At 49.8% G+C, this 53,941-nt stretch overlaps 3 protein-coding genes and 1 long non-coding RNA gene across 4 annotated transcripts; 2 read left to right on the top strand and 2 right to left on the bottom strand.

Annotated features, from left to right (window-relative positions):
- Positions 1-22,344: 22,344 nt before the first annotated feature.
- TMEM72 (transmembrane protein 72) lies at positions 22,345-31,115 on the bottom strand. The gene is made up of 5 exons (XM_032226188.1): positions 29,986-31,115; positions 27,107-27,173; positions 24,041-24,112; positions 23,557-23,696; positions 22,345-23,078 (listed from the first exon to the last, which is right to left on the bottom strand). Exons 1-5 carry the CDS (start codon positions 30,053-30,055, stop codon positions 22,699-22,701), a joined length of 729 nt encoding a protein of 242 aa, XP_032082079.1. The 5' UTR covers positions 30,056-31,115; the 3' UTR covers positions 22,345-22,698.
- Positions 31,116-33,705: 2,590 nt separating this feature from the next.
- PAOX (polyamine oxidase) lies at positions 33,706-42,074 on the top strand. Its single transcript, XM_032226212.1, has 7 exons — positions 33,706-33,895; positions 34,237-34,729; positions 35,100-35,299; positions 36,731-36,986; positions 37,389-37,501; positions 37,837-37,994; positions 41,809-42,074. Exons 1-7 carry the CDS (start codon positions 33,721-33,723, stop codon positions 41,968-41,970), a joined length of 1,557 nt encoding a protein of 518 aa, XP_032082103.1. The 5' UTR covers positions 33,706-33,720; the 3' UTR covers positions 41,971-42,074.
- Positions 42,075-43,889: 1,815 nt separating this feature from the next.
- On the bottom strand, positions 43,890-45,626 carry LOC116514601. Its single transcript, XR_004256148.1, has 2 exons — positions 45,517-45,626; positions 43,890-44,950 (listed from the first exon to the last, which is right to left on the bottom strand). It is a non-coding gene; the product is annotated as an uncharacterized LOC116514601 (long non-coding RNA).
- Positions 45,627-45,699: 73 nt separating this feature from the next.
- MTG1 (mitochondrial ribosome associated GTPase 1) lies at positions 45,700-53,084 on the top strand. Its single transcript, XM_032226213.1, has 11 exons — positions 45,700-45,864; positions 45,948-46,012; positions 47,255-47,359; positions 47,748-47,828; positions 48,114-48,170; positions 49,551-49,641; positions 50,120-50,181; positions 50,827-50,923; positions 51,825-51,906; positions 52,006-52,118; positions 52,327-53,084. Exons 1-11 carry the CDS (start codon positions 45,753-45,755, stop codon positions 52,443-52,445), a joined length of 984 nt encoding a protein of 327 aa, XP_032082104.1. The 5' UTR covers positions 45,700-45,752; the 3' UTR covers positions 52,446-53,084.
- The last annotated feature ends 857 nt before the right edge of the window (positions 53,085-53,941 follow it).

Genomic DNA, 53,941 nt, shown 5'->3' with positions numbered 1-53,941 from the left:
AGGAGGCGCAGGGCTGGCTTGGGGCGCCCGGCCTGGGAGGGCGAGCCACGGAGCGGCTGGAGGGAGCCTGGGAGTCGCAGCTGCTGCGCCCGGAGGCTCCCGCGGCCAAAGCCCCGCTCGGCCCTGCGCTGCGTAAAGGGCCGCGGAGGGTCTTCACCCGCCGTCCCCCTCCAGCCGCCCTCCGCAGCAGCCCCGGGCTCCGACTCCGGGCAGCCCGGCTTCCTCGCGCCCTCCCTCCCTCCCTCCCTCCGCAAGGCCCCTTTCTGGCCCCCGGCAGCCTTTCCCCCCTCAGCTCCTAGGATTCCCCAGCAGCTCTCTGGTCGTTGGGGGCTTCTGGGAGTCCCCCCTCCCATGCTAAAGCCGCCAAGGCTGAGAAAGGCTGGTTAACCGGATGGGGGCTAAATTTGGGGAAAGAGGACCGGTGGTCCAAAGGCCCCCCCAGGTGGAAGACTCCTTGGAAGAGGAAACTCCCACCGAAGGAAAGCTGGAGGGAAGTGGGAGCCATGCTGAGGCTTCCGGGATCCCCCAGGGGGCTTTCCAGCCATCCAGGTGAATGACAGGCCCTCCAGCCCCCTCCCCACCCCCCCCCACCCCCAGGGCAGCAGAAGGGAAAGAGGAAGGCCCAGAGGAAATTGCCCAGATCCAGAATCACCCTGGCAGAGGAGGGATTCCTAAGGGTTTCTGGGGAAATCCTGACCACTTTTCAGAAACCAGCCCAGAATTGCAGCCTTCTTGGGGGTGGGGTGTCATGCGTGCTACACGGTGCCCACTTTCATTTGGAGGCCTTTGGTGAGGCTCCATGCGTCCCTGTGGCAAGGAGAGGATTCCGGCTCCCTGTAGAAGACTTTGTGTCAGGCACCACTCCATTCCATAATTAGGAAAGAAGACTAAGAGACTCCATGGTTGGAAATCAAAAGTACTTTTACTAATTATAAATGGTAAGCGAGCAGTTGCGAAGCAAAGTCTGCTTAATTAGGCGCGAAAGCGATTGATATATAGAATAGCCCGTTCCCCCCCCCTTAGGATCAAAGCTCCAGTCCAATCATAAGTCCTTCAAGTGTCAGGTGTGAGATAACTTCAAAAGGACAGGCCGGACGATGGAATGTCGAGGCCGTTGATGCAGGCGGGAAACACAGACGCATGCGCAATCCCAACGTCTGTCACATCCTAGAACATTCCTCCAGCACATCAATTAACCCCTCCCAAATACAAGCCCCCCCCTTCCCGTTTCATGGCAGCTGAAGCAACAGCAAGGCAGAAGCTGACATCTTGGACGCAGCCAATGGGCCCATTAGAAGCCTCCAAACCCATTAACCAGAGTCAGTTTGCAGGTAAAGAGGAAGTGTCAGTTATTCTGTGGAAACCCCTCAGGTCTCCCTGAGGTTGAGGCTGGTATCCACCTGCAGACCTCTGGGCAGCGGAATGGGAGTGCTTGGCCAAGGCCAGCCCCCCTGAGATGCCCCACTGGCCACCTCTGAAGAGAATCCAAGGAGGAAGCTATTGGAGGGGGGGGATGAGAAAGACTAAAGCTTCAGGAAGAAACCCCAGAGGAAAAGAGGGGGCTTCTCTCCTGCTTAGCTCTTCTGTGGGAGCCAAAGCTGGCTAGCTACTGGTCTCTAGGGAGGAGATGCAAAAATTGATCTCTTAGGGGGAAAATAGCAGAATTATTTTTTGGACTAATTTTATCCACAAATGGGAACCTTCTGTCTTGTTGGGGTACCTGGAACTTCACCGAGGGCTGCAGAAATTGGGCAGAGCCATTGATCTCAAAGAGGGGTGGTTTTCCTATTAAGCCCCCTTGCTGAGATGGACCAGGAGAGTGTTCTGAGCAGATGACAAAGGGGCCTGATTCCAGGCAGAGGAGGAGGAGGAGGCCCTCCGGATGGACTCTCGGCCATGACTTTGCCTAGGAGGGAGCCAGGAGAGAATCTGTGCAGACCGCCAAGCATGTCCCTTGGGAGAGAGCAGATGAAGCAAAGCTCCCCCTTCTCCCAGTGGGGAGAGAAGGCCCCCCCCCCCGTCTCCCAGTCATGGAAAGGGAGTCCGTGGAAGTGGCTTCAGTGCAGATGAATCTAATCAGAGTCCAGTCCTGGAAGCCAGGAATTGAAACCAGAGAATCCGAGGAGTCCCAACAATGGGCCTTAAGTGATCCAACTCCAGGCAAGCTGAAGGATTTGGCAGGCCCAGGCTGAGGTGGCTGTAAACAAAAGGGAACCAATTAAAGGGGGGAGAGAGAGAGAGAGAGAGACAGAGAGTCTTGTTTATATAGGATTTGGGGGTCTTAAGCACAGAATTGGTCTGGGAAATGGTCCACCTATTTGGTAGCCCCCCCACCCCAGCCCCCCAGAATCACAATGATGGAGATCACACATGAAGCACCTTTGTGCAAGAGCGCCAGAAAATGTGAGTCATCATTGGTTTACCATGGCTGGAAATGTGAGCACCTCTCAGTGGTGAAGAATTTTGGGAAACGTTGGGGGAAAATGGCCATGGAGTCAAAGCACAGCTAACCAGCTTTCCTTCTTTGGAGCACAGGAGGAGATGCATTTCTCGGTTGAAGATCATCGCGCAACAAGTGACTAGAGGCGGCAGGGAGGGACCTTTTCCAAGAGGGACCATGGTCTTCCTGGTGGAGGCTGGGCAGGAGAAGGACTTCCAAGGGCCCCCTGTGCTCTCCGCCGAGCAGCCTTGCAGAAGGGGTGAGCGGTGCTCTAAAAGCGTGGATTAAAATTTAGGCAGGAGGAATTCAGAGGGATCAGGTGGCAACGCCGTCCCATTGTCTGTTTGCACACTCGACAGTTCCACAAACACCTACAGACTTTGCTGCCTTTTGCATGAAGGTTCAGGAGCGGCCGAGGAAGAGCTACCGGGGCTCCTGCTGAAGGGGAAGCGAAGCTGGTAGAACCTCAAACCTTGCACTGATTTGCTGCCGTTTAGGAAGAGCTGCAGGATGCAGAACTGAATGGAAAGACTTGGGAGCCGAAATGCTCAATGGCTCCATCTTAAATGCCTGCCTCACAACGTGGAATGTCGGAGGGGCTGACAGAATTTGAGCCGGGAGACGATGGGGCTGTGGTCTTCAAATGAAATGCCTGGCGGGAAGGAGCTTACGCTGGGCAGAATCCATTGGAGGAGCATACATGCGCCTCTCCAGAGGAGAATGCGTTATGGGGAGGGGGAGAGGGTGTGTGACTTCTGTGACCCTCCTGGAGCTCTCATCCGAGCTGTTGCACCCTGCAGTGGTGGAAGGAGTGGGGCTGGAGCAGGGGTTCTCCTCCTAACTCTCTGGGCCAGGGGAGGAGAACCCTTGCTGATCCCCCTTGGAATGACGCTGTGGGGCCCATCAGCTCCTTTGGACCTGGCCTTCATGAATGGGATTATGGGCAGGAGTTATTTCGACCTCATAAGACACCCGTCCATATCAATGTCAGCTACAGCTTCCCTTTCCTGTAAGGGGGGCGGAAGGGCATCTCTGAATAGATTGCAAAGGCCTGGATGGGGTAGAAGCAGCCCAAGGCAGGGAAGAGGCCAGTGCTTCCACACGAGGCTTAGAGAAAGGCCTCTCGTTCTCTCCCTTAAGAATCTGGCTTGTAGGCCCTCCTGGGTCCAGACTCCGGGCTGGCACCCTTTGGCCATCAGTGGACACTTAGCGTGGCATCTGCTAGGGGCACTTTGAGGACTGGCGGTTAATTCTGATTTTCCTATGGCCACGTGGTGGGAAAGAGGCCGCTGGAACCGAAGGAAATCCTCTCTTCATTATTTATTTATTTATTTAATTAAATGTATTGGCCGCCCAGCTCCAGTGGGCTTAGAATATATTACTTTGCTTACTCAGGCCTTTTAACCGTTTAAACTGTTTAAAATTTAATTATTTAAAGTGCATTGTTTTATTGCTTTAATAAAGTTTTAAGGTTGTTTTTACTGTAATGATGTTTCTGTGGCTTTAATTGCATTTCTTCAAGCCGTCCTGACCTGTTAAGGAAATGGGCAGCAGGCCAACATTCAAAATAAATAAATGCGTAAGAAATGTGGCTGGAGCGGATATCAAGCCTGAAGAAAAGAAAGAGAGGATTTTACCTGCAATTCATAAGTTCAAACGTTTCTTCAGTAACAAAAAATCTTCTCCCTTTCAGACTGAGCTCAGATAAAGGATGGGGGGGGGCTTGGCTGACGGGCATCAGACGACAGGATTTTTTTTTTTAAATGCTGAATTTAAAGCTGAAGAAGCTTCTTGGATGCGAAGCGAAACGCCTTCAAAGAAAAACCAGGAAGTCCAGTTGCCCCTTGAAAAGAGACCACCTTTGGGGTGATTTTACAGGTCTAAAGTCACCTCCTGAGCTCTTGACCTGTGGGTCTTCTGCCTGAATCTCCCCAGACCTTCAGATTTCCTCTAGCTTCTCTTCTCCAGGCAGACGGGCCTCCCGTCCCACTTGAGAAGTTGGGGTCTGCTATGCAGGGCTTCCCCTTGGTTCCCATCGGGGGCTTTGGAGTGGAGCCCGAGTCTCAGAATATGCAGAATTCCACTGTCTCGCTGCAAAGGGGACCCTTCGGGCTTCCTCTTCCCAGGTAGACAGGCTGGTGAGATTGAGGGGCCCTTGGTTGGTGCTCTCTGAGCATGCCTGCTTTCTTGCAGACATTTCACTACCAAACTAGGCAACATCATCAGTGCTAGCCTTGTTGATGACACTAGCGCTGCTGATGACGTTACCTAGTTTAGAGTAATGAAACCTTTGCAAGAGAGCAACCAAGGGCCCCTCATTTCAACCCTGAGCTACAAATATTCTCCTTTGTTGTATATATTGGAAGTGGAGCAAAGCTCAATAAAGCATTGAAATAATAAAACACAGGTATTTTAGCTCAGGAGCCCCGTGCAGAAATAAATGAAGGGAAGGGAAGGGAGAGAATGGGGAGAAGAGCTGGGGATTGGACCACTGCATGCGTGGAAGACACTGGAGGCCTGTTGATTGACAGCCCAGCTGAAGACTTCATTTGAAGGGCCTGCTAGTAGAGAGGGGAAATCAAGTCTCCTCCTTCCTCCTGAGCGGGCAGCCTAAGTGGGGATCTCAGCCCTTGAACATCAACTGGGAAAGATTCAGAGCCAGTTCCTGGAATGGCGCAACAGCGCCCCCTACAGCATCTAACTGAAATTGAGTTTCTCCAAAGGGGAAAAAGTGCTCAAATCATCCCAAGTCTCCCGAACTGCAAATGGGAAAAAGGACTCTGCACCTTTATCTTTTCACCAAAAGTCACAAGGAAAGTAGCCAAGGGAATTTTTTTTTAATTTTCCGGCTCAGGTCAGGACATTTTTTTCAAGCCATATATAAACTCAGGCGGAAATCCAAAAGCCGGCTCAAAAAGGAGTTTCTTCAGCCGGTCCTTATTCCTCAGCCTTGGCCATTGGAGATGTGGGCACATGGACTCCCAGAGTGGCATGGCCAGCACAGCCGCCTGGGGAATTATTGTGGGGTTGACATCCGCACACCTTAAAGTAGCCCAGGTTGAGAAGCCCTGAGCTAGGCTGACAATACTCTTTCTGGTTAGAATTCCGTGTGTACAGTTGTTGCTTTTTTATATTTTAACGTATAATTCCTTTTTTTTCTGGAAAAGAGGAATTTGGCCTTCCCTGGGAATCCCTCCCCTGAATGCCTCCGCATCAAGTCTGCCTGGTTACACAGCTCTCCGGATCGAGGCAAGCGAGGTGTGCGAAGCTCCCCACCTCCCTCTCTCAAAGCCTCTTCCTGTTTTGCCAGGGCTGGGGTGAAGGGAGGTTCAGGGGCTGCCCGTCCTAACAGCTTCTTACGCGGAAGGGGCCCACCAAGAGGGCCTGGAACGATCCCCCCTTCCAGATAGTAGCACTGAGACAGAATAAGGAGTTTATTCCCCTTGTAAGAACGGCAGCTGATCATATCCTGGAAGAAAAAGGGGAAGGGAAGACTTGAGTCACTTAGGAATTAGAGAAAAGGATTAGCAAGAGGTTTGTGGAACTGCACCAGGGGAAATCTGAAGGTTTAGTCTTGTTGAAAGGGAAATATCCTTCTGGGTTCGGCTCCAAGTGGGGAAAAAGACACTGGAGACATGGAGGCTGCTTGGAAAGATGGTTTTAATGGTGGACAGGACCACGTGGCTTGAGCCCTGAACAGAAAAGGGGATCACATGCTTCAATGTTGGTGGAGAAAAGAGAAGGCAGGACTGAGATGCTGAAAGTCCCTGGTTTTATGCCCTCTCTGGCCTTTGATCTTGAGCTTGTATTCTGATTGGTTGTCAGACCCCCATGGAGCCATGCAGGCAGGGGCAACTCTCTAGGCTGCGTTTTGAATCCAGGTTTGGTTGAGTTCTCAGATGCCATGTGGGGAGTTGGGTAAAAGGGCCAATATTATCATGCCTTAATCCCATTCCCCCAGAGCTGAAGGGGAGAACGCTTTATTATGTAAAGTGGACTAGCTTGGCCTTCTTAATGGCCCATTGACAAAGTGGGGATGAGCAGGAAGCTAAAGGGAGCTATTCTGTCTTTTAAAACATGTTTCTTCCTTTTCACATCCAGAGAAATATTCTGCCTTTTCAATATTTCTGGGAGAGGGCTGGGTGATAACGTCCTACGGTCTGTTAGGAAAAAAGCCGAGAAAGACAATATATTTAGGTACCTCTCGTCTTGCAGTATTATTATTGTGTTCGATTCTCTTAGGTTGCAGAAACTCGGCTTCTCTGAACATCCTTGTTAGTGGATTCTGACTCAAAGGTTCCCAGTTCACCATCAGGGGAAAGAGAATCTTCAGCCAAGACCCACCGAGCTGACCCAGCTGGACCTTAGCAGAGGTACAAGTGAAACCTCCGAGTTCTGTCTCAAGAGAGGGGGGGGGATCATGTCAGAACGTCCCATGCAGTGATCCAAAGGAGGAGATCGCGAGAGATTAAAGGATTATTGACGCAGTAGAATAATTTGTGTATACTAGCAGCCAGTTGCTGCACAGAGTTTAGTTTGATCTGGTGAAAGTGATTTGCTTCTACCATTAAACCAACGGTGTGCAATTTCTGCTTTTGGTTTGTGCATTTAGAAATGTTTGCTTTCCTCTCTATGTAATGTATATTTTGATAGTCGGACTATAATTTTTGTTGAAACAAAGCTTGTTAAACTTTGGATGGAGGCAGACACGTTGGATATATTAGTCCAAGGCCTGCAGCTGGGGCTTGACTCCGAGACAGATTTAGCTTGGAGTTGACTGCTATGACAGCTGCGTAAAATCCTCCCAGGACACCATAAATTTGGAAAAACCTCCTCAGGATTCCAAGAGAATTTCCCCGTACGGCACTGCTGAGTGGGTGGAATCAAAACGCGAAGGTATCAGTAATTGCCCCTCACAATAACTCGACAGCTTCACCAGCTTCCTTTAACATACTTTATTGCAGAATCAAGTAACTGCAAAATATGAAGAAATGTTTTAACAAGCCAGGAACCTGATAGGAGTATTTAGATTCAGGCTGTGAGTTTCCTTTTTTCCCCTTCGCAGGCCATTCCTTGGGCCCTCCAGCTGGTCCATGTTTAGTGAATGATTCATTCTGATCCAGGGACCTTCGGTTCTCACCTTCCCGGCTCCAACTCTTGCACAGGGAAGGGATAGAAACACTGGAGGGCTTGACCACAAATTTATAAATTGCAGGCCTTTCCAGGAAGCATGAAATAATCATGACGGGGGTCTTAAATTACCATGCAAATTGCTGGGAGATAAATTCTGCCAACAACACACGGGCTCCCCAAAAACTCCCCTCTCTCTTTCCTGAGAATGGCTGGAGAAGATGGAGGACCAAAGGATGGGCATCTGAGGCCACCGAGAAGTGCAGAAAGGAAGGAACCACACAATGCGGGAGTTTCCTGGCACTGAGAATTTGCGGTCAGACTTTGGAAGTCCAAAAAGCAAATTTCAGGCCGGGGAGAGTTGAGAGTTCACAGCAGGAGAACTGGGTGAGTAAAAGAAGTCAAGAAACGAATGGAAACTGTTTCACATAAGGGTGAAATGAAAGACAGCGGAAGAGCCAGTCGGGATGAGCAAAAGGCAAAGAACATCCTGAGGCTTTCCATGCAGGAGACGGCTGGGGACTTCAACTGCTGGATCGGGAATTCTGGGAGTTGGAGTCCACAGGTCATCAAGTCCCCCCCCCTCCCCCCCGATGTAGGAGGTAAACAGAGGAAAGTCTGGAAAAGTGGTGTCAAGGAAGACTTGTGTTTGGAATGAGTTAGGATTCGGCAAGGATGTCAACAACAACAACAACAACAAAGTCTTTAGAGTTGCTCAAAAATAAAAGGAAGGTGACTCAGAAGACCAGGGTAACGGGAGAAGTGTCCGTTTTGAGGGTCAGAAAAAACCTACTTATCGTGGGACCCCGAAGACAGTTCCTGGCGTCTGGCCAAGTTATACAATGTTTGTATTCCCACAGCTTCCTTAACCAGGTGAGTTAAAGACACAGCAGCTGTGAGCACACAACATACAAAGCTCAGGCTATTACTACTATAAATATATTATTAAAACTCCCGGTTCTGTTTGTCTGCTTGTAATCTTCAATTAGGGAAAATGGTCCATTGTGGGGCAACCATTTATGAACCAAAATACTTGAAATGAACATAAGTTTTAACTTATTTTTAATGCGGTTTTTAAGCGATGTTTTTATTCATGTATTTACATGGTTTTATGATGTTGGTGCAAACCTTCCAGGGTCTCATAGGTTGAGATGGTCAGTGCAGACATTTAACAATAAATGATTATCCCAGATTTATTGTAATCAATGTCTGCAGATCTTTCCATTTATTCTAATTTTCCAGATTTAACGGTTGGCCTTCCATTACAATATGAAGTGTCAACATGAATTGAATGTAAAATAAAATCTATTAAACTATTATGAATTTTTATATGCATTCTTTCACATCAGTAAATGATGATTATAATGATCCTGGGATATTAATTTGGTAAAAGCCAAGGCATATGCAGCCGGGCTGTGGGATTTATAGGTTCTAATGCCATAATTGGAATGGAGGGAACTCCGTATTATGAAAGCAATTTAAGGATTCCTAGTATTGTTTCCCTGATTCCATTAATCATGTCCAAGGGTAATTTACTTGGTCAACTTGAACATTTCCATACATTGTGAGACTGTGGGAAGTTTCAAAGGGTCGCTCCACTTTGATGGAGTTTCCAAAAGGCTGCTCTTCTTCTCCTTCTTCTTCTTCTTCTCCTTCTCCTTCTCCTTCTTCTTCTCCTTCTTCTCCTTCTCCTTCTCCCTCTCCTTCTCCTTCTCCTCCTCCTCCTCTTCCTTCTTCTTCTTCTCCCTCTTCCTCTCCTTCTCCTTCTCCTTCTTCTTCTTCTTCTTCTTCTCCTTCTTCTTCTTCTTCTCATGAAGCAGCCACCTAGTCCACATGATCACTAGCAGATGTTCCTCTGGAACGGATCTCGCAATTGAAAAAGACATCATCTTCCTCAGGGTGGAAAAAGTCATTCCAAATACAAGTAAACCTGGGCACCTTTCCCCCCCCCCCTGTCGTTTTTGTGATGGGTGCCAAAAAAGGTAAACAACCCCCATGCCCTCCTTTCCCTGTCCAGGCACCCGATGAGCCTAAAAGGAGATTTTAACCCACACACTTTTACTTTCCCCTCTTCCCCCTTTTTCCCCCGAATTTCTTCTCCCCCAAAACACCCCGGTTCCCTCTCTCATCCTCACACTTTCTCTCTTTTGCACACACAGACAATGTTGTGGCTCATTTCATGGTGGTCGCCAAACATTTGAGGAGCAGCAATATGGAACGATACGGCAAAGATCACCGACACGGCCAGTAAACAGGATTTAATTCACTCCTCAAGGAAGACTGGAAGGTTGATTATGGTGATATATATATATGTCTGCTTTTGGTCCATTGGTAAAATGCCAGCTAATTGGAGAAGCAGGGAAGTTTCCGTCGACTGACAGTAGCGCCAAGGCCACGAGGGGTGGTCAAAGGAGGCAAGATGCCAACCTGTGGGATTTCAAGCAGACCATGGCAGCTGCCCTCTTGACCCTTTTCTTAACCAAGATTGGACATGGTTTGATTGGATACTTCTACGTCATAGATGGCGTCAGTTCTATTTATTTCAAAATCTGCTATTCTGTCCACAGGGCTTTAAAATATATTTAATAAAATGATAAGGTATTTTCACAACTATAGGTTGTAAAGTTATTAAAATGATGTATTTAGCTAATAGAGCCCCTGAGGCTTAATGTAAGTTTAGGATAGTAAAACTCCATGTGTAGATTTACAATTAATTGATTTTATTTGTACAAAAAAGCCTGTAGACTATACCAGCTGTAAATGGGGTTGCAGTTTATGGTTATTAAAATTGTACTTGCGTTTTTGTATGAGTTACTCATTGTTTTCGCAATGGGTCTTATGAATAAAATCCAGATAAAAACGGTGAAATCATTGCTTTCAACACTAAGATGTAACAATAGACGATATTTTTTTAATGCTTCCTGCTTTTGAATGTCTCGCTTTTCTTCTAGGCAGCGGATAAGTAAGGCCGAGTATAAAAATAATGCATATGTTGAAATATGGGGAATGCTAACTGATTTTGTTCAGTAGTCAGCATTATTAATTTTAATTGAGCTGGAATGAAAAAGACTGATTTTTAAAAACATTGTTTAGACTGAGCATACTGCAGTATCATAATACGCTGATTCTTCCAAAGATTAGGCAGAGAGATAGAGTCCCCTTGATTGTTTTCTCTTAAAGAATATGTGGACTAGAAGGGGAAAATTTCTCTTTCATATTTGTAAATGATCATGACTTTAGATATTTATTATTTTAATTTTCTTGTACACCACCAAAGCCACTTGCTCGTGTGATGGGTGGCTCTATAAATTTGATAAGTAAAATAAAGATAATAAAAATTTCCTGCTGCTGCTACCATCGTACTTAACTACAGCTGTGCCGCTTCCAGAATTAGGCCTGGACAGACGGATGAAAGTGGAACTGAGTCGATTTATCAATTGCAGTCAGGAATCATAATCCCAGCAGTGGCGTATAATAGGGATCATTTTTAATTGGGAAAAGCAAGTTCAATTTTTAGCAAGCCACCATCAGCTGGAAGCAACGGTCTAATTTCAGTTCCTCTGTTTATAAAACGTGGCATGTGTTGGTTGCAGATAGATTAGAAAATATTGTTAACCAGAAAGGAAACATGGAGGTTGTGGTGCCTGAGGAGCTGTGGCAACGCATTGCGCATAGAATTTAAGAACAAATTATGCTACTAATAGGAAGGAGAAGGAAAGGAAAGCAGCAGCAAGGAAGATGGACTTGGAGTAGAAGCCACGGAAGACATGAAGGAGGCGGTTAAGGACAGATTATCATGGAGAAAACCTATCCATGTAGGCCTGGGTGGACAATTGATTTCCCCAAGAAGCTACATGAGAAACTGGGACTTTTTTAGGGGGGGAGGAACACATGTAAACTGGGGGGAAGGGGGAATAGCAGTCGCCTTGAAAATTAAAGCAATGCGGTTTTATTGCGTCCATGGCACACACCTATTTACATTTGATTTATAACTTCTGATTGACCTCATGCATGCCATGCAGGGACAGCCAAAGAACTAGATGTGATCCCGGGGGGGGCATAAAATGCCCAAGTCTGATGTAATCATTAAGGGCACATCATTACAGCACATAACAAATGTATCAAAGCCAACACAATCCTATGCTGCATAAACAGAGGGATAGAATCAAGACCACGTGAAACGTTAGTACCACTTTATAAGGCCATTTGGTAAGGCCACACTTGGAATAACTACATCCAGTTTTGGTTGCCATGATGTAAAAAAGATGTGGAGACTCCGGAGAGAGTGCAGAGAAGAGCAACAAAGAGGATTAGGGGGTTAAAACATATGAAGAGCGATTGCAGGAACTGGGTATCCCTCCTCTAGCGAGAAGAAGGACCAGGAGTGGCATGATAGCAGTCTTCCAATGCTTGAAGGACTGCACAAGGAAGAGGGGGGGTCACCTTATTTACCAACGCACCTGAAGGCAAGACAAGAAACAAGGGACGGAAGCGAATCAAGGAGAGAGTCAGTCTGGAATTAAGGAGAACCTTCCTAACAGTGAGGACAATGGACCAGTGGAACGGTTTGCCTTTCAGAAGTCTACGGGCTTCATCACGGGAGGCTTTTAAGAAGAGGCTGGATAGTCACTTGCCTCAAATTGTATAAGGTCTCCTGCTTCAGCATGGACTAGAAGACCTCCAAGGTCCTTCCAACCCTGTTATTCTGTTACTTGAATAAATCCATATATACAATATATGTCAAAAATCCAATGCCAAGTAAGGATAAATCTTCATGTCAACTTAGTCACCCTAACGCATAAGTACTGTACATACCACACGTTTCCTGGACACTTGCATTTATACATATACTCTGCATCTCCTCCCCAGATTCTTACTTATTGGCTCACAAAACCACTTTTGTATACAAACACTCATCCCACAACTAACTACTAATGCCAGCATCTGCCAGATTAATTTTAAAGTAACTTTCTGGAGAAAGCAGAATTGAAAGCAGAAAAGACATTCTGAAGGAATCTGAAAAGTCAGGAGACACTTAAAGAGCTTCATGTTTAGAATCTGCTTTTAATGAAAATGTAATTCTCCCCCCTTCCCCCCCAACCCCCCCCCCCCCAAAAGAGCGGAGTCTAAATTGAAACTGTGCATTGTTTAAAAACCTGGAGGTAAAAGGAATCGTAAAGTCGTAGAAAGTATATACAAGTTGGAAGGAACCTCAGATGTTATTTGATCCAACTCTCTGCTCGGCCCAGGAATCTGCTCAACCTTCCCAAGAGGTTTGTGATTTTGTCTTCCAAAACAGTCTTTCTCAACCTCAGCCACTTTGAGATGAGCGGACCCAAACTCCCAGAATCCCCCCGCTAGTCATGCTGTCTGGGGAATTCTGGGGGTTGAAGTCCACTCAGTGCTGCAGAGCAAGGAGGATCTGCTTTTCGGTTGCAAGGATTATACCTGGGGGTTTAAGGCGGCTGTGAGGATAAAGTGGGGAGGGGGAGACGGTGCAGCAAGAAGGCCCCTGCCAAGAGAAGGCAGGAAATGGGATCCCAGCCCTTTGCGATGCAGAGGTCACCACCCCACCTTCTAGCGGGGTCCCCCGGAGGAGCCTCTGGGAGAGGCGAGTTTTGAAAGCTTGTCATCGGGAGGATTTCACCCCCATCTGCTCCCATCAGCATCCCGGCTGTTTCCCAGATTCCTCAACTTCTTGGCAGCCCTCCTTTCTCCCATTCTTCCCATCCAACTCTCTCCGCACCCAACATCGCCTCCCCCCCCTCTCTCCCCCAGCGGCTGTTTACAGCTCTGTGGTTTCCCGTTGGGGGAACCTGGAGGTCTGGCGAGGGTCTTGTGAAACTGGGGAGCCTCCCAACAATCCTGCGTGGGGCGTCTGGCAAAGAGGCAGAAGAAACGCACATCCTCCTTCTCCTTATCCGCTCTTGCAGATCTGCCGTCTCCTGCCTCTCAACGGACCGCCGAGGCTGTTTGGCCTCCCTGCCACCAGCCCGTTTCCTGAGGGGTGCCTGGGTGGGGGTGGGGGGCGGTATTTCCCTGCCCTTCTCAGGACCAGGCCCCCTCCTGCAGGAAAGGCCCCCCGCCCTTGGAGACAGAGGAAGACGGGGGAGGCCTTTCCCCCTTCCCTGGTGGGGCCGTCAGCCACAGCCCCACGGCCCCCACAAGGCTTGCCCCCCCCCCCCCGAGACGCTTGTGCTGCGAATGGGCTGCAGGACGTTGATGGGATTGAATCAGCTCCCGTCCATCAGGCCCAAAGCCATTTCCCCCCAAAAGTGCAAAAACAGGGCGCCTCGGGAGGCCCCCCCCCCTTCTCAGGGCTTCCAGGAGCAAAACAGAGTCTTCGCTCAGTGCAGGATCCCATCTGGGTCGGTCACCGGGACCAGGGATTTTGCTTTTGGACTCATGCCGGAGGCCGTCTGCAGGGAAACTCCCTCTCCCGGTGACCGGCCCAGATTGGATTCTGCAACATTATCCCGGGACACGTATATTCTCCTCCACTCGACTTTATTTAATCAATTTATCTACTGCCCTTTCTGGACTCCGGGAGGCTCCCAGCAACATAAAGGCAGACCTGAAAACATCACGGACGAAGGTTAAATAAGTTAAAGAGCAGAATACAACTGGGGGTCTTCTTTCGTCCACTAACTACCTTCAGCACGGAATGCCTCTCCTCCGCCCCCCAGGCGGGACCCTTTCAGAAGGGCAGGAGGGCCCAGGTAGAGCTCACCTCAAGGGACACAATGTTAATCTAGAGGACGGGAGCCACAGCAGGAAAGGCCCTGCTCCTCCTGGACTTTCTTTGGCCGATGGGGTCCTCGGAAGGCCCCTTCCCAGCTGCAAGCGGGGGAGATCCTCCTTACGCTACAGCAGCGTTTCCCAGCCTCACCCGCTTTCAGATGGGCGGACTTCAACTCCCAGAATTCCCTTGGGGTGAGACGGTTCCTCAAGTAAGTAGGAATGTCCCTTTGATTTACTTAGGAGTCCAGGAATCTGCATCAGAAGGTCATCGTTGTCCTCGCGTTATGGCATGTAGACATCTTGGGGGAAATGTAAATGGACTTTATAAGAGATTTCGTGTTTTCTTTTACACTGGTTTAAGCACATACTGTATATCATGTTTTAATATCTTGTTTAAGTGCCTCTCACTTCTAACAGGGGATTGTAAAACACCAGCAATCCCCAAATTTATCTCACCTTTCTGATCTCCAGCAGTTCTACAGTTGTGGAAATTGCTCTTTGTATGTCCATGGAGCGTGAAAAGTAATGGGTTCCAAAAATATGCCTGCTAAACATTCTCTATTGGGAGCCGTCCAATAAACCATGATAGCATTATGGTCTGTGTTGAATAATGCCCCTTCGTAAGCAATATAAAAATATCTGCTAATCTGGGAAATACAGATATAAATTATCTTCAGGAAAAAAATACTTGGCCGTCGGACCCAAAAAAAGAATATAACAATCTTCAGCAATATACAAACAGCGATATAAATAAAAGTTAAATTCCAAGAGGATTAACTTTTTTTGCTTTTTGATTTTTTCCAAGCTTGTCTTTGGGTTGGTTCTCATTAACTTTTCTTAAGCTGCGTGGAATCCAGCTTTGATTTTTACTTTTTAAATGGTTAAGCTGTTTATCTGATCCTTCTGGTGGAGAGAAATAAATTCTGGCCCTTGGAGCTATTAGAATTCCAGTATAATGATTAATGGGGGAATAGCTGTTAGCTGCTGTATATTTATTCCCAAGCTTTGTGTTTTTAAGTCACTTGAAGAAGTTTCTTTTAATTTGCAGCCCTAAATCATTGGAAACCCTGAAAGCAAAATGTTAGGGCAGCCTATTCGGATCAGGATCTCACCCTGGAGAATTAAAGTCATCCAGAGGAAACGGACTCAGAGCGTAGAGTCAGTGTCCCGTTTGAGGTTGACTGAAGTGGAAGGAGCAGCAGGAAAATTGTTTCCAAGAACTTGGGAGAAAAATGAATGAAGCAGAAAATGCATCGCTTGGAATTCATTTAACTACTTTGCTCGTCTGATTTAATCAACGACTGTATCCAGGTGTTCCTTGACTTACGGCCACAATGGAATCCAAACTTTCTGTTGCTAAGCAAGAAAGTTGTTAAGTGAGTTTTGCCCTATGTTAAAACCTTTCTTCCCACAGTTGTTAAGTAAATCACGGCAGCTGTTCAGTGAGTAACCTCGTTGTTAAGTGAATCTGGCTTCTCCATTGACTTTGCTTGTCAGAAGGTCACAAAAGGGGATCACGTGACCCTGGGACTCTGCGGCCGTCATAACTATGAACCCGTTTGCCAAGCATCCAAATTTTGATCAAGCTGACCACGGGGAGGTTGCAATGGTCGTAAGTGTGAAAAACAGCCATAAGTCACTGTAGTTTTCACTAAACGAATGGTCATAGGTCAAGGACTCCCTGTAACAGTTCACCAGATTTGTTGAGGTGTCTACTTGGCCAGCAGGACACTTGCCCCATCGTCCCCTCTGGGCATCGCCTTCATACTGTCCGCAGCCTTTGACCGAGGCAGCTTTAAGTGAGCCCCACCTGCGTCAGGCGACAACCAGCGCTTCCGCCTTAAGCCAAGACTATTCAACATCTGGGAGGCTCTGCCATCCCTTAAGCTGGAGATGAGGCCACTGCACATTTGAGGGCAGGAGGATCCTTGTGGGGGCTTATTGACCTTCTCAGAGGACTTGGCTGGCCCAGTTCTGCCCTTCAAGAGCCGAATGAAGAGGAAGAGTTGGGTCCCCTACAGGTTACATAGAACCCCAGGGCTGGAAGGGTCCTTGGGGGTCTCCCAGCCCACTCCCCAGCCCAAGGCAGGAGACCTTCCACCATGCCAGCCAGGTGGCTCTCCACTCTCTTTGTGGAAACCTCCAGCGATGGAGCCACCACTACTCCGGGAGGGAAGCCCTTCCGCTGGCTCATCGTCCCGACCATCAGCCTAGGGCTGGAGTAGTGAAACAGTGGAAGGATGAGCGGTGGCTTTTGCTTCCCACCCACCCACCCACCCACCCCCACTCAGCAGCATGTCAAGGAGAGCAGGACCGGGCTGGCAAAGGAGCCGAGAGCGTCAGCCTTCCGCCAGAATTGTTTTCTGCTGACTGGAGGTGAGGGAGAGAAGGCGCCTCCACCCAGCTCAGACTCCGGGCAAGGCAGCAGCTGGGGAAAGTCACCTAAGCCGCGTCCGTTGGGGTGGGGTGGGGGTTTATATCTGACTAGTGAGGGGTAAGCGGGGCCTCCCCACGAGCATGAAGGACGTGTCAGGGCTGCTTCTTTCTTCCCCACCACCCCCCCTCCCGTTCTTCAGCTGGGGAAAGAGTTGAAGCAGTCCCTCCTTTCTGGCCCCCTTCCCCACCAGCACAAAATGTGCAGGAAACAACACCTTGGCTCAGCCCAGGGTTACAAGGCAGGAGGGGGGCAGAAAAGTCAAGATGGCAGCCACCAATAAAGCCGTTTTTGCAGACATCTGGACTTTCTGAGCCCGGGGCCGATGTCTTCTGAAGGCCCGTTGGCGTCTCCAGGGAGGGGAAGAAGAGGGAAGTTCTTGGTGAGAACAAAAATCCTTCCTAAAATCAGCGAGATTAATAACAGCCCAAGTATATTTAGACACTTGGGAATAATAATTATAAAAGTTAGAATTAGAAATCGGCAATGTAATCATGACCTTCGTCTATGGCCGATCAAAATTCTTTGGGTCATTCTTCCTCATTAGTGGGAAAATTAGCTGTGATTATTCTTCCTTAAAATTGCCAATTTCATTATCTATCATTTGATTTATTTCTATACTTGTACATAATTATAAAAAGTCTAGGATTAAGGGTATCATAATTAAAAGTACATAGAGGTGCCAATGGAGATACCAAAGCTGAAACATTATTTGGATAGTTTTTAATTAAAACAATTAATTTGATCTTACTTAAACCAATTAAAACATTGTTTGGAAAGACACAACTGAATGAACATTAGACTTTGCCGAATGTTTGGGCTACACACCCCTGAGATGAAGAGGTCCGTTTCCATTATCACAAATCTGTATTTACAACTTACTGTATCTTAGAAGTTTATAAAGGAGGGAGATGAATACTGGCTCCTAATCTTTAACATCTTCCATGCTTTAAATAGCTGGATACTTTGATTAATTAGTGAAAGAATGAATTGGAGATTTGAATATCAATGGGGAAAATCTACCTCTACATTTTACATAAGAATTGGCGCCAGGTTTCAACCTGGCTCAAATGAATCATGAAATAATAGAACTTTTACCTCCCTTTACAGCAAGTCCCTTTTGTATTTTTATTTCTTTTGTTTTTTTTTTTTAATCTATATATGTATCTTAGATTAATGTAGTTACCTGATATTGTTTGTTAAAATAATAAAAGTATATTTTGAAAAAATTACATTTAGTCTCCTGTTAATATTATCAGAATCTTGACAGTGCTGTAAATCTAGCCTGAGCTGAACGAATACCAAGAAAAGTATTATCATTTATAATTATCAAGGTTAAAGGCATGTAATTGGAACCTATAATAAGATCATTATCTGCCTTGAAACAGAGCATAATACAAGCTCCTACAGAGACCCAATCATTGCGTTTTATTCAGGTTCCCCACCATTTTCCTATTTCAGGCTGAGTCTTGATTCTCAGTAATTCAAGAATCTCTACTTCATCCCTATGTTGGGTTTTTCTGAACTGGTAGCATGTTCAAAATTTGTTTCATAAGATGCAAAATGGTTTAAAGATCTAAAAGGCAGCCTATGGCTACTGTTAAAATCTTAGTATCTGCATTTATCAAGGCAACAGGTCTACAACAGGCACTTAAATAAGGATCATCTCGTGGCGTGGAAAAAAACCCCTGTAATATACAAGTAACCTTTCTTGATACTAGAAGTTTAAGAGTTTTTTTTTAAGCCTAAGTCTACACTTCCAGTAAAATAGGAGACAATAAACTAACATATATTTTATCTCAATGAAAATTCATTGAAGCTATAAGCCTCCCCAGTTTTATACATTTCATAGGTGGAAGAGTACTTATGACTGCTTGAAAAGAGAGGAAGATCGTCAGTAAATCCTGGAGTAGCAATGAGCATCACAAAATCTGCAAAAATAGATCCATCTCATCCTCCATTGATGAGAAATTGGTGTGATCCCACTTAGAATGCATATTAAAAGGGATTAGAAACTTGACCAGACAAAATTGCCTTCAATAAAAGAGGGTTGTGAAATTTGAAATACAATGGGCATTCTCCGGATAAATTATTTACAGCCCTAGTTGTATCTCTACCTACTTAAAGTAAGTTTGGTCTTGGGCTCTGGGAACCTGCAGAGGTTAAAAATCCAGAATACTGAAATGATAAATTAGTGCAAGGAATCCTGGTTTTTTTTTTTTTTTTTACTGAGAGCACAAGTGATTTCCCCCCCCCCCCCTGGCCAAACAGATGTTGAACAAACTGATAGCATTATCAAAATCCAGGGGAAGATGGAGAACCAACAGAATATGTTCTGTTAGCCACATTTCTTCTGCCTGTAGTTTTGACAGAAGATCGTGAAACCTGGGCACCCAAAAACTGAAGAATCCCCCAAATGTGGATGTTCTTAACTGTTACCTTTAATTATTTAAGAATGTTCTGAAAGATCATTGTTGAAACTCATTACAAATTCATTATTAATCATTATCTACTACCTCTATCTATTCTCAACTCTGGCAAGCTATTTTTTTGTAAGGCCACATACCCAGCCTCCCAGATATCTCCACAACCTTTTCCTAAACAATGAGGCACTGGGCAGGTGGTGGGGCTCTCTCGGGCGCGTGGGAAGATCTTTTGACCCCGCTGGCCATTTTTGGCCACGTGGCCCCAACATCAGGCTTTCTCCAGCTGCAGCACTGCAGGGAAGTCCTTGGCCTCTTCCGCACCCGTGCCCCGTGGAGGAAGCTGCTCCTGCTATAAATGCCACAGGAAGATCTTAATTTAGGTAATTTACAGCTGGGATTGTCCCAAGGGAATATTATCTTTCTGGTTTATATCTCTAGGATGTCCTGGGCATGTTGTCAAAGGCCTCGTAACAAGGGGCGGTTCAAAAGAGGCCCCTTTGATACAGGTGAAGTGAACCAGGTGGTTTGGCCTGCGGCTGAGATCCAGGTAGGTAGCCATGGCTTTTGTTGAAGCCACAATAAAAGATGCAGCTCTTTGTCTTTACTTGCAGATTCGCCTGGATGCGAGATATGCTCCTGCCGGTGGGGAGCGGGGGGGGGGGGGTCGCTACGCTTTGAGGAATTTATCGGCTCTGCTCGGGATGGATCACCTGGGACGGGAGGAAGAGGAGCCACAATAAAGCAGCAAGGCTTGCATTTTTAATGCTTGGAGGGAGATCCTCCTTGCCTGCAAAAAGAGACAGGCCATCATTCACCTGGGAGGGGACGCGCGACAGCAGGAACAGGAGGACGGCTGCCTGATCCGATTTCTCTGTCCTGAAACGGCCGCCGTTATCCAGGCGCTGCTGGAAACATAACGCCGTGCCTTGCTCTGCTCTTGTTCTCTGGAGCATTTGCCTGTTGACAACCTGATCCTCTGCATCCCACCAGGAACAAGCCTTCCGTTGCGAGGGCTTCACCTGGGCTGCAGGCGAGCTGGAGGCCTACCTGCCGTTGACCCCGGGGCCCCTTCAGACACACCCAGAGAGAGAGAGGGGAAAGAGAGAGGGGGGGGAGAGGGAGAGGGAGGGAGCAGTCTGCTTGCTCCTAAGGCCGGCAGGGCAAGAGAGGGAGGCTTTGGAACCAAGTAAAAGAACCCGTAACTGGGAGCCGGTTTTCAGATGTGGCTGAAATACGGCTTCCAGATTCCCTCCTGCTGAGCTACGGAGGGCCAGATGTGGAATCCCGTGGAACATCTGGGAAGCCAGACACCGTTCAGATCAGCTCCAGCTGCCAGGGATAGTATCTTCAAGGACGACCACAGACCCAGCTCCGGCTGGCTGAGGAGAGTCAGAGGCCGACCCACCTGCCTCCTTCCTTCCCCCCCTGCCTCCTTCCTGTCGCAGGAGGACTGGGTGGCTGCCAGGGAAAACAGGCCCTGGCTGTGCGGATGTCCCCCAATTAATGGAAAGCGAATCCTTCCTCCTGTGTGATGAGGCCAATCTAAGAATAGTAACACCTGAAAACACGGAGTAACAAAGATGGGAGGGACCCCGGAGGTCCTCTAGTCCAACCCTCTGCTGAAACAGGAGGCCCTACAGCATTTTAGACAAATGGCTCTCCTATCTCTTCTAAACAAAAACCCCAGTAATGGAGCAGCCACAACCTCTGGAGGCACCTCGGCCCACTGACTGATTGTTCTCACTATCAGGAACTTCCTCCTCCGTTCCAGGGTGTTTCCCCGCACTTGATTACTTTCCATCCGCTGCTCCTCGTCCTGCCTCCAGGTGTTTTAGAGAATAGGTTGCCCCCTCCTCTTTGTGGCAGCCCCTCAGATATTGGCAGACTGCCATCCTGTCCTGTTCTAGCCTTAATTCTAGCCCAGCATTCTATAAACATCAGATTATTATTATTATTCTTCAGTGACTGGGCTGCCTCTGGGGTTTCTGTCTGAGTAATTTTGACTGGGAACAAGTTAAAAGTTCTGCCATGTTGTCTTTGGGAAGGGGTGGCCTTGACCTGAAACTCTGAAAGTCCCTGGAAAGGAGGTGGGGGTGAAATGGGCCAGCAGCCCAGCGGCTGAGGACTCCAAGCGGCCTGTTTGTCTCTGAGCTTCCTCGGAACAATCAGCCCCACGCTGAGATTTCCATCAATGCCAAAATCCAAGGAAAAGTCCTGGATTTTGCAATTCGCATGCAGACCAAGGGCCACTGCTGCCCTCTAGTGCCCAACTCTAGTGCTGTTTCTTTTAGTCCAATCTTACTGAACATTGCAAGAACTATGAAGGGATGTCCTTGCCCAGCATCTGTGTTAGCTCCAAAGGTCAGCACAGCTTTTGAGGGCTAGCAAAGCAGGAGAACTTAGAGGACCCAGGAGGCTCCCAGCTTTTCTTGGAAGCCTCCAGCAATGAAGCACCCCCAGCTCCAGGAGGAAGGCTGTTCCCCTGAGCCATTGCTCCCCCTCTGAGAAAATTCCTCCAGGGTTCCAGGTTGGATCCCTCTTTTTCCCCCTGTTTCTCCCTCTCCTGCCCTCGGGTGCTTTGGAGAATGAATGAATGAACCTCCCTCCTCCCCTTTCCTGGAAAGCAAGGAAGAGTCACCCTCTGTGTGCAGATATAAGTCCCAGCTCAGTCATACAAAGGAAGGAGGCGGGCAATGCCCTGGAGAGCATGGGATTCCAGGAGGAACTCTCCCGCAGAAGCCCCCTCCCTCCCTCCCACAGCAGCCTCCAGCCAGGCCTTCCCAAGGGGCCGTGTGGACTGAGAGTGGTGAGAGATTCCGACTACCCCGACACAAGAGGGGAGGTGGTCCTGCTAGATAATCCCCAAATTATTTGCCTAGCCTGCCGGACCCTTCTAGGAAGTTCCAGGCTTCTTTGCGTAAGGACTTTCTCCCTCAGAGAGCATCCGCTGCCCTGGACACGAGGTCCGAGCCACGGGAAAGGCTTAGCAGAGGACACGGGAGGAGGAGGAGGAGGAGGAGGGACGTCGGGCAGGTGACCCTGAATTACCGGAGCTCCTGATTTTGGAGGACAGTCGATGGATCATTCATTTCTCCTCCTCTTTCCAAAGTCTGGAAGTTCCCAAGCAAACTCAGAGAAAGGAGAATTCTCTACGCTTATTTTATCCTAGAAAGCCACACTGTTGGATAACATTTGAGGCAGCAAAGATATAGGATGGGAATTGCTTTCTAGAAATGTTCCTCTGCCACCTTCCTCTGTCCAAGCAGACGCCTCCTCGGCCATGTTACCCGTTGCTCCGGCTGCCCAGTCTCTCTCTCCCGTGGCTGTCAGAGCCGTTACCTGCATGGCTACCACGGAATAAAGAAACACCACGGAAGAAGAACTGTCCCTCCTTTTGGGAGGGAAGGGGACACGGGGCGAAGGCAGCGGCCAGCCGGGATCCTTGGCCGTTGGCCATTGCAGAGGCTTCTCGGCCTCGGACTTCTGCTGCAAGAGAGAAAGGAGAGCTACTTCTTCTTCTTCTTCAGTCACTCCTGGGCAGAAAGGATGAGGGCCGTTTCAGACGTGCTTTCCTTGGCCAAGCCCTCCGGCCCTCCTCGGAGGGGAAGCGCCCTCTGCTCCTCCTCCTCGGAGTCAAGGGGCTTCCTCACAGACACAACGCCTGAGGAAGCCAGGAAGGCCATCATCGGCCTTTGGCAAGCGTGGAAGAAGCTCCTCAGAGAGCCGGCGGGGGGACAGAGTCTACGGCGGGAAGAGGTTGTTTGTCTGCTCCCGTCCTCGGCCATTTCATCAATGGCTCCATCACCGCCAGGGTCCCCGCTCTGTTCTGGGGGCCCATTTCCTGGGTCTTCTTTGCGTCGTTTGCTCAGCAGGAAATAGGCCAGACTGGTGAGGATCAGCAAGGAGCCTGGAAAAGGAGGGAGGGGAGGGAGGGGATCTTCATTAGGATAAAATACACAGCAAAATAAGGGAGGAGACCCATCACCCCATCTAGCAGCTCAAACGACTTGCTTCTCCAGACAATCATTCTGATCTTGGATTCCCTCCAACAATGTTCACATATTCCCCTTTTTAAATCAAGACTTCCTGGTGTTTAATCAGCTAATTCCTTCCATCTGTTTGCAGGACACGTGGAGAGAAAGCCACGGTCAGGGTTTCTCCACCATGGCAGTCTGAAGATGCCTGGACTTCAACTGCCAAGAATCCATCTCTGGGCCTGGCTCAAGCCCCTCTTCTCTGGCCACCTAGGCCACCTGGGCTTCCTCCCTGTGCGCCAAGGCCCTTCCCTCCCCCCCCCTGACAAGGCTGAATTTGGGCGCCTTCCTTTGAATCCTCCCCCAATTGCAGCAGCCCTTCCTGGTTTCCGCCCCTCCCTCCCCACTTACCTGGGAGCACCACCTGCCAGATGTGGACGGGGCTGAGGAAGCAGGCGACGGAGAGCAGGGCGTAAGCCAGGAACTTCTGGAAAGCTCCTTGGCGTTTGGCTCGGAGCCAGCAGGCGTCCATCGTGGATCCCCTCCGGGGGCTGCCAAGAGGGAGAGGGGCTGAAGCTGGGAAGGGTTCCCCCCCCCCACTATCCTCCCTCAGCAAAAAATATTGTGCATTGTCATGGGAGAGAAGGTGCATCTCCCTTCCCCTCCCTCCCCCCACTCATTCTTTCCTTAGCCTTTTCTCCACTGTTCTAATCCCCCCCCCACATGCCGCCCTGCATTTCTCGAAAGATGAATGGCCGAAACAGCCCCTGTCCTTGCACTGAAGTGCCTCTAATGCCTAAGATTGACCCGTCTGGTCCGGCACTGAATGACCCTTTGCCTCCCCCCCCCCCCACCCGGCCCTGCACCTCGTTGGAAGGACAGGAAGGAAACTCACCTGAAGCAGGAGATGAAAAGGAGGCTGGCCAAGAACGCCACTTCCCAGAGAGAAACGGCCATCCCTGAAATACTAAAGCATGGAGACCCCTTAATAAGGGAGGCGTCCTGGGGGCGAGCGAAAGCCCCCTCCCACAACAGCCTCGGCTTCTGCAGAAACACCGGCCCTCCTGCTGGCCGCTTTGGGCTCTGCCAAGGCAAAGCAGGCCGGATGGCAGGACAGGAGGCTCCGGGCTCCCCGTCTCCGCTCACCTCCTAGGGGGGAAAGTTCACATCAAGGGTCAGAAATTGAGCACGGGTAGTCCTCAACCTACGGCCATAATGGAATCTGCACGAACGGGACAGTCATTAAGTGGGTACCCCTACTTCAGCTTCACAACCTTGAGTGGTTGTAAGTTCGAATGGCTGCTGAGCTCTTTAAAGAGAGAAGGAACCTGGAAGTACGGAGGAATTTCACGGCACGGAGGACCATCAGCCAGCGGAAGAAGAAGAAGCCTCTCTCCAGAGGTCTCAGGAGCTCCATCCCTGGAGGTTTCCAAGAAGAGTTTGGGCAGCCACTTGTCCGGAATGGCATAGGATCTCCTGCTTGAGCAGGGGGTGGGACTAGAAGACCTCCAAGGTCCCTTCCAACCTTATTATTCTATGCTCTGCCTATGGTCACTAAGTGAGGACTATCTGTTGCCTTTATCCACAGAGGGGAAGAGGACTATGAAGCTTTCTTCCTGTCCCTGTGTTGCACAACATGAACCTTTGCTCCTCCTCCTCCTCCTCCTCCTGAGGACAGATCGAAAGGAGGGAGAGAGAGAGAGAGAGGGAGAGGGAGAGGGGTCTTCCCTTCTTCCCATTAATCGAAGGCTGCGTTTACAGTCTGGCTAACATCACAACACAAACTTTTCAAATATGCTTTCACGTTAAATCCACAAATGGATTCCCACAGCCATTTTGAGATGGGGGTCTAATGTAGCACCATTAATATAGCTAATGGGGAGGGGGAGTTAATGCATTATGTCCAAGATGTATAACTTCCACATTTAATCAATCTTGGAAGTCACGGTGGACCCCTCTCCCCCCCCCTCCGGTGATTTGGCCACCCCCACCCCCCACCCTTTAGTCTTTCAGGAGACCCTCAAGGCCTGGATTGTTACAAAGCCCCCCCCCCCAGGGTAGGGTAGGGTAGGGTGCATGGAATGGGGGCGTTTGAGTTTGCCGTGGGACATCCTAAGGGGAAGATTACAAAAAATTTCCTTTTGTTTGATTGTTTTATGTTTATGTTCTACAGTTATGATTTTACTGCCCTTGTGAGCCGCCTGGAGGCATTTAAGGTGGGTAGCCACACAAACCTTTTAAATAAATAAACCAGAGCTATACTTGTTTAGTGACAAGGCTGCTTCCGAGGTTTTTTCTTTTTTGGGGGGGGGAGGGGGGAGCCGTGGTAAAGTCGGCCATTCCTTTTCCACAGATCACAGAACGTGGGAACCGAAAAGGGCCTCCTTGGCTCTGGGAGTGGAGGAGCACATGAGCTTCACCAATAAAATGAAAATAAAATACTTTTGGTCCAATCTGTGGACATTCCAGGATTAAAAGAGCTGGCTGAAATGGACGTTATTTACATAATCTTATGAAAAATGACATTTCATGTAAATCAATACAGGTTCCTTAAGTAACGTGAGATTTCAGCTCACAATGAGGTTAATGCAACATAATTTTTATTTTGCTTGTCTCGTTTTATTTTAATTACTACATTTTGGGCTCGAACCCACAAGAATATTAACTTAATATGAGTTCATTTGAGATGCATATGTTCCACTTGGCTACACCTCCAATGTTTTCAAACTTTCAAGACGTCAAATACTTTTCATGCCTGGAGGAACGATCAGTAACATTTAGTTAGCATTGGGAGGATAAATCTGTATCACATACACGGCAAGGGATATTTTCCTTGTCAATATTTACATCAGAGCTTTTGCTTTGGACAACACAACGAGGGCATCGGGAGGTGGCTTTGTTAGTGATCTTATTTTTTTATTTGCGTCTCTTAGTTTTGATGTTTAGTTATATTGTATTAGTTTTACTTTTCTCTTTTGATAGTACTTTTAAAGAGACAAAGAATGTGGAACGATCATGGCTGAAGGCTTTAGAACAAAACTCTCTGTTCTTATGTAGCAATCGGCTTATGTTTGATTAAAAATAAGAAAGCACGGAGCAGTTGGAAAGATCTGGGGGGGGGGGTGTTTCCAAAAGGAGGGGGAAACACAACCAGTCCGGCCTAGTGGTTAAAGGGCTGGCCTCAAAACCAGGCGAATGTGAGTTGTAGTTCTGCTGCTTCATCCCCTTGTGAGGTTGGTGAGCTGTCTAACAAGGAAGGGATGATGGCGAAAGAAGGCAGGAAGGAGAGGGGAAAAAAACTCATGTGGTAGAAACACAGAGAAAAGCTTTTGAAGAAAAGAAAGAGACCCAGAAGTCTCTGGTGGGAGGAAATAGCAGCCTTCCTCTTGTGAGATAAAAACCCAATTATCAAGTCCTCTCATATCATGTCCTTCACCCTTGCTGGGCCCCAAATGATTTGCAGAACTTGTGTAAAATCCTTGCAAGTAAGTTCTGCTCCCTTGGCTGTGTAAAGAACCTTGGGAGATATTATTATTATTATTATTATTCACGGACATAAAACGTGAAGAAGGCCCTGGATGCTGTTAAGGGAAGCCGGATAGATTCATGGTGTGAAGCCCATCAATGCCCATCGCAGGAGCTGCGTGGAACTTCTGCCTTCAGAAGCTCCCCATTCCTTTCCCGAAGGGCCAGGAGGAGATGATGGGCCTCCTTCTCACCTTCTGGCCTTTTGATGGAGGCTCTGCTGTTAACAAGCATCCAGAAGATAAACCTAATTCAGGAGGGACCCTTTTATTCCCCACGCAGCAGGGGACTCGGAAGGCCCTTTTGGTTTTCACTGGATCATAATTTGGAAAGGCAAAGGGAATAGTTGGGCTACTCTTCCCAGGAGATGCAGCCAAGCCAAGAGATGGAGGGGGGCCACAGCCCCACCCACCCCCGATCCAGCAGCCGTACTCACAGGAGATAAAGGGCCAGGCTCTGGAACTGCCCCTCCAGAAGCGTCTCGATGCCCACACCGAGGAGCACTGGAATGCAAAAGAGAGACAGCCGGTGGGAGCAGCCTGGGAAAGGAGTCACCTTAGCCATGGAGAGGTTGTGTCATCCATGCTTCCATGGAGAACGAGGGGAGCCACCTGTGGCATGGCACCATGGGGCAAATAACACACATTGCACAACCCGGATTGCTTTTGTCACAGCACACATATAGAACGTCACTGCACCTCACACCAAACTTTGCACATCACATTTCAGCTGCAGCCATATTAGCCTTTAAACTCCCCGGAGAAGCATTTCCAGAGAAAGGAACGCTCCTGGGATGTCACATTGTCCCCCAGATAGTTGTGGCTGCTTCAGAGACTGCAGCGTTCTTGGCAAGGTTTTTCCGAGGGGGTTTGCCATTGCCCCTTCCCCAGGGCTGAGAGAAAGTGACTGGCCCAAGGTCTCCAGCAAACGCCACAGTCCTTAAGCGAATCCATTGCCCGGAAGGGATGTGTTTTATGACCACATAAGCACAGGATGCTGCAAACAGCTGTAAATGCAGGCTGGCTGCTGAACAGCCAAAAACCTTCCCTCCCCCCCTCCCCTCCCCTTTTCTCCCCTTCCCTTCTTTCCTGAATGCGTATGTCTCTTTGTAACCTCAGCCCCAAAAGTCCCTTTGGGAAGCACCAGGGAAGAGAAGGGGGCAATTCCACCCCCTGTCCTGCCAATCCCGACTTCCCAAGATTGCCAGGGTGTCTGGCGGAATCGTTCCCAGTTTGCAGAGGGACCTCCTGATGGGTCAGGGTGAAATCAGCTCTTTTCAATTACTGAGCAAGTCCAGGAAGGATCAAGTTTAACAACAAACCTCATTATGCAGCCACATTCTTCTTCACTCAACACCTGCAAAAATGTCATGAATTAACCCGCCAGATCTGGGAGTGAAGTCCTTGGCCTTCCAGCCGCATTCCTTTTTGCACTCTTGGTGCTCACGGTTCATGGACCTTCCCATAAAAAGGCTGCCATGGAGGGTACACAAATCACTAACTTACAAGGAGAGAAATGGCTGAGGTCCCTCCCTGCCATTCTCCCCAGATCCCTCAGCCAGATGTTCTCAACTACCTCCCTCTCCTTTGCTCTCTTTCCTGAGCAGATGGGCACATTTCCAAGCAATGCCTTTGAGGTAAGCCACAGGTCATCTCTCCTTTCTGAAAAGGCCTCTGGAGCCGGTGTGGAACCCAGAGGCTATTATGGAAATAAAGTGCAACTTAGCTCTGCAAAGGCAGGTTCCATTTATCATTGTTTCAAAGAATAGGAGGGGAGGGGAGGGGAGAGAATATAGAAGAGAACAGAATAGAATAAAAGAATAGAATAGAATAGGAATAGAATAGAATAGGAACAGAACAGAATATAGTAGAACAGAATAGAATAGGAGTAGAACAGAAGAATAGAATAGAATAGAATAATAAAACAGAATGGAATAGAATAGAACAGAACAGAAGAATAGAATAGAATAGAAATAGGAATAGAAGAATAGAACAGAATAGTATAGAACAGAATAGAGTAGAACAGAACAGAAGAATAGAATAGAATAGAATAATAAAACAGAATGGAATAGAATAGAACAGAACAGAAGAATAGAATAGAATAGAATAGAATAGAATAGAATAGAATAGAAATAGGAATAGGAATAGAACAGAAGAATAGAACAGAATAGTATAGAACAGAATAGAGTAGAACAGAACAGAAGAATAGAATAGAATAATAAAATAGAATGGAATAGAATAGAACAGAACAGAAGAATAGAATAGGAATAGGAATAGAACAGAAGAATAGAACAAAATAGTATAGAACAGAATAGAATAGAGTAGAACAGAACAGAAGAATAGAATATAATAGAATAGGAATAGGAATAGAACAGAATAGTATAGAACAGAATAGAATAGAGTAGAATAGAACAGAAGAATAGAATAGAATAGAATAGGAATAGGAATAGAACAGAAGAATAGAACAAAATAGTATAGAACAGAATAGAATAGAGTAGAACAGAACAGAAGAATAGAATAGAATAGGAATAGGAATAGGAATAGGAATAGAACAGAAGAATAGAACAGAATAGAATAGAATAGGAACAGAACAGGACAGGACAGAATAGGGTAGGTTATATTTCCTCCACTTTCTTTCTAGTAATTCTTTGGGTCTAAAGATATGGTTCTGTACAGTTTTACATTCAGTGACATTTCTTTTCATTAATGATGGGTATTTCCCCCTCTCCATTTCTGAGTATGGAAGGGCAGAAGAATTTAATTAATTAACTTAGGAAATCCCATAGAGCCGTGATTCACCAGAAGGTTCCTGGTGAATAAAGTGGGCCTCAGACAGGACAGGGAGCGGCCATCCACCTTCTCTCCCAAGACATCCATTCCAGCTACTGTAGATGACCGTTTATGATGGTTTATTTCGCTCTGTCACCTTGTTTGCCATGGGTTACGCCATGTTTAAAGATGCTCATTGAAGCACTTAATGCATGGCAATCCCGCAGCGCCATAACTCCCGCTCCAAGCAACACAATCTGCCGTATTGGGGGGCACTGAGCTTTTACCTCCATCGGCCAGAGGCTGCCTGTCAATTCTCTCTTCCAGGATGAGGGAGGCACTTTCGACTCTCCTGCTTCCCATTTTTTATCCCCTTCCAAATTTGATCCAAATTTCTTAAGGACAACTTAAGCACAAAAACCTCAAGAGGGCAAAGTTAATTGCTGCTCTTCTGTCCCTTCCCCAGAGGCCCAAGAGAAAGGCTCGCCAGTTGCACGAGGAGGAGGAGGAAGAGAAGAGGGAAGCTGCCCCCAGCCCCACTTCTCACCTGCTCCGGTCGAGAGGCCCAGCAGCCGGCAAAGATATTCCAGCACATCCCAAAGTCGGGTTCGCTTCATGCTAGGGAGGCCCTTGGAGGTCCTGGGGTGACCCCTCCGTTTGGGGAACCCCGGGAGCAGCAGCTGGCGTTGGGCTGAGCCTCCTCTTTCAAACAACTAAAACCACATGGATCCCGAAGATCCCCAACCCAGAAAACACCCTTGAACCTCCTGGGACCGGCTGGAACCGCACCTGGGGGGGCCCTGCCGACCTCTTCATGCTGCCATTTACTCCGCTTTATTCCAGAGGGCAATTAATAATTACCGAGCAGAACAAACGCATCCATTAATGCCTAAGGCTCTTTGGGTGGCATTGCAGTGCAGGGCAAATCTACCCAGCGTGCCAGCGCCTGTTGGCTGTGGAGCCCAGAGCCAGGCAGATTAATTGCTATGGGAGGAAATCAGAGGCTTAAGCTTTCTCCCCCTCGGGCCCAATACGTGGCTATGGGGCTGGAAAAGCTCCTGTGTTTTTAGCAGGCCACCCGCTCCCCTAATTAATTCTTCTCCTCGTTTCCAGGCTGGATCTCCCGTCCCTTATTTCTCCTCCTCCCTCCGGTGCTTTGGAAAACAGGCCGTCCCCGTCTTCTTGCAGCAGCCCCTCAAATGTCAGAGTGCTGCTCTCCTGCCACCCCATCCTTCCCTTCCTTTGGCTGGACGGGCCGAGTTCTGAACCGGAAGGGGGGCCGTTCTGCCTGGGTGACCAATGGCAACCTGTTGCACAGGTTACCAGCTGGCAATTCCAGCTGCTGCTTGTGGTTTGAAAGACTTAACACAGCTCAGGAGTTGCGTATCCTGGAGACCCCTGGAAGGCAGGGAATACCTGCCTCTCCAGTGGGTCCTGGAAGGGATTCCCTTCAGGGTCCAGCTCCAAAGGGGGGGGGTCCTCCTCCCCAGCCACCTAAGACAGGATTTCTCCACCTTTGGCCCACCCCAGCCTGCCCAACTGCCCCCAAATCAGACCAGGGCTACCTCTGTTGAGGTTTAGCAAACGCCTGAGGTCCTTCCAGAAGAGCCCCTGGTGTGATTGGAGCCTCTCCTGCCCTCGGCTAACAGGATTTGCATTGATTTTGGATCTGCACTTCTTTGGCAAGCTGTGATGAGAGAGAATGTTGTGGTTGCGTTTGCCGTATTTACTGTTTTAATCCTTTCCCCGGTAAACCGGGAGGGAGCGTCACTTAGAACCGATTGCATTGGCATTTAGGGCTGCGATCCTAAATAAATAAGGATAATTTGATATCCATGAAGTCGCTCAAAGTCAAGCTTGACTTGAAGGAAGCTTTACTTTTGCCAAACACTTAAAGCAGTGTTTCTCAACCTTGGTGACTTTAAGTCCTGTGGACTTCAACTCCCAGAATCCCCCAGCCAGCGTAACTACGCTGGCTGGGGGATTCTGGGAGTTGAAGTCCACAGGACTTAAAGTCACCAAGGTTGAGAAACACTGCACTAAAGGTCTTCTCACTTCCTTCCTTCACTCTGTGCACTGGTGTAGATAACTAGGAGGTGGAGTTTACGTGCACCTTCCTGTTTTGTTTTGTTTTTTGTTATTAGACCCCTTGAAAGTCCATCTTTCTTCTAAAGCTCACAAGCCTTTATCCGCCCCTCTCACCTGGGCAGGAGTCAGCTCCAGCCCCTCCTCATTCGGCTTGCCAAGCTCCAGCCAAGCAGCTTTTCAAGATGGGCCGCCGTCCTTCAGAGGCATGCCAGCCATTATTCCTCATGGAGAATTTGCAACCTCTGCTCTCAAATGCTCTTTCTGCAGCAATAAATATCTTAGCCAGGCTTTGCCAGGTTATATTGTTAGCTGATTCCCACACGCTTCACCCGTGTTTTATGCCCTTCCCCTGTTTCCCTCTCCCTTTTTCAAAACCTCTCTCCCCAGACTATAATGCCTCCTCCTAATAGATTTATTATTCTTTGAGATAACCCAGGATTATTTTTACTGCAAAGACAAACACAGGCAACTCCCTGGGAAATTATTTATGGCCAGCATTTAAAGGAATACCGTCTCTCCCTCTGCCACCTCTCTCCTCCTCACCCCCTTTCCTTCCCCCCAACGCCCTAATAACTGCATGTCTGTAAAATGTTCCTTTGCACCTCGGATGAAGCAGAGCAGTGTTTCTCAACCTTGGCGACTTTAAGTCCTGTGGACTTCAACTCCCAGAATCCCAGATAATTTGATATCCATGAAGTCGCTCAAAGTCAAGCTTGACTTGAAGGAAGCTTTACTTTTGCCAAACACTAAAGCAGTGTTTCTCAACCTTGGCGACTTTAAGCCCTGTGGACTTCAACTCCCAGAATCCCCCCAGCCAGCTCTGCTGGCTGGGGGATTCTGGATGTTGAAGTCCACAGGACTTAAAGTCGCCAAGGTTGAGAAACACTGAACCAGAGTATCGGCTACCAAAGTTTAAGTGCCAGCAAAATCGGGCCATGTTTAAGATGCCACCGCATGTTTTTATTTGTGCCTCTTGGAAAGCAGAAGGACGTTAACTTCGTGCTTTGCAGGCCGGGGTTGGAAGTCCAGAAGGCAGAACCATTAACCAGGCCCAAGGTCAGGAAAAGAGGCTGGCAATGAACGAAACCAACGTCAAAGGCTGCAAAGCGAGTCCAGAGGGGAGCAGCGTCAAAGGGCATCTGGGCCCCAGGACAGAGTCCAGGGAACCGGAGCACCCGGCCTGCGTTGCCCGGGCAGCCTGGACTCCGGCCAGCCCCCTGGTGCCAGAGGCTCCTTACTTATCAGCTGCAGTTATTCACTTAAGAACTGTGGCAAGAAAGGGGGTATAATGGGCTTAGTGACCAAAGTTACAATGGCATTGAAAAAGGTGACTGATGACTATTTTTCACACTTAGCGACCATTTTCACACTTAGCGACCGTTGCAGCATCCTCATGGTCACGCGATCAAAATTTTGGCAACAGATTCGTATTTATGATGGTTTCAGTGTCCTGGGGTCCTGTAAATCACCTTTTGACAAAGTCAAATGGGGAAACAAGATTCACTTATGTTACTAACTTATCAGCTGCAGTTATTCACTTAAGAACTGTGGCAAGAAAGGTGATATAGTGACCAAAGTTACAATGGCATTGAAAAAAGTGACTGATGACCATTTTTCACACTTAGCGACCGTTTCAGCATCCTCGTGGTCACGTGATCAAAATTTTGATGTTTGGCAACAGTTACAATTTATATTTGTAAATTGTAGTTATGTTGAAATAGAAAAAATATATTACAATGCTATTTTTGCGTTGTATGAAAATGTTTGTTGCTCCGTATACAATTTTTAATCAAGCCCCCCTTCCCCCCCCCGGGTCAAAGGTGTCCCCCTTTCCTGAAAATCTGGCCTCCTCCTCCTAAGCGCAGTCCAGGAAAACTGCCCGGCGGGGGGGCTGCGTTTCTCCCTTGCAAAAACCACCCGGAGACGCGGCAGAAAACCGGCTCTTTTTATCATTTAGAGTTTATTTCATTTCCCAAGAGGAGGGGGAGGGGGAGGGGGGAGCCCCCTTCTCTCCCGTCTCCCGGGCGGGGAACCCGCGGGGCCTCGGTGCAAACTTTGCCCGGCTGGAGCGCCTCCCCTGGGCTCTTCTGGCCGCCTCCCGCTCCGCCTCCCTCTGCGCGGCGCCCGAGCGGAGCCGGGACTCGCCCTCGGCCGGCCGTGCAGCGGCAGCAGGGAGGGTCTCCGGGGCGGCTGCATGGCGGGGGCCGGGGGCGCGGCGGGCGGGCCGCGGGTGGTGGTGGTGGGCGCGGGGCTGGCGGGGCTGGCGGCGGCGCAGCGGCTCCTCCTCGGGGGCTCCGGCCGCTTCGCCCACCTGCGCCTGCTGGAAGCCTCGGGGCGCGCCGGGGGACGCATCCGCAGCGCCCGCTTCGGTGAGCGGGGACGGAGGGAGGGAGAGGCGCGTGGCTGGCTCCGCTCCGGCGGGGCTTCCTGGCGAGGCGGCTCCGCTCCAGGAGGAAGGCGGCCCGGCAGAGGCGCCTCCCAAGAGCCGGAGCCCTCGGCGGCCCAGCAGGGCTCCCAAGGGGGGGGGGCGGAGGGGGGGTCTTGCTTGCAGGGTCTCAACCAAGGGGGGAGGGGGAGGAGGGGGCCAAGCCCTGCTAAGGACCCTCATGGCATCCCCTCCCCTGGGTGGGAGAGGAGCCAGCCAGCCCCTCTGCAGGCCTCCTGGGGGGGAGCTGCGATGAAAGAGGGGCTCCTTCTCTCCCCCCCCCAGGAAAGGGTGTGGTGGAGGTGGGGGCGCAGTGGATCCACGGCCCCTCCAAGGAGAACCCCGTCTTCCAGCTGGCATCAGAGGCGGGCTTGCTGGACGAAGAGGCTCTGTTGGAAGAGAACCAGCAGGTGGAAGTCTATGGGCATCCGCCGGGGCCCTTCGCCTGGTTCTCCAGCCGGGGCCGGGAGCTGGACTCCCAGCTGGTGGACTCCATGGGGAGCTTCTTCTGGGGCCTTCTGGAAGAAGCACGGGCCTTCACGCACCTGGATCAACCGCCGGTGCCCAGCGTGGGGGAGTTCCTGAAAACGGCCATCGCCCGGAAGCTGCAGGAATCCCCGGAGAAGGAGGAAGAGACCAGGCGGCTCAAGCTGGCCGCCCTCTACTCTTACTTCAACATGGAGTGTTGTGTGAATGCCACCAACAGCCTGGACGAGTTGGCTCTGGGGCCCTTCGGGGAGTACACCATGCTTCCTGGCCTGGACTGCACCTTTCCCAAGTGAGTCCCCCCCAGTCCCACCCCCAACCCTCCTTTTCAAAAGAATCCAGGGACTTCCTGTTCTCATTTCAACCCCAACTTCTTCCTGGCTGTCCTGGAGGCTCCATTGCTCAGATGTCGCTTTGGACCTTCCCAGCCAAGAGACGTGGGAGTTTCTGTTGAAGTAGATGCACTTCAGCCATTCCTTTACCTGCCTCGGGCCTTCTGTAACCTCTGGGTGGAATTTTAGGCTTTATTCCCCTGCCCTGTTCTGGTGTTTCTCCTCCTTTCTTATAGAGGGCATCTTGGATTCTGAGCCTCCAATGTGATAAGAACAGATGGGCTCCGGGGTCCATTTCAGGCTGCTCACTTTTGGGTGTCTTCCTCCTAGCGGTTTCCAAGGCCTCACAGACCACATCATGGCGTCTCTACCCGAAGGCATTGTGCTGTTTGACAAGCCGGTGAAGACCATCCATTGGGGGAGGTCTGACTTGGAGGAGGGCTCGCCAGGCCGGCTCTTTGGCGTGCAGGTGGAATGTGAAGACGGGGAGAAGATCTTGGCCGACCACGTCATCATCACGGTGCCTTTAGGTAAATCTCCGTGGCTCCCTCTCCACCTGGGCTTCTGGCTGGTTTGGGTCAACCTTTTCCCACCCTACGACACAACAGGTTGACTTTTGTTACCTGGCCAATGTTGCCTGGTTAGCAAGCACTCAGCTGGAGAAGGCCATGGCGGAAGCCCCTGAAGAGGAAACACTTGGGACGCTCTTACCTTAGCTCTCAGATTTGACAGAGTCGAATTGTAGGATTGTAGGTTTTTAGTTTTTTTGTGTATCTTGCCTCAAAATGTCAGGGACTGATGCCATCCATATTCCCCTTCGGGGGGAAAGGGCGGCATAGAAATTTAATAAACTGAACTGAACTGAACTAAAACTGAGAGAGTCAGTGGCCCACATGAAATGGAATTGGTGCAAAGCTAGTCCCTGACATGTAAATTTTCTTTAAAAGTTTCAGAGTTTATTTAACGTCACTTTGTTGCTTTATTTTTTTAAAAAAATGTGCCTAAGTCGTTTGCTTATAAAAGCATGTTCAGTGTATAACGCTGGAACATTTCTGTAGGAACAATAATTGTAAATGTATTTGTTGAATTTATTTTTAAATGGCTGCATGTATGCTTCTGTTTGGGGGGGCCTCGGGCTCTAAGCTGCTGATCTCTAAAGTTTCCTCTGTGAAATCAGGCAGAAAAGAAGTTAATGTTGAAGCAGAAGCCGCCATCATCCCTGGAAAAGGAACTTTGTCTTCCGTTTCATCAAATGAGCTCTTCATTCCCTCTCTTTTCTATTTTGCTTTTAAATTAGAAGACTGAGAAAAAGAAGGCAGGCGAATCAAAACACTTATTTTTCCGCACAAAATAGTGTTTAAGTCACTCTTATTTTTGATATCCAAAGTATTTCTCTGGCCTTCATAATCAATGGATCCTAAAACGCTATCAGGGAAACATTAGATCAGTGTTTCTCAACCTTGGCAACTTGAAGATGTCCGGACTTCAACTCCCAGAATTCCCCAGTGAATGCGAATGCTGGCTGGGGAATTCTGGGAGTTGAAGTCCGGACATCTTCAAGTTGCCAAGGTTGAGAAACACTGCATTAGATCAACACATTTCCTGGACTTCAGCTCCTGTGTTGTTCTTGAATGTTTGCTCAATAAATTCCGACGCGCCCTAAAAAGTTGGCTTTTCCAGCAAGCCGGCCTGGCCTGAATAGAATAAAACACAGGATTAATTTGGTTGTTAATTTTAATTTTTAAAATTTTATTGTAAATATCAATTGGGGTTTTTTTGGATACTTTATTTAATGTCCCTTTTAATTTTTGTGATGTGTTTTCTTTTATGTTGTACGCCGCCCTGAGTCCTTGGGAGGAGGGCGGCATATAAACCCACTAAACCTAAATTTATTCAATAAGGTTTGGAGGCATTTTCCTGGTTTGTTCTAATCTGTGCTCTTGTCATTTCCCTCTTGGTAGGTTTCCTCAAAGGATGCCAGGAATCCTTTTTTTGCCCTCCTCTCCCATCCCAGAAGCGGGAAGCAATACGACGTTTGGGTTTTGGGACTTCCAATAAAATTATTTTGGAATTTGAACAACCATTCTGGAAGCCGGACACTGAAATAGTTGAGGTGCTGTGGGAAAACGAGTCGCCTCTGGAGGAGCGCCCAGCTGATTTGAGAAAGACCTGGTTCCAGAAGATCGCTGGCTACGTAGTTCTCCAGCCACCTGAGAGGTGAGGGGAGGGGGGGTTGAAATGGGCTTCCTGGGGAGGGAAGCTCTCGGAGGAGCAAAGGTCGGATCATGCCTTGAAGCTCAGAGCAGAGGGAGCGGCTGGGCTGAAGCAGGAAGAGCGAACAAGTTACAGTACTCCGTAACCCATAATGATGCTTGCAAGCTTTGTAGAGTTGCTACCCACCTACTGATGCTGTGTTATTTTTACTAGAAATTTAATTAATTTATTATTTATTCTGAAATGTATTTGTCGCCCGCCAGTCTCTAAAGGACCTTCTTGGATGAGAAGTGAAATGTTCCCCCCCCCCAAAAAAAAACCAACCCAAAAATCCAGTTTCTTTTTGGAAAAAGCACCTTTGGGACTTGCTTTGCATTGTTTTTCCTCCTGCCTTTGAATTTACAGGCACGGCCATGTCCTTTGCGGCTTCATCCCTGGGAGAGAATCTGAGTTTATGGAAACCCTGTCAGATTCCGAAGTTCTTACAACTTTGGCTCAAATATTTCGTAAAGCAACAGGTATGTGGTCTTTCTGGGCAAGTGCCGGATGATGTGTTACCATGCCTTAGCACTACTGTTATTGTCTATTAAATTATACCCCAGCCATTTCACGGTTTGAGGCAGCTCTGGGGGCAGATAGCTCAGGATTCTGCTAGAAAGGTGGGCCTAAACTTTCTACCCAGTTTGGGAGGGAGGGAGGATTGGAGGAAGTCCCACTCGTCCTGCCTTCCCTGAAGACCGCAATTTCCTAGTGGACTCTGTGGGATCAAATTGGCAGAAAAGGTGAAGGTGTAATTCGAATGAATTCCAGAGTAGAAATTGAAAATATAATTTGCTCTGTTCGTTTTGGTCAGGAAATCCACAACTGGCTCCTCCGAAGAATATACTGAGATCCCGATGGTACAGTGAGCCTTACACCAAGGGATCCTACAGTTACATAGCTGTGGGAAGCTCTGGGGACGACATTGATCGGCTTGCTCAGCCTCTCCCGGAGGACCCCTCCGGCTCCAAGGTAACCACGGTGGGTCTGGAGCCCTGGGCTGAAAATGTTACACTGGAACATGAAAAGGGTTTTGATGGATAGAGAATTGGTTAAGCTTTATGCCACCTTTGTTTAAATAACTCCGGTATGGTGGACATACCTAATACTCCTTCCTCCTCCTCCTCCTCCTCCTCCTTTCCCCACGACATCCCTGTGAGGTGGGTTGCGCTGAGAAAGAATGACTGCCTCTAAGTCACCCATCTGGCTTTGATGCTTCAGGTGGGACTCCCAGTCCCCTGGTTCCCAGCAAGCTGGTTCTCTGCTTGAGTTTGACAAGCCAGTGAGTTGATTGGCTGATTATTCTTGTCAGTATCGGGGCCGAGCATATCGTTCAACAGTGACCCACAAACACTTCTCCATAAATAGAAATTATTAAATGATAAATGAAATTGAGGAACCAACCTCAGAAGCACCAGGAAAACCATCAGAGAGCAAAGAAAAGGCTTTGGACTTGGGTCTGTGCCCTGAAGCAGATTTCTGTTTGCCTTCCAGTGCAGTACTTTGATTGATAGATAGATAGTGGTTTAGTGGTTTAGTGGTTTATTAGCATTTGTAGGCCGCCCTTTTCCCTGAGGGGACTCAGGGCGGCTCACAGAAAACCAGGGAGAGGGGAATACAATATTAAGACAACAACATATAATAAAAATAGTAAGCAACATTCATTCATCATTCGGGCGGGGTAGCAATTCTTATCCCCAGGCCTGACGGGCGAGCCAGTTCTTCAAGGCTATGCGGAAGGCCTGGACGGTGGAGAGGGTACGAATCTCCACGGGGAGCTCGTTCCAAAGGGTCGGGGCTACTGCTGAGAAGGCCCTCCTCCTTGTAGTTGCCAGCCGACACTGGCTGGCCGATGGAATGCGGAGGAGGCCTAATCTATGAGATCTTATAGGTCGTAGGGAGGTAATTGGCAGAAGGCGGTCTCTCAAGTATCCAGATCCACTGCCATGTAGGGCTTTATGGGTGATTAATAGCACCTTGAAGCGCATCCGGAGATCGACAGGTAGCCAGCGCAGCTCGCGGAGGATAGGTGTTATGCGGGTGAATCGGGGGGCACCCGCAATCACTCGCGCGGCTGCGTTCTGCACTAGCTGAAGTCGCCGGATGCTCCTCAAGGGCAGCCCCATGTAGAGCACATTGCAGTATTCCAGCCTAGAGATCACAAGGGCCCGAGTGACTGTTGTGAGGGCCTCCCGGTCCAGGTAGGGTCGCAACTGGCGCACCAGGCGTACCTGGGCGAATGCCCCCCTGGTCACAGCCGTTAAATGGTGGTCGAATGACAGCTGTGGATCCAGGAGGACTCCCAAGTTGCGAACCCTCTCTGAGGGGTGTAGAATTTGACCCCCCAGCCTGAGTGTTGGAATGTTTGCCAAATCTTTGGGAGGGAAACACAACAGCCACTCGGTCTTTTCTGGGTTGAGCACAAGCTTGTTAACCCTCATCCAGTCCATAACGGCCTCAAGACCCCGGCCCATCACGTCAACCGCTTCATTGATTTGGCACGGGGCGGACAGATACAGTTGAGTATCGTCCGCATATTGATGGTATCTAATCCCGTGCCTGCGGATGATCTCTCCCAGCGGTTTCATGTAGATGTTGAATAGTAGGGGGGATAAGACCGAACCCTGCGGCACCCCATAATTTAGGGGCCTTGGGGACGATCTCTCCCCTCCCACTAACACCGACTGCGACCTGTCCGAGAGGTAGGAGGAGAACCACCGTAGCACGGTGCCTCCCACTCCCACCTCCCGCAGTCGTCGCAGAAGGATACCATGGTCGATGGTATCGAAAGCCGCTGAGAGGTCAAGGAGGACCAGGATGGAGGGATGTCCTTCATCTCTGGCTCTCCAAAGATCATCCATCAATGCGACCAACGCGGTTTCTGTGCTGTAACCGGGTCTGAAGCCTGACTGGAAGGGGTCTAGATAGTTTGCTTCCTCCAAGGACCGTTGGAGCTGGAAGGCCACCACCTTCTCAACAACCTTCCCCAAGAAGGGAAGGTTGGAGACCGGGCGATAACTATTAAGGACAGCTGGATCCAAGGATGGTTTCTTCAGGAGGGGTCTCACCACCGCCGCTTTCAGTGCGGCGGGGAAGTTCCCCTCCCGAAGGGAGGCGGTTGCAACCGCCTGGATCCAGCCTCGTGTCACCTCACTGCAGTTAACAACCAGCCATGAGGGACACGGATCCAGAGCACAGGTGGAGGAACTTACAGCTCTCATGGCCTTGTCCACATCCCCGGGGGTAACGTCCTGAAACTCAACCCAGAGCTGTTCTACTTGATCCCCCTGTGCCTCGGCTGGAACTGCAGGTGTGGAGTCCAAGTCCGACCGAAACCGAGCAATTTTGTCCGCTAAGAATTGGGCATATTCTTCAGCTCTGCCCTGCAGGGGTTCCCCCGTCTCCCTTTTGTTCAACAGGGAGCGGGTTATCCTGAACAGGGCGGCTGGGCGGGGCTCAGCGGATGCAACCAGGGTGGCTATGTGTGATCTTTTTGCTGACCTAAGTGCCCTAGTATATTCCCTGGTGCAGGTGGTTACCATTGCTCGGTTCGATTCGGACTTATCGGACCTCCAACGGTGCTCTAGGCATCTCCTCCGGCGCTTCATCTCCCGGAGCTCCTCAGTAAACCAAGGGGGTCTCCGGGATCCGCCGCCTCGGAGGAGCCGCAGTGGCGCAATCCGGTCGAGAGCCTCTGACGCTGCCAAGTGCCACGCAGCAGCCAGAGTCTCCACCGGACTGTGGGCGAAAGTGTCAGGAATAACCCCAAGCTCTGTCTGGAACCTTGATGGCTCCATAAGGCGCCTGGGGCGGAACCACCTGGTCGGTTCCTCCTCCCTACAGTGAGGGTTTGGCCTCCGGAAGTCGAGCCTCAGTAGGCAGTGGTCTGACCACGACAGGGGTATGATGTCGCTCCCCCTCAGACCAAGATCGTAAATCCACTGCTCCGAGAGAAATACAAGGTCAAGCATGTGTCCCGCTGAATGGGTTGGGCCTCGAATTACTTGGGTCAAGCCCATGGCTGTCATGGAAGCCATGAACTCCTGCGCCCCATCAGAGTTTTCACCGAGCGATGGCAAGTTAAAGTCCCCCAGGACCATCAGCCTAGGGAACTCAACTGCCAGCTCGGCTACCGACTCGAGGAGCGAGGGGAGGGCTGCTGCAACGCTGTTGGGAGGCAGGTACGTAAGCAGCAACCCCACTTGACCCTTGAGGTCCAACTTTAACAGCAAAGACTCACACCCGACAATCTCCGGAGCAGGGACCCTATGAGGAACTAACGACTCCCGGATGACGGCGGCCACACCCCCACCCCTTCCCTGGGCTCTCGGCTGATGCAGCACCTGAAATCCTTCTGGGCACAGCTCTACAAGGGGGACTCCTCCCTCTGGGCCCAGCCAGGTTTCAGTAATACATGCCAGGTCTGCCCTCTCGTCTAAAATTAAGTCCCGGACGAGAGGAGCTTTATGGACGACAGACCTGGCATTTAGCGACAACAGCCTGAGACCAGGGTCCTGACTACTTACGCCATCTGGACTCGGAGTGGGACTCCCAGGGCCGGAAGGAGGGATCTCTGTGATGTAGCGAACCCTCCTTCCCCGGTAATGGCCTGCCCTGAAGTCCCCGCCGTATCTGCCCCTCCCTGTTATGACCGCAATACCCCGACCCTCTCCCGTGTCTCTAGTCCCCTCAACCACCCCTATAGCCCCCGCAACTCCCGGATAGCTGGGATTACTGGCTGGGCAGGCCCAGGAATAACTTTGCCCTTCCTCCTTCCTCCTCCCAGGTCCTGCCCCAGCTCCTCTTTGCGGGGGAGGCCACCCACCGCTCCTTCTTCTCCACCACCCACGGGGCCTTGCTGTCCGGCTGGAGAGAAGCGAACCGGCTCCTCCACCTCTACGACTCGCTCCTGGAGGCTCCGCGTGGGAGGCTGGAAGCCGGCAAGTGACACAGCTGTGCCTTTTTCTGCGCTACTTTCCTCACCAAAGATCAAGAAACGGTTGGGAATTCCTTTAATTCGCCCAATAAAGTTCCAGGAATCCTTGCACCAGAGTTAATTACTGGCAGTATTTTTGCCCAAAGATATGACAACAATGGTGTTCATTATCCCATTTAAATAACCTTCTGCTTATGTCACTGTTTCTACCTCATCTGTTCCCAAAATGCTCCTGAAGCCACCAACTGCCATGGAAAATGAGCCTTTAATTGCATTGGCTAAATTTATATTAAGCCACAAATAAGGAAACCATATCTTGGCTTACCTAGTCACTGATACAAGCATTTTAAGCCATTTTGGGAATTATCTGGCTTTGACTTATTACATGAAAGAACCTAGTCTGTATGTAAACCTAGTTTATAGCTTGGTCTGCTGTACCAATGTGATGATGTGATAAGCTATGGATTTGCATCCTGCATGAACCCACCTGTCAAACATACTTTTTATGTTTTAAGAGCCAAGGTGGCGCAGTGGTTAAATGCAGCACTGCAGGCTACTGCTAGATCAGCAGGTCAGCGGTTCAAATCCCACCGGCTCAGGGTTGACTCAGCCTTCCCTCCTTCCGAGGTGGGTAAAATGAGGACCCAGATTGTTGGGGGCAATATGCTGACTCTCTGTAAACCGCTTAGAGGGGGCTGAAAACCCCATGAAGCGGTATATAAGTCGAACTGCTATTGCTATTGCTATTTATAATGTCCCCACGTTATCTGCTGCCGAGGCCCATCCTTTCAGAGAGCTAGGAAGCCTCTCCGTCAGTTGTCTTCTCACACTGTGCTGAGCAATGTGTGTGTGTCTGTGTTGCTTAACTCTCTATGAATCCATTCATTTTAACTACAATCCGTTTGAAACATCTTCATGGGTTATTAAGCTGATTTGTTTGAGAGAAGCTCTATTTAACTTTAGACGTACTTATTCACCAATACAAACCGGGGGTTATTAAAAGCAGGTGTTCCATTCTATATTGCCGTATAGCAGGGGTGTCAAACTGGATTTCTTCGCGCGCCGGATCAGCACTGTGGTTCTCCGGGGGGGGAGGAGCCAGGACAAATGCTTCCTGCAGCACTCTGCCGACCAAAAACGGGCCCCACGGAGGCCTCCTGTGGCCCCCGCACAAACAGTTTTCGGCCTCCCTGGCCTCCAGCAACACTCTGCGAGGCCACACAACCCATTTTTGCCTGGCAGAGTGCTGGTGGACAATGGCCCGTTTTAGACGGCAGAGACACCCTTGCTATACAGGAACAAAAAGCCTCTCCCTGCATTTACATGGGACACTTATCCACTGCCAAATAGTTTCCTCAAACCAATTTTCTGATTTCATGTCACCTCCTGAACATTAAACTAACCACATTGGTGTTTACTAGAATGCAGTGTGGCTGCCTCTCTACGCTCTTTCCCCTCTCAACTTCTGGTCACTTCATGGAAGGATCCTTGTACTCTTCTTCGCAACAGGATGGGTCCAATGGTTGACCGCTGCCTTGCGAGATGCTTTTAGGGGCTCTTCTCCTCCTGGTATTGAAATTCCCTGCTGCTCTCCCATCCAAGTATTAAGTAGGCCTTCTTGACGTGTTCTTACAACCTCTGTGTAGACACACAGGCTGCCTTGGTCAAGAAGAGACACTCAGGGTATTGTCCGCAGAGCTCCATTCTTCTTTCTCATTCAGTGTAATCTCTTCTAGCAAAGTTGATTGAAAGAAAATGTGGCCAAATGCTATAAAACATTAATATCTGAAATATGCTTTCATTGCTTTCCCCAAAACGGTTACGTAATTTGTATTTTATAAACCAAACCCTTTGTTAGAAATTCTGGTTTTCAGAAACTCAGTGGAAAAACCATTTGTGGTGTAAGGGAGTAAGATGGTGACACACATTCATTAATCACTTTTTAAATATTTTATGACACCGTCATTGCTGAGTTGATCTTACAACAGTGATGATAAAGTCATTGTCCACTCAGACTTACAAATATGCAGGGAGAAAAATCTTTTTGTGCAAGGCTCAAATTCTTCAGAGTGTCCTGAATAAAGCTTAGAGCATATTTATGGAGTATATTCTTCTCACGGAGAGAAAACTGAGAATCCTCTGGCTGTTATTCTCTTATCGGTCCTTTTGCAGGGCAAAAAGTCTTCATCTACAACTCCAGCGTTGGAGGAGATGTACCTTAAATATTTGCCCTGTCACTTTCTTATATTTCTCAGCCTAACCATAGCTGTATTCATAAGACACGCTAAGTCGCATTTTTGTTTGTTTTGTGCAAAATCAGCTCGGAGTTTATAGCCCACGTAGCGCAATGTGTGAATCCAGGAAGTTGGGTTCTCTATTACTCAGCTAAGCTAAGCAGGTTTAAGTGCAGTGTGAAATAGAGTCAGAATTAAAAGCAGCAGAATCAATCTCCACCTGGCGATTTCAGGAAGCACTGAATGATCACAGCCCCTTACAATTCGAAAGAACAAAACCAGGTTGGATACAGTGCCAACACCATCCACTGTCAGAAGGTGGCTGGGAATTAGGGAATTATGCTTAAGTTAACCCAAGCAAATTGTACAAGCACAGCCTACGGTGTGTAAAGCCAGTCACGCTCCCCGTGGTTTAATAACAGCTGCACATCCGGAGCCTGTTGGGAGATGGGTCTTGGAGCCTCAAGGTGGGTGCCGGCCCCTTCCGAGGCAGCCTGGTGTGCTGCCCGGTCCAAGAGCAGCTAATACCAGTTGGTGCAGCAGATGAGGAACCGGGCGTCCTCCAGCGGGGCCAGGAGCCAGGCTTGGCAGTAGCTCCTGGGGCAACCGGCCTCCTCGGGAGGCACCGGAGGCAGCTGCCCAGGGCTGCAGACGGCATCTTTCTGGATGGGCTGCTCCTCCAGGTGGGCCTCGGTGGGATCCAGCTCAGCTGCTGCCAAGGGGTCTCCGGGGTGGTCGGAGGAGGTCATTGCGAGGGGCTGGGAGGAGGGAGAGAGAGAGAGAGAGGAGGACTAAGGGCAGAAGCCCCGCCTGGACTCCACGGGGGGTTTTCAAGCCCAAAGAAGGGGAAAGGGGGCTTTGCCCCACCTTTGAAAGAGGAGACAGAGACGATGTCGGTAGGCGGAAGGAAGGAAAGAGAGAGAACTATAATGCAGTGTTTCTCAACCTTGGGAACTTGAAGATGTCCGGACTCCAACTCCCAGAATCCCCCAGCCAGCATTCGCTGGCTGGGGAATTCTGGGAGTTGAAGTCCTGGACATCTTCAAGTTCCCAAGGTTGAGAAACACTGCTATAGTGGATGGATGGATGGAGATAGATAATGATGGATGGATGGACAGACGGGATAGACAGACAGCTCAAGGGGGGAATCTCTCTGCCCGGGGGGGGGGGCTGGGCCGAGGGGGTCCCCCAAGGTCATCCAGCCGCTTCCCTGCTGCTGACCCAGCCGGTGGGAGCCCTGCTTGGCGAGGCTCCCGGGGGGTCTCGGGAGGGCAGGTTGGGGGGCTCAGCCGCCCTCTCCGCCGAGGCGGGAGAGCGGCCTCACCTGCTGGCCCTCCTCCCCGGAGGGCTCCTTCTCGGCGCCTTCGGCCTCCAGCGCTGCCCAGCGCCCGCAGCCGCTTCCGCCGCCTCCTCCGACGGGCGACTGAGCGTCACAAGCGCCTCCTCCGGTGGGAGGGGCTCCGCAGACGTCATCCGGGGGCGCCCGCGGGGGCCTCGCTGTCGTCACCCGAGCGCGCCGCCTGAGCCGGAGCGGCCTGAGGGGGCCCCGGGAGGCGCAGGATGCGGCTGGCGGCGCTGCTGAGGGCGGCGGCGGGAGGCGGCGGCTGGCGGGAGCGCTTCGACTGCGGCGGCCGCGACGTGGCGCGCTGGTTCCCCGGGCACATGGCTCGAGGCACGGGGCTGGGCGGGCGGGGAGCCTCCGTCGGGGGGTGGGGGGGAGGCGGCGGTTGTAACGGCGGCTCTTTCCTCCCGCAGGGCTGAAGGACATGAGGAGGAGCCTGCGCGCCGTGGACGGCCTGCTGGAGGTGCACGACGCCCGCATATCCTTCGCTCAGGAGAGGCTGGGGAAGCGGGGGAGCCTCCTTGGCCTAGCGCCCTCTGCCCGAGCCTCCGCCTCCCCCTCGGGCGCCCCCGAGAACGGAGCAGGGGCCCCGGAGTGGAGCCGGCCCTCATAGCAGTAGCAGTTAGACTTATATACCGCTTCATAGGGCTTCCAGCCCTCTCTAAGCGGTTTACAGAGTCAGCATATCACCCCCAACAACAATCCGGGTCCTCATTTTACCCACCTCGGAAGGATGGAAGGCTGAGTCAACCTTGAGCCGGTGAGATTAGAACAGCCGAACTGCAGATAGCAGTCAGCTGAAGTGGCCTGCAGTACTGCACCCTAACCATTGCGCTACCTCGGCTCTGATATGCCGGCACAAGGCAGCCCTTCATCTGGCCTGGTACAAGGGCTCCTGGCTTTGGGGCTGGACTAGAGGACCTCCCGGGACCCTTCCAGCTCTAGGACCCCAAGGCTGCCTCCGGAGGTCTCTGCTCGCAGACCCTGTGGGGGCCTCCTGTGCCTGGAGGTGGGCAGGGGGGGCTCCCTCTCCTCCCTCATTGCTCTGCCTGCAAGGGAGACTGGCAGCATCTGCTCTGGATTGCCCTGCCTCTCAGCTGCAGAAGAGCCACCAAAGGGGCAACCCTGCGATGGGAGCCGAGCTTCCCCACACGCATCACCTCCCTCTGCCTCTCTCAGATACCCTGCATTGTCCACATGGGATAAAACCTCCCTCCTCTCCCAGAGCACCTGGGCTGCCTTAGCAGCAGGGCGACCGTGAGGCAGAAGCCAGGTCGGGAGAAGAGGTCCCTGGTAAACCATAGGTAGCCTTATTGCTGGGAAAGGAGACTCTGCGTATGAGCTCACAGTCCAGCCTTTTGCTTTTAGAGACACTGGTTGCCCCTTTTCACGGTTTCCACAGCTTTTTATGTTGGTGAGGCAGGATTTACCTTTGTAAGATCCAGGCTGATTTTCTTGAAAGAAACTCTGTTCTTCAGTAGGAGTGCAGTACTAGCTTTCTTCCATTGACTCCCATTTCCACCAGCTCCTTTGGAACAGACTAATTAAGGTGGCCAGCCGATAATTTCCTCTGACCTCCTTCCTAAGTTTTGAATTTGAGGATGACAGAAGTCGGGCTCCCAGGCTGCCTTCCCCTCCCAGTCTTCATGGTGCAGGTAGTAAATCTGTGCTCCCCGCTGTGCATCTGGATTCCGGGTCTTTGCTTCCTTAGCACATGCACATTCCACTTTCCGGCCGGAATCCTGCCTTGAATGAGGTCCTGGGGATCCGCCCACATTTGCTGGTGTTGAATAAAATGGATTTGGCAGATCTGACCCACAAGTCGGTGAGTGGGGAGTCTTGGCGGTTTTTCCTCTTTCCTAGATTGCAGCCTGAACCAGAGTTTGGGAAATAAGGGTCCAATTAAGGATATGTAGGATGGGAAATAGTCCTTTTAGTTTGGATTGCTTGTTAGAATGTTGGTCCTGTCAAACAATTCATGCTAACTTTACAGCAGGGAATTTGAACTCTTGCTCTTGTTATTTGTGTCTGATTTCAGATCCGCCTTTGCCTGTTTGACAACACTTGGCTTCTTCATCTTGTCTTGTTGATTACTTTATTGATTAATCAGCCTCTTGCCTTACTAATACGTTTAGTTAGCCTGGGTGGCTATGAAGGATGTAAATTATAACAACAGTACTAATACTTCCTACGAATCTCTGATCTGCTTTTAGAGAATTCTGGAACTTTTGGAACAGCAAGGTTTGCAGCACGTTGTCTTCACCGATTGCTTAACAGATGAAAATGTCAAGAAGGTAAAATTATATAAGCCTGGACGACGAGAGTTCCTTATTCTAGAACCAATCTTCCTCTTCACTGAAGGATAAAGCAAAGCGGTTGGTGCAAAGGAGTCGTGGAGTTGGCAGCCCTTGATGTTTCTTGAAGGAATAATTGAGCTCTGATCAGTTTTATCTTGCAGTAGAGCTGTGGGGGAGGGGGAAAGAGAGAGAGAGACAGGTAGGCAGGGAACCTTAGTTCCCCCCACCTGAGGACAAAAAAGAGCCGCAGTTCCACTGAATCCGTCGTGTCTTTTCTTGCAGCTTGTTCCCATTCTCACAGGGCTGATCAAAAACAGCCAGCGCTATCAGAGGGCGGAGGTGAGTTAAACGGGGCATTTTGGAGAACAAAAACATTGCTGTGCTTTTCCTGCGTATTCAAACAGCCACTTGGTTCAGAACAACCAGGACCGTCCTGCTCTTTTCTCTGGCAAAGTTCCTGAGGGCTGGAACGGATTCATTTTTAGTGAGCTTGATTGGGCACTCCATTAGATCTGCCCCCTGTACGTATGTGTGTGTGTGTGTGTGTGTTTGTGCACCTTCACATCGGTCTTGGTGACCACCCTTGTTGTAGAAAAAACAGGACACGCAAGCCAGCTCTTCAGGGAAGGAATAGTTTATTCGCGCAGGTTCATAGCAGCGCCAGCAACGACGGGACCAACACCCCCCCCCCCCGATGCAATCTCCTTTCATTCTTGGGGGGCCCTCTCTCGCACGCCACTAAACCACCCGCTCGCCCGCATTCAAACCATCCCGCCCCCTCCTGTCTTTCGGCATAGGCTCTCTGGAGGGGGAGGGAGGTTCTTTCCAAAGACTGCCTTCTTCCCTTCCCTCCTGCGGCTGGAAAACAGACATTTTTACAGCGGTGCAGAAACAGTCCCGGGCCGTCAGTTCCGGCTCTCCCTTCCCCAAGCAGGTACCATTGCTGATTGAGCCACTTTGCTGAATCCGGTGCGGCGGCGGGACTCTTGCCATTGCTGAGAGCTTCGCTGGCAGCGGCTTCTTGCCTTCAGAGAGCTTTGGAAAGCCTCGGAGAGCAGTTTCTGAAGAAGCCCAGGCGACTGAGAAGAATTTCCCGCCATTACGAAAGTCTCCGAGGCTGTAATAATTGTACGGGGTGTTTGCGCGCAGCTGTGTTTTCCACGGTGTGGAGCCGCGGCGACGTTCTGCGTGGCCAGCGATGACTCCGGAGCCCATCCGCGGGGGATTTTGAGGAACGCGAGGGGGAATCTAAAGTTTGGAGTTCCGATGGTCTTAGCGACCCCTGTGAAAAAGTCGTTCGACCCCCAAAGGGGTCGCGACCCCCAGGTTGAGAACCGCTGCTTTAAAGGATGAGCCCCTTTGGCTTCTGACTTTTCCAGCCCCTGGGAATATCTCTTTTTGAAATGCAGCTTTTGTTAAGAGCAGATGTTCATGGCCAGCAGATGTTCAGAGCAAAGGCTCCAGGACATACGGAGTGGGCCTTTGTAGGTTTCCCCTTTCCAGCCGTACAAACACCTCAACAGAGAGAAGAAATGTTTCCGAGGGGTTGGCCCAGGTCCAGGTTTCAGCCATCATTGGCCTGAAATGAATGGGACTCTGGATATCGAGAAGGTTGTTTCCATATATGTCACTTTCTAGAAATCTTCCAAAATCTTTTATTTCTTCATTGCACCAAGTGTGTTTTCAAGGTTACTTTCAACTGTTTCTGATTGGTTCCAGAATGTGGATAACAACATCATGGTGATCGGAGTGCCGAATGTGGGCAAATCCTCAGTCATCAATTCACTGAGAAAGCTGCACCTCGGGAAAGGTATTTCCTGTTGCTTCTGGCCAAGCAAACCGATGCATTCGAATTGAGCATTCAGTAGAATCGGTACGCAAGGAGGAAAGTCGTGAGCATATTATAAAACATTATAAAACATGGCGGTCCGGTTCAAATTTGCAGAATGTTTCATATTAGTGATCAATTCTTTCAAAAGTTAGAAATCTAAAAACCCAGCTAAGTAAGTTCTTGGATGCCAAGGAAAGAGTTGTTGGAGAGAGAGAGTTTTTCAGAAATCTGTCCAGCAATGGTGGGAACTGGGTTGAGACAGTTAAACGTGGGGATGGGACTTCCCTGCTTGGTTCCCAGAAAAGGACTGGTGAGCCAAGGAGGAGCCAAGATCTCCTTTTGATTATGGTTGATTATTGGCCTGAAACAAGAGGGACAATTAGTTCCTCAGATAGTGACAGCCGTCTTCAATTGCACATCATTGCCTTTTTCTTTTCTTCCTTTCCCTGCGACAAAGGAAAAGCCGCGCCAGTTGGTGGGGCGCCAGGTATAACCAGAGCGGTTCTGACCAAGATCCAGGTAATCTAAGAGTTTATTCAAAATGTTGGTTCTTCAGTAGAGGAGACCTGAATGCAGGTCTAGGGAGGGGGTGCCTGAGGGAGCCCATCATTTTCAGCAGAGCTCGGCAGATGCTCCCGTCTTCTTCTCCTCCCTTTTGACTGACTGATAATAGGGTTGGTCTTCTTAACTGAGTGGCTTCCTCTGTCACTCCCGTTAGGGAGGACTGCTTGGAGGGATAACGGGGATTAATAACGTGGCATAGTCCAACCCCTGTTGGCTTAGAGGTCCACGTAATTCTAAGATTAAAATGAGCCGTATTTCAGGCTTTTGTGGAAATAAAAGAACTGCAACCAAATCTAGTAACCAATTGTTGCATTATAACAGTTTTTAAAACAATATGTCTCAAACAACTGTGCCTTATCTCCCGAGAGCCACAAGCGGTTAAAGAATCTAGATGATGCTGGGAGTTTAGTCCTGTTTTAGGCATAAAAGTTGGTTGAGCAACCTTCGTTTTGTTAGTCACGGTGGGTAATTCTAAAGAAAATGGAAAACAAGTTGTTGTCTTCAATCAGCTCTTCCGCAAGTCGGAAACCGTCACGTCCTATAATTCTCCGCGGCAGTTTTTGAGGGTACAAAATTGAATCCGCTACCTTCCTGTTCCAGGTGTCTGAAAAGCCCCTCATGTACTTGCTGGATACTCCTGGGGTGCTGTCCCCCCAAATTGAGTCCGTTGAGACAGGGCTGAAGCTGGCACTTTGTGGTGAGAGGACTCTGAGTTGTCTTACAATGTGGGATAGGTGGCTGTACACCAATGGGGCTCCTCGTTTTGGAGGTGGCTAATAGACCAGTACAAGACCTCACCTCCACCCCGTCTTCTCATTGGTTTTTTTTACCCATTTCAGCCATCGGTGTTAAGGTTTCAGCTTTTAATGCCTGATGGTTTAAGGTTTGAGTCCTATAATTGTTTCCTTCTTTATTCAGAGTGGTATAAACCACCCAGGGTTCCGTGGTGGAGGGTTGGGTAGCAGCCACGTTTAATAAATAAATGAGATTAAGGACTTGGACCAGAATCGAGACAACTAGATTCAAGTCCCTCCTTCCCACTCCCCTTCCCCCTTGGCCAGATTGTAGCAAGGATCAAGGAAGACACACACACACACAAACACACAGAGGGAAGCTGCCTTGAGCCCTTGGAAGAAAAGGCAGGCCGGGCAACTGAACATGAGAATGGGAACGATGGGGTTGGTGGGCGAGGGAGCCTTCAGGTCCTGCTGGATGAGCACAGGAGGGCCCTGCAATCGGTCTGCTTTGCCAAGGAAGGAGGCCAGCCAGCAACCGCTTTGCCCAGCAGTTTTGACTCGGGCTTCTCTTTCCTCGCAACTCTTCATCTGCCCCTTTGTGCAGCCTGTCACTTCCTTGGGTGACACCTGCCGTCTCCACAGCCTTGAGAGTCTTAATTCCCGCACCGTTTGTCTAATGTCTGTGGAGTCCAGGTGTGTTGCATCCTCTCCAAATTGGCATCCGCCTTTAAGCCTGACTCTCCGGCTCTGCTGCTGCTCTGCGTCTGGGGCTGTTTTGGGCTGCAGCCGTCGTGCCGCTGCCTGCCCTACTTTGCCAGCAGGGCTACCTGTACATTTCCCTGCCCTCCTTCCTTTACTCAGGAGCAATTCTGGATCACCTGGTGGGAGTGGAGGTCATTGCTGACTACCTTCTGTATGTGCTGAACCAGCAGCAGCAGTTCAGGTGAGAGGGGCCCCGGAGCTGCTGCTGTGAGGGCCCAGGGGGACCCTCCACAAGCCTCAGGCCTCTTTCTCCCCCCCCCCCCCCACTCCTATTCCGCAGCTACGTGGAGCGTTACGGGCTGAGCGGCCCCTGCGATGAGGTGGAGAGCGTCCTCAAAAGCATAGCACAGCACCTGGGCAAGGTGCAGAAGGTCCGGGTCCTGACGGGCACAGGTGAGTCCTCCTTCTCTGGTCACCCGGGGGGGGGGGCTTCTGAGCAGAGAGGGCAGATTCCACGGACGGACGCTTAACAGAGGGCCCAGCTTTAGCAGAGCAGGTTCTTCTGACCCTACCAGTCTGGAGGGGTTTGGGGTCTCCCCTTTTGGGGAGGAAAGACCCCCCCCCCCAGGCTGAGCCCTGAGGCTTCTGCTCCTGTCGGCAGGGAATGTGAACGTCTCCATCCCGAATTACAACGCAGCAGCCTGTGACTTCATCTCCGCCTTCCGCAAGGGGCTTCTGGGGAAGGTGATGCTGGATCAAGGGGGCGAGGGCCTCGCCTGACCTGGCCCTTTTCCTCTGGGAAGCCCCCGGGGCCTGCCAGGAGGAAGGAGCCGCACTGCCTTTGAGGAGCCCTTTGGCTTTCTTCAGAAGCTCAGCTGGGTTGGGCCTTGCAACGTCCAAGGGGCCATTACAGCCGGGCCTTTTGGGGGGCAAGAGGTGATGCAAACTCCCTTGGAAGAGTCTCCCCTTGGACCTCTTCTACGACTCATCCTGGATCATTTGGTGTCTGTTTTCCAATCCTCCGTGCCGTGTCTTGCCTGGGGTGACGAAGCAATAGCTGGAGAGATCTATTGTTTGCCTCCCATTTGATTGCATTGTGACCTGTTCAAGGCCAGGTTCACAAATGCTGCCATCCTACAATGAAATTAACACCCTGTTGCAAGTTAAACTACTGCTATCCCATGTTTTGTAACAGAGCTGCATCCCATAGTTTGGCTTCCCCTTTTGGATATTACGAATAAACAATTTTAAGATTGCTTTTCCATTGGCATTGCACCAACTTCCCTCCTGCCAAGGAAGAAAGAAAGAAAACATCAGGGATGCAGAAGACACAAAGGATAAAAGCAAGAATAAGATGAAGATGCAAACTGACTTATGAAGGAGAGAAACACCAAGAACTAAGGAGACATTTCCCGACAGTGAGAACAATCAATCAGTGGAAGAGAAGTTGTAGAGGCTCCAACACTGGAGGTTTCTAAGAAGAGAATGGACAGGTCTGAAATGGTCTAGGGTCTCCTGCTTGAGCAGGGGGCTGGACTAGAGGACCTCCGAAGTCCCTTCCAACTCTGTTATTCTATCCTGTTTTCCAAATTTCAGCCATTTTTATCTCTGATAAAGTCTCATTTGTTTCAAGCCAGCTTTTTGATTGCCTTGTAATCAACAGTGAAATATTGTAAAAGTTGCATGAAACAGATGGTGACTTTCCTGTCCACTCTTCAAAGTGTACAAATAAAAGAAAAGCGGTTCCTGAGGTCCCATCCCAAGGTCCCCCCTCAAGAGATGGAGTCCCAATTCGGACAGGCTGATTTTTCTCTGCCAAGAACATCGCAGATTGTTCCGGATGCTCTCCTGTCCTGGCTCCTCTCGGCTGCAGAAGGCAGGCCTCTTCCAAGGAACGTGGGGGAGCCCCCAAAAAGCAAGGCCTCCGGGCTCCCTCCACTGCAGCTCTAAAGATCAAAGGGTTTCCCCCCCCCCCCCCCAAAAAGGCAACAGGCCTTCCTTGGTATTTTTTCTTTGAGGGTGTTTCGCTTCTCATCCAAGAAGCTTCTTCAGTTCTGAACCCAAGAAGCTCCTTGGATGAGAAGCGAAACTCCTCCAAGAAAAGAAAAAATCCCGTTGCCTTTTGGGGAAAAAGCCCCTTTGGGACCCCCGTGACGTGCCTGAGAATCTCCACAGGCATCCAAGGGCCGTGGTGGAAGGAGGGTCCCTGGCTGAGGATGCGGATCGTGAAGAGAATTTGGGCTTCCTCCCTGATCAGAAGCGGAATACAAGTCCAC

Source organism: Thamnophis elegans, chromosome 11 (assembly GCF_009769535.1).
Source record: "Thamnophis elegans isolate rThaEle1 chromosome 11, rThaEle1.pri, whole genome shotgun sequence".
NCBI lineage: Eukaryota > Metazoa > Chordata > Lepidosauria > Squamata > Colubridae > Thamnophis > Thamnophis elegans.
The sequence above is the reverse complement of the archived record's forward strand: the minus strand, read 5'-3'. Positions and strand labels throughout refer to the sequence as shown.

Coding starts and splice junctions, on each gene's coding strand:
- TMEM72 (XM_032226188.1), bottom strand. CDS start 30,055: ATGAAGCGAACCCGACTTTGGGATGTGCTGGAATATCTTTGCCGGCTG. Junction 27,174..29,985: donor GGGCCTCTCGACCGGAGCAG/GTGAGAAGTGGG, acceptor TTTGCATTCCAG/TGCTCCTCGGTGTGGGCATC. Junction 23,697..24,040: donor CTTTTCATCTCCTGCTTCAG/GTGAGTTTCCTT, acceptor CCCTCTTGGCAG/CCCCCGGAGGGGATCCACGA.
- PAOX (XM_032226212.1), top strand. CDS start 33,721: ATGGCGGGGGCCGGGGGCGCGGCGGGCGGGCCGCGGGTGGTGGTGGTG. Junction 36,987..37,388: donor GTTCTCCAGCCACCTGAGAG/GTGAGGGGAGGG, acceptor TTGAATTTACAG/GCACGGCCATGTCCTTTGCG. Junction 37,995..41,808: donor AGGACCCCTCCGGCTCCAAG/GTAACCACGGTG, acceptor TCCTCCTCCCAG/GTCCTGCCCCAGCTCCTCTT.
- MTG1 (XM_032226213.1), top strand. CDS start 45,753: ATGCGGCTGGCGGCGCTGCTGAGGGCGGCGGCGGGAGGCGGCGGCTGG. Junction 47,360..47,747: donor CAGATCTGACCCACAAGTCG/GTGAGTGGGGAG, acceptor ATCTGCTTTTAG/AGAATTCTGGAACTTTTGGA. Junction 47,829..48,113: donor CAGATGAAAATGTCAAGAAG/GTAAAATTATAT, acceptor CTTTTCTTGCAG/CTTGTTCCCATTCTCACAGG.